Source organism: Panthera uncia, chromosome D2 (genome assembly GCF_023721935.1).
Source record: "Panthera uncia isolate 11264 chromosome D2, Puncia_PCG_1.0, whole genome shotgun sequence".
Taxonomy (NCBI): domain Eukaryota; kingdom Metazoa; phylum Chordata; class Mammalia; order Carnivora; family Felidae; genus Panthera; species Panthera uncia.
The window spans coordinates 34,253,607-34,324,230 of NC_064818.1; the positions used below are offsets into that span (position 1 = coordinate 34,253,607).

Genomic DNA, 70,624 nt, shown 5'->3' on the forward strand with positions numbered 1-70,624 from the left:
TGTATATTCTAATTGTGTCCCTTCATTGACACATTGTTTCCCATCCATCTTTGCAATTTCCTTCCTTTGGTTTCCTGCCACTTTTTTCTTAGTTGCATTGAGCTTAGGAAATAAGGATTTCACTGGTAAAATCGCCCTTCCAGGTTGTGCTTACAGGGCTTAGAGTACAAACCTCTGCAAAGGGACCAGGGAGCACAACTTTGGTCTCCTGGCCCTCTTCTCAGCAGTTATTTCTGAAACCATGGTTCTTTTATATATTTAAGTATAAATATACATATAACATGTATATATGTATGCACATATATAACATAAATATTTTCTATTTTATACATGTATTATATATTTTGAATATTTATATTTCTTATGTCATTGGCTAACACTCCTGATTGGCTCTTCTGCCCCTCTTCTCTGAGATGCCCCTTTCCTTCTGCATTTTTCCCCCACTTAATTTAACAGCTATTTGTTGACCCACTATGAATAACACCTGTATCTCAGGCCCTTCAGGAGAGTTAGATGAAAATCAAACTATCCACCCTCAAGTCTTTATAATCTGATAGGGGAAAGGAGAAAAAATACAAATGACTATAAATGACCATTATTCTATTTTTTGAGTACCTGCTTTATGTCTGGTGCTTTTTTTTTTTTTTTTTTGAAGAGATAAAGGCTATTTATTTATTTATTTATTTTTGAGAGAGAGAGAGGGAGAGAGAGAGAGAGAGAGAGAGAGAGAGAGAAGGAGCAGGGGAGGGGCAGAGAGAGAGACACACACAGAATCTGAAGCAGGCTCCAGGCTCCGAGCTGTGAGCACAGAGCCTGATGTGGGGTTCAAAATCGTGAACCACAAGATCATAACCTGAGCTGAAGTCAGATGCTTAACGAACTGAGCCACCCAGGTGCCCCTATGTTTGGTGCTTTAAATAGAACATTTCACTTAATCCTTGGAAGCCTTGCAAAATAGTGGTGTCACCCCCACTTACTGCTTGCTGAGGAATTTCCTTAAGGTTTTACTGCTGGTAAGTGCAGAGTTGGGATTCAGACCTGGGTCACTGTCTCCAAGAGTGTCTTCCATGTGCTGCTCTACTGTATCAGGAGGCCTCTCAGTGCAGACCACAAAGGCAAATGCCATAAAAGTGACGTGTAGTTGCAAGGAGGAGCTAAATCTGGAAAGGCTTTAGAAAACATTTGAGATAGGAGTGCTAGTTTACATCTTCTGAGCAGGAGATGCTGAGGTAGAATTAAACATGCAAGAGGGGTGCATGGGTGGCTCATTTGGTTGAGCGTCTGACTCTTGGTTTTGGCTCAGGTCATGATCTCATGGTTGGTGGGATCAACCCCATGTCAGGCTCTGTGTTGGCACAGAGCCTGCTTGGGATTCTCTCTCCCTCTCTCTCTGCCCCTCCCCTGCTTGCTCTTGCTCTCAAAATAAATAAATAAACTTTTAAAAAATGTGCAAGAGATTTGCTGAGGGATATACCTGTGACAAAGGAGAAAATGCAGGAGAAGCTTCAGATTTCAGCACAGGAAGGAAGATTGAGTAGGAAGAGTTTCAGATGGCAATGCAGTTCTAAGAAAGCTTTGGCCAGGCCAAAGGGACATCCTTAAGCCAAAGCCATTTGTGAGAGGAGTCCCACATTGTGCGGCAATGGACCTGCATGAGGACCCCTGTTCATCATTATTCTTGGTTCCAGGCTAGAAATACCTTGTGTGACTTCACTGGATCTAGAAGGGTAGCAACTGGACCAGTGAGTCGGCTGTGCTCTGCATAGCAGCAGATCTGAACAGTGCATTTTCATGGCTGCCATGATAGGCTTAGAAGAACTGGTTACATTTCAGGGATAGCTATGTTGAGAATGATATTTGAAATAACACATTTTCTTTCTTTTTTTTTTTCAAAGTTTATTTTTGACAGAGAAAGAGAAAGAGAGAGAGAGAGAAAGCATGAATGGGGAGGAGCAGGGAGAGAAGGGGACAGAGAATATGAAGCAGGCCCTGCACTGACAGCAAAGAGCCCCATGCAGGGCTTGAACTCATGAAGCATGAGATCATGACTTGAGCCAAAGTCAGATGCTTAAGCACCTGAGCCACCCAGGCACCCCAGAGATAGCACACTTTCTATGGAACACTAGTCTCTTGAGATCCTTCTTGAAAAAACTGGGAACATATTGCATTCTTCTTGCAGAGACTCATCATGCACATCAATTCAAGGCTCTCAGAAGTTCCACTTAAAGAATGGGTTAACTAATCCAACAGTTCCTGAATCTATTTGATCACAGAGCTCTTTCTATATATATAAATTCTATTAATGCCCTGTGTAAATAGTGGCTAACAAAACTCTATGCTTGCTTAGAAGCTTAGGTTAGACCATATTTCAGAGGGCTGTAGCCTATGTTTAACCTGGTGCATTCATGGCTTTATGGAGGGGTCTGAAGAGGGGAGTCATGCACTCCGTTGTATTACCTGGAGGTGGTGTGTAGTGGGGATTGTAGCAAGAGGGAGGTCTTCAAAGTGAATGCCTGATTACTTACAGCCATAATGAGCTTTGGTATTTCCCCCAATCTCCAGACATAGCCTGTGAATCACTTGAAATATAATTGCTTTACTTCCAACCAAAGGTCTAAGGGAACTCAAACTGGTAGGAGGGATGTTGGGTCACCCAGTAGCAAACCGACCAAACTCCTGCAGCCAGAAATAATGGCCTATTGTGCCTCTGGCTTCCTCATCAGCTTCCCTCTGTACTGAGTGTCCAGGCGGCTGCCAGCCAAGCTGTCCTTGTGACTCTCCCAGGCCTCAGAACTCTCCTTCACCCTCCTTCCATTGCCTCCCACACTAGGCCCAGAAATACAGGGCAGCCATACAGTGGATGCAGGCAGCCGTGGGATGTGAGTCATGAGACTCACAGCAATGACCCAGTGACAAGTCTGTGGAGAAGCCAGCTTTCCTCTCCCTTAGATTATGGATTCATGCCCCTACTACAAATTTAACAGGGGGAAATTTTGAAGCCAACTATCTCTGTTAATGTGTCATGACAAGGATGGTCCAGAGCAGTGGACTCTTTGAATGTTCCATAAATAAAATTACTCTCCGTCAATGGGTAAGGCTTTGACAATGGGGAAGCAATGTGAATGGTGGTTAAGAACCTATGCCCTGGACTCAGAGCTGGGTTTAAATTTTGTCTCCACCCACTGGAAGAACTATGCAACCTGGGCCAGTTACCTAACCTCTCTTTATCTACAACAGATATCTTTATACTACCTGTTTCATGGGGTTGTTATAAGAATTTTAAAAAAACATATGAAGTGTTTAGAACAGCGCCTGGCACAAAGTGCTCAGTATGTGTTAGCCATGATTATTTTGATTATGTTTATCATTACTAGTGTCATCATTATTAGATATTGGGTGTGTGGGGATAGAATTGAGTAATAAATGATTTTCACCATTAAAAAGTTTCATAAGGAAGGTAGGGGTGCCTGGGTGGCTCATTAGGTTAAGCTTCTGACTTCGGCTTAGGCCATGATCTCATGGTTCGTGAGTTTGAGCCCCACATCAGGCTCTGTGCTGACAGCTCAGAGTCTGGAGCCTGCTTCAGATTCTGTCTCCCTCTCTCTCTGCCCCTTCCTACTCTCTCTCTCTCTCTCTCTCAAAAATAAATATTGAAAAATTTTAAAAAAAGAGTCATAGGGAAGGCAGAGTATTTTTTTTAATGTTTGTTTATTTTTGAGAGAGAGACAGAGAGACAGAGAGAGAGAGCAGGGGAGGGGCAGAGAGAGAGAGGGAGACACATAATCCAAAGCAAGCTCCAGGCTCTGAGCTGTCAGCACAGAGCCTGACGCAGGGCTTGAACTCACAAACCATGAGATCATGACCTGAGCCGAAGCCAGATGCTTAACTGAGTGAGCCACCCAGATGCCCCAGAGTATTTAAAAACAAACAAACAAAGCAAACAAACAAACAAACAAACAAAAACTCCATGATATATGTGAGTAAATTTCACTTTAAAAAGCACAAATAAATATTGAACTCTAGTTAATGGTATGCATGCTGAAGTATTTACAGGTGAAGTGTACTGATGTCTGCAACTAACCCTGAAATGCATCAAAAAGGTAAGATGGATTGATGAATGGATAGATGGAGAGATATGGGATAAAAATAAATGTAACAAAATGGCAATTGTAGAATCTAGATAGTAGCATATGGCATCCATTATCCAATTCTTTCAACTTTTCTGTATGTTTGGAAATTTTCATAATAAAATACTAGAAACTATGTAATAAATGCCATAAGGTCATAAATGCCCTAGAAATTCAGAGAAAGTAAATGAATGCATAGTTGGTAAGTCAGCAAACACTGTGGTGGGAGTACATTGGAGTCGGGCTGTAAAAGGATTCAGAGGAGGCAACTGGGTGGCTCAGTCGGTTAAGTGTCTGATATTGATTTCGGCTCAGGTCATGATCTCATGGTTTGTGAGATCCGGCCCTGCATCCAGCTCCATGCTGATGGTGTGAAGTCTCTCTCTTTTTCTCTCTCTCTCTCTCTTTCCCTCTCTCTCTCTCTCTGCCCCTCCCCTGCTTGTGACTCTCTCTCTCTCTCTCTCAAGATAGATAAATAAACTTAAAAGAAAATAGAAGGATTCTTAATTCAAAACAGTGGGGATGGGGAAGCCTTCCAGGTGGGATAACCAGCATACAGCAAAGGCAGTGAGACTGAATGAAAACACCGTGATCTGGGAATAGTCCATGACCTGAATTAGCACAGGTGGTAGGTAGGAAACATGTCTGTGAAGGAAGGCAGAGTGCAATCATGATCCATCTTCCTTATACCAGGGACCTTATGCTCTGGGCAAACGGGAGCCACTGAAGTTTCTTGGTCAGGAGCCTCTCTTCATTTTCCCTGTTGCTTTGGGCTAAGCTTTCCCATAAGGAAGGTGTGAGTTTTTCAAGGAAAAAAACAATGTTTCACCAGTGTTCTAATTGGAACTCTGAGCAAGACCCCAGGTTGCTGACTGCATGATAAGTAGCAAAGTCCTTTTATATCAGTCTCTGCATCAACCCAGAATCATTCCACCAGAATATCAACGGGGAGGAACTGCATGAAACTTACACTTATTTTGTGTTCTACCTATTAAGCTGTAACTCCACTATCTTCTTTAATCATCACATCTTATATTAAATAGTAAATTGAAATACAGTCCCCCCTGCCTGTGATCTGGAGAGCTGCAGAATGCTTCTCCTTTCCCCTGGTCACTGCTGGGCTTTGACAGGCAATCTAGATCAGTGATGAAAATGATATCTGAGTATCTGAGAATGATAGCCCAAAGTTATGTGCACAAAACCAGGCATACTGTTCTTTATGCACAATTTCAGGGATTTTTCATAGGTACTGGCTTGGCTTTTGAGCCCTGTTAATCCTAGGAATGACATCACCTCAAGCCATGGGTCCTAATTTCCCCAAATATTTTAAGTCCCCCTATTTCCTTGCACTCTCCTTAGTTTGCACCACAGTTCTGTCTGTGCTTCCTTCTTTCTGGTTTGTCCTCTTACTGCTGCCCCCTCCCTTGATCCCCTCCAGAGCCTTGTTCTATTATAAATAAACTACCCTAAGTCTTCAGTTGCACCAGTGAATGCTCTTTCACTCTCCTCACCTTGGCAAAAAAAGGACCTTTTCCCACAGATGTTCCTTCTTCCCAGAAAGAAGCCTGATCATTCCCCCACACCCTTCCACACTCAAGGGCTGGACCTGGGGATGGGAAGGGTGGCCATTTTTTTTTTTTTCTCCTCCACCCTCCTATAAAATCACCTCTACCATCAGTTCTATCATCCTCTACTCGTTATCCTTTATGACTAACTTCCTGGCTACTCCCCTGTGTTCCCTGAGGACTTTGGCACTTGATTCCCTAGTTTTCCTCTCTACCTTTTATCCTAGCAACATCCTGGTGGCTTCAGTATCCCTGCCACAACCTGTGCCTATCTCACCATTGCATGTTGAGTGTATGTGGGGTGGTTAGTTTCAACAACCTAGCCTCACCTGTCATCTTTGACCTCAACTCCAGTGAACTTCACTTCCACTCCACCTTCTTCCCTGGTTCCTCACCACCCAGAATGCTCCACTGCTAAACCTTACATCTCAACGTCCCACATTCTAACCATAACCACAGCTTACCATCCTGGCTTTCCTTCTCTCTCATCACAATAAATGTCTGTTTCAGTCATATGAAGATTCCCAGTCCTTAGCCCCAGTGCTGTCCTTAGACCTGGGCAAAAGGGCCCTCCCACCCTGGGCCTCATACTTTAGAAAGCCCCCCTCAAACCCTCCTCAGATTGTACCTATTTCTATGGGGTGAGGAGTCTGCAGGGCCAAGGAAACATGCCTTCTCCATAGCTGGACCAAACTCTGGATACAGAAGATCTGTCTTCCCCATTGAAACAGTTCTCAGCCTGCTTCTGGGGACTGTAAGGATTTCTTCCCCAGAGTCCTTTCTCTTGAGCATGGATTGAACTGCCAGTGACATACCCCTGAGCCCACAGAAGTGGTCAAGGAGTGTGTGTATGTGAGGGGGGATGGAGTAGAAGTGTGAGCTGGGGTGTACCCTTCACATAATGGGACAGAGCTTGGGACAGGAAAAGAAGACATGTGAATCTAGGGCTGTCTCTCCCTATGTGACCTCATCTGGCACAGGCAACAATAGGACTGAGTCCTAATAGAGAAACAGTCAAAATTGGCCTGGCTGGATTTCAGAACTGCTATGGACTCCTGTATATGTCCTATTTCTCCCTTTTTGACCAGGGGTGTCTTTAGCAGTTAGATTTCCTGTGCCTATCCTACCCCATGTGTACTGAAAGTGTGTATGTGTTGGGGGGTAGACAGCTTGTCTCTTTGGTTCATAAGTCTTCAGATCAAGAGGAGCTGTACTGGAGTTGCTGTACTTAAGGAAATATACTTCGGAAGATTTCTGCTAATGCTATAAAGGCTGGAGGTTTGGGGGAGATCTTCAGAGGGAGTTAATATATTTTCCATGTAGGAGAAATGTAAATAATGTGACAAGAGCATTGATTGTAGTAATTTAAAATATATCCACAAATTCTTTGACACTCATTTCAAAACATGGAATCTAATTTCTTTCCCCTTGAGCATGGACTGGTCTTAATAACTCACTTGTAATAAACAGAATAAGGCAGAAATGACAGCGTGATTTCGGAATCCATTTTTTTTTTTTTAAGTAGGCTCTGTGCCCAATGTGGGGCTTGAACTTACAACCCTGAGATCAAGAGTCACATGCTGTATCTACTGAGCCCGCCAGGTGCCCCAACAGTGTGATTTTTGAGGCTGGATCATCTAAGACATTGTGGCTTTGGCCTCTCTCTCTTAGATCACCTGCTCTGGGAGAAGCCAGCTGCCATGTCATGAGGACACTCAAGCAACCCTATGGAGAGATGCACATAGTGAAGAACTGAGGCCTCTTGCCAAGAGCCATATGAGGCAGCCATCTTGGAAGCAGATCCTATAGCAGTCAACCCTACAGATGACTGTAGCCCTAGCAAGTATCTTGACTGCAGCCTCAGTGGGAGGCCTTGGGCCAGAACTACCCGGCTAAGCCAATTTTTGACCCACAGAAACTTTCAGGTAATAAAATGTTTGTTGTTTTAAAATATTAAGTTTTGAGGTAATTTGTAGCTAAGAGAAGCTAATACTCTTTGCCTCACTTGACCACTCCTCAGGATGTAACACTGTCTAGCACTCTCCCCGTCAGTCACTGCTCTTGCAGAGCACCGTCCAGTCACTGCTCTTGCCCTTTGGCTTCCAGGAAGTATTCCCTCCTAGGTTTTCTTTTAGCCTCCTGGCCAGTCTGTTCACCCCTGGAATACCAATACTGCTAAGGCTTCTACTATCTTTATTGCTATCCCATCACTTACTGACTTTAATCACACCCAAGGATAGTCCTAATTAAAACCAAAATTTTCATTCCAGTATCTCCTACCTATACCTTTCTCCTAGGCTTCCTAATTGCCTATTGGATAACTCTATTCAGATGTGGCCCCTGGTTCCTCATACTTATCTGAAACAGAATCATCTTTCCTCTCTCTTCCTCATCCTCCATCCTCACACCTGACCCTCCTCCTGTAGCCCTCACAACACTGAGTGGAACCTTTGTTCTCCCAGTTGCTCAGGTCAGAAATGTTGCTCCCAGCCATCCTAGATTCCTCCTCACTTGCTGCTTTCAGGACCTTCAGCATTTGACTCCACCCAACATCTTCAACTTTTCCTGTAGGTTTTTCCAGGTTTACTTAATTACTTGTGGTTTCCAAGTGATTCTTGCCACTTGAAGTACCCGTATGGCTTTGCACATGTCTCTTTCTAGAATTTAGCTTTCCACCCTTGACCTATTGGCTTTTTAATTTTGATAAGTTCTCCTTTCAGACTTTAGGGCAAGTGTCTTTTCAGTGTGACTATGCCCACAAATCTCTGTACTTGCATTTAGCACTGTACTTGCAATTCCTGAATTCCCTATCCTTTTTGTGGGACAGTTCTCCATGGAGTTTCTCCGGGTCTTATGACTTCTTTTATCCCAAACTATCTTTTCAAGGATGTCTGCATAGCGAACAGCCTTGGAAGATAGAGATAGTGTCTCCTTCTGGGGCAGAGTGAAGAGGTTGGGCAGGTTTACAGCAGCGGCTTGTGAAACAGGAGGTTTTTTCTCTCTTTCTTTCTTTTTCTTTTTTTGTAAAATAGGTTTCTTAAATTCAGGTCCTCAGCTGTGACACAAACACTTACTGTGCACAGCTTCCACATGGGCTGTTCTGCATCACCCCTGGGGACAGAGAGGGCAAGGGGAACTAATTCAAACATGAACCTATGTTGCTTGCCATGCCACAAGTAATAAAGTCTTTTGTCTCTGAGTCTCATGTCTTCTGCCAGCATTTATGAACCTATAAAACTATGGTAGACTAACTTGCTAGCTTGCAAGTGGAGTAAAATCTTGGACTTTTCACGGTTCTGGATACCTCTACACACACTTGACCATAAGTGCCCTGAGAGCAGGAAGTGCAGCTGAGTGTGCTTTGCTTCCCCTGTGGCGACACAAGGTAGTTGCTTATAGTGGTGGCTGCTACTATTGCTGCTTCTAAAGGGCTTTGAATGAAAGCACTGGAATATATTTACTGACTACAACTTTGAAATAAATTGCCATGACTCTTCTCCTGGTCATTAGGTATTCTGTACATTCCTTGGGTTCCTGGAGGTTAAACTAAAGCCTAAGGTCTGGGTTCTGTGGCACAGTGAAATTCTCTGGGGGTTAAAAATACTACAGATAGTTCACATTGTGAATAAGCCCTACTGCAGGTAATGGAGGTGGCTGGGCACAGACTAGGTTTTTCAGGGAAGGCGGTGTGTCAGGCTGCATTTGGGATGAGGTATCAGTCTTTGCTGTTAGTTTCACCAAAGCATCAAGCACAGCCAAAGCAAACAAGTTCCCAGTAGAACCAGGCTGATTTCAGCGCAACCTGTCTGAGCTTGAATGAAGGCATTAATTAGTGTTTCTGGTGCCTGAGCAAAGACTCTTCCTTTCTTCTAACCTGTTACAGGAGTAGTTCCAACCATAACCAGGCAAGTTTTATGGCTGAGCTTACACATGGGAGGGAGTCCATCAGGATGCACCTCCAATCTGGGTTTGCCTTGTGGAAATCTCTCTGGTTACCGTCTGGTTTAGGAGGAGGGTGGAACTTCCAGCAGCATTTGAGTTAAGCAGAGGTGGCTTTCAGAGCCAGAGGGGATGGGGGTTGGGAGGCTTTCCTCATTGTGTGCGGCTGAATGGCTACTAAAGACCACTTCGTCTCCTTTAAACTTGCCATTTTAGTGATGAGGAAACTCAGATACAGTAAGGATAAAATGCTGAGATTGCTGATGGATTCCGGGGCTTCAATTGACCCTATTTCTATCTCATTAGACGGCTCATTTTTTCTTGTTCTTTTAGCTCCCTCACTCTTCCAGCACACTCAAGGAACTTGAGCGCAACATTCTACTGCCTCGTCAGCAAGATTCCTAAATTTTCTAGCAGGCTTGACTCATCAAGACAGCTCCGGTTCGGTGCGTGTGCAAAGCAGCCCTATCCCTAAGCCAGGAGGCGGCGACAAAAGAGGAACCCTAAGGGCTAGAAGCGAGGAAAAGGGGCGGGGCACCCTGAGGCCGGCTCCACTTAGTTCTGGGCTGGTCCTCCCACCGCGGCCTCTGCGATGGGAGACGGTCTCTGCAGGGTATGGGAAACACACCCCTGGAAGGAAGTTGGAGAATCGTACGTGACCCCCGTGCTGCGCAGCCGCGCCCAGTGGCGCCGGGTCCCGCGCGGGCGCGCGCCTGACGCCCCACCCCATCCATGAGGAGCGCGCGCGGGGCCTCGGCCCCATTCCCCGCACGCGCAGTCCCTACAGCGCTGCCTCCGCCGTTCCCCGCCCCCTCTCCTCTAGGGTTGCCCTCGTCGCTGCCTGACCCGAGGTCCAGCAGCCTCTGCCTTTCCGGCCCCCGCCGACGGATAGAAGCAGCCCACCCCGGGGCCGGGTGTGTCTTCCGCCCTCGTGGCTGTTCTGAAGCAGGTTGGAGTGGACAGCGGGCGGCGTTGCGGGGGCCGGCGCGGCGGACAGCCTCGGGGGCATCGGCGGGGTCCTGGCGGGGGGAGGACAGGGTTGCGGCGGGCGGAACGGTGTCTCCTTCACTTCGCCCTCCAGCCGCGGTAGCTGCAGCCCAAGCCTGAGCGAGCCGAGCGGCCTCAGCTGCGAGCAGAGCGGCGGCAGCAGCCCCTCCCAGGAGACCACCAGGTACGCCGCTGTCGCGTCACTTGGCCGCCTAGGCCCCGACGACCAAGCAGGACGCCTTAGCCACACTCGGGGTCGGCCCTGGCTCCCTAAGATGGCCGCGCAGCCCCGCGGCTCTTCGCCTCCCTGTCTGAGACCCCCTTCTGGCCTCTTGTCCCTAACCCCCGCTGACCGCACCTCTTGTCCCTCCAGCAGATCACCTCTTTCTGTGGCTTCGCCATGGCGACCTATGGACAGAGCTGCGCGCGGCGTAAGTAGAGCAGAGATGTCTGCGGGATGGGGCGGGGTTGGCTGGGAGTCGAAGCCTGTCCACCGGAAAACCGCATCTTCTTTCCCCTAATCTTTCCAGGGGCTTGGAAACTCGCCCCTTTCGGTAGCCGTTCCACCGTCTGACTGCCTCAGCTCTGCGGAGGAGGGGCTGGGCTGTGGGATTTCAGATAGAGGGACTAGGTCAGGGGAGTTGGTCTGTGGACGCATCACCTCCACCCCTTGAACGTGCCTTTGACGAACTCGAAAGCAAAAAGTTACTAACTGTTGGATTCAGCCTTTGGAAGATTGGGTCAGTCACTTTTTTAGAGGAAGTAGTAACCCCCTTGGTGAGAGCACAAGGTCATTACACGTGCTCCTAAGGGCGTGGACGTGCTCTGTAGAATGAATGAGCTGGTATAACCATCACAGATTGCTTGTCCTTAAGCCGCATAGCATTGGCCAAGGACTTGAGTGCCATATTAATATGCCTAAAGTGCTTTTTGATAGTTAGTTGATGTAGATGCTTGAGTGAATCCTAGATTATTGTGTTTTTGTCTAAATTCTAGTATTTAAATTAACGTGTTAATTACCTATCTCTTCCCACTCCAGAATATTGGTTTCGAACTCAGGGAGGATACTAAGAGGTCTATTATGGGACAGGGCCTTGTTTCAGGTTTTGGTTTTAGATCACTTGGTTAAATCAGCCTATCCCAGTGAATTTTGGCAGAGATTTCTGTGTGTATAGATATGTTTATGTGTATGTGTTTGGCTCTTTGTACTAGTTGGGTCCTAAGAGGTGAGGCTGTAGATACTGTGTAAATTTAGGAATAGAAAGTCTGTTTTTTCTGTTTTGGAAGGAATTGCCCAAGTTTATATAGCCACTTACTGTGGTTATTCATTTTAGAAATAAAGCTTTATTGGTGATATCTCTTTCACGGATCATTAGAATACATATAGTTAGTGTAGCTCCTGGTGGTATCAAAAGAAAACATCTTCAACAAGTTGGACTGCTTCAATTTAAAGATAGCAGTGGGTGATAATCTAGTTCCTGGACAGAAAGTGGGAGAACAGGAACCTTAACCCTGGAATGTTTCTTCCCACCAGCAATGTGTATTCCTCCATCATATGCTGACCTTGGCAAAGCTGCCAGAGATATTTTCAACAAGGGATTTGGTAAGATTCTTTTTTTCTTTCCTTTTTTTTTTTTTTTCCCTTACCCGTCCCCGATCAGAAGTGAAAATGTGTTTGGATTGCTTGAGGAAGTTAATAATTTTTTCAAATTGTAAATATCTTGCTGTGTTGGTTTGTTTACTAGATACATTTTAGATAAAATTTCTGTTAAAATAGTAACAATCCACATCTTTCTCCACCCCAGTTTCCTCTATTTTTTTTTTTTCAAACTGTAGTTCATGGATTTTATCTATAAGAAAAAAACAGCTGTGCTTTCTTCATTTCCTTCAGATACAGCTTAGGTCTTGAGTGACTAGAATTATGATGTTTAAAGTGTTTTTGCTTTGGCAGTGGTTATTCCTAGTGGTTTATGGATTTTTTCAAATGAATTTGGGTTTTCTTCTTGAAGATTTTGTTCCACATACACCCCCTCTACTTTGGATTATTCTTCCAGTTACTTAGTTGATTAATCCTAAAGGAAGATCTCTTTGGGATAATTGTTCTAAATGTCTGTATTAAATAAACTATTGGTTATTCCAAGACTTAAAGTTAATTTTCTGATCTGATATTTAGGTTTTAAAATGGTTTGAAAACCATTTTTTGTGCCATATATACACCAGAACACTAGGCAAAGCTGCATGAGATGTTCTATGCTGTACATGTTAGTTTACATAGAGTAATTAAAAATCTTTTCATTTAAATGTTGTATCAACCCACATTTTTATGCTCCTTTGAATATATGAAGTTTTTCTGTTTTTTATGTGATTTCAGCTATTGGTATGCATTTTTTATACAGAATAATCATTTCGTTATCTTTTACTCTCTACTTGAAGGTTTTGGGTTGGTGAAACTGGATGTGAAAACAAAGTCATGCAGTGGTGTGGTGAGTGTTAGATATCTAATAAATCCTGATGAACTGTTAAATAATTTTCCTTTTTCTTTTTAAAAAACATTTTTAATGTTAATCCATTTGAGAGCAAGAGCGTGCGTATGAGTGGGGGAGGGTCAGAGAGAGAGGGAGACACAGAATCTGAAGCAGGCTCCAGGCTCTGAGCTGTCAGCACAGCCCTACGCCGGGCTCCAACACACAAACTGCGAGATCATGACTTTGGGATCATGACCTGAGCCAAAGTCGGCCACCCAACCCACTGAGCCACCCAGGTGCCCCCTGCCTTTTTTGTTTTTCAGTGTTCATTCATTTGTTTGTTAGAAGAGAGAGCGGGAGCATGCGCACGCCGTTGCATGAGCAACGGAGGGGTACAGAGAGAGAATCCCAAGCAAGTTCCACACTGCTCTGATGCAGGGCTTGAGCTCTGTGAGACCCTAACCTGAACTGAAACCGAGAGTCAGATGCTTAATTGACTAAACCACCCAGGCGCTGCCCTGTTTTGAGATTGCTTTGGGGATGGTTATGTGTGTGAATACTGACTATTAACTGGTTATTTTGATAAATCCTTGCTGTAATTGTTAGCTCCCTTAGTGCATATAACTGATATTTATTAAAATTTATCATATTGTAGTTTCTTAATGCACGGACTTGGATTTCAGGGGTATTATATTGGTCACATCTGTCATTTGGCTTCTTTGGTCTGTAAGGAAGCCCAAGTGTTCACTGGTTGTGCAGCTTACCTGCTCAGAGTAATAGTACAGAGCAGTGACTTAGTGTTTGTTTTTGTGTTCCCACTCTTTAACCTCTTGAAGTCCTATATAAGCACTTGCTGTGCACTTGTGGCGTCACAAAAGCCTTCTGAGAAAAATGAAGACTCAATCCTTGTTTAAAGAGCTTGTTTATTGCTGGTTGGAGAGACAAAATAAACTTTAATCTGGAGAACAATCAGAGAAGTGTATCTAGTACTAGATTGATTAATCAAAATCTTTGTTGGAGAGAAAAGGCTTTTTGTGGACAGCGGTTAAGGAACGCTTTACAGAATTAGGTTTAAGATCAAGAAGGATGTATATGGGTTGGACTCCATACAGTATGTTTTGTTTCCATTTAATGTGTAACTCAGTGTGGTACTGCTCTTGTAGTATGTACCTGGCCCCAGATAAGTCCCTTTAACAGCTCGTTCTGTTTTCTCACCTAAACTTGCAGAGGTGTCCAGTTTGCTCCAGAATGTAGAAGCCTTAAGTGTTTGGTGATGGAGTGAAAGGTGTAAGCTGTTCCAGTGATGTCATCTGGTCCAATTCTGGTCCCACATGATGATCTTGATTTTGTGTCTTGAGGATTCCTTGGAGATATAGATATATACACACACACACACACACACACACACACACACACACATATATATATAGGCTGGCTCATAACCTATAGGCTGATGGATGGCAGTGGGTGGAGCCTCAAGAGTCATTGGTCTTTGTCACTCAGGATTAAAAATAGCTACTTCCACATATTCAGCATTCCAAGTATTTGCTAGAAGAACATGCTCCATATGTATTGTTTTAGTAATGCTTTCCTTTTGTGTAGAGCACAGGAAGATGTGCAGAGCTTTCACAGTGCCAGTCCAATTTAATCCTCCAAAGGTAGATCTTGTTAATACAATTCAGGAAATTGAGACCCAGAAAAGTGTCTTCTTCAGTGTTACTCATTTACTAAATGACAGCCAGAACTGGATGCCAGGGCTCTTAAATTTTACATCCAGTGTTTTTTCCTAACAATCCAGTGCTTTTTAGTATGGGCACTGAGTGCCAAGCCTTGACTTGAAATTCCTGTTAAAGCATTTTACATCAGGAGATTGAGTCCATCTCACTGCAGAGCAATAGTTATACAAATGTTCTGTTTTCTAAGTGAGGGATGATTGGCCTTTTCTTCCACTGATATATTTTTGATATTTCCTCACTCTTGCAGGCATCACAATTTCAGGTTGAGTTCTATGAGTTAGATTAGCTGTCTTCTTTAGACTTGGCTTTCCATTGGCCAAAGTGTGTAGCCATCATTAGCAGACAAATTGTGAATCAGAACACTCAGTAGGTATTTTAATATTTTAACTTGGAAGTTTGCCTGTCTGTATAATAAACTTTGAAAGATTATTAGGTTTTTGGATTTTCTATAGCAGATTGTAAATTTCAGTAAGGCCTCCATATTATGCCTTCCTTTCCAGTTGGTGTGCAATTAGGGATTGGCAAGTTACTTATATTTGCTGCAAACATAAGATTATGTGGTGTACTTCAAATTAATACCTGTATTAGATTGTTTTCTCTACTGATATTATCTATCATACATAATATAGTTTACATCATGCATGATAAAACCAGTTGTAGAGCAAATCTTTTCCTACTTTGTTTCGTTTTTAATGAGAATGTGAAAGATGTTTGGGAAGGTATGAAATCTTAGGAAAACTTCATCTCAGAAAAATAGAATATTGGGGTTACCAAAGATTTTAAATTTTTTCTTATGGCATGAATTCTTCCTACACTGGAGTGCTTTCTGTTGTAGGAATTTTCAGGAAACATTTCCTAATAGTGTGTCAGTTATTATAAATGCTCATTTTAGTGATGGGAGGGCATCTATGATTAACCATACTAACCTTCGTGTTTTATTTAATATCAGGCAGAAAGGAAACAGTGCCAAAACATTCATTCCTCCCCGCCACCTTCCCTGATTTTTAAATTCCAAATAAAATTACCTTAGTGGAAGTTTCCTTAAAAGGTCTACAGTTTGTTGTTCATTTGAGAATTAGATACAGGTTAACTTGTGATTGACTGGTTGGAAATGTCCAGTGTATGTAAGGTGGCAGTTAGTAACTGACAGGCTAATTTGTTCTTGTGTGTACTCACAGTAGCAGAGGATAGGAATATTTGGAAAACTAGAAAAAAGGATTAGTGAAATTACTGTATTTTAGTGGGGTTTTATGTAAGTTAGGCAGTGATTCTTCTAGGCTTACAAGAAAGTTCATGAAGTCATTTATTGTCTTACTAGGAATTCTCAACATCTGGTTCATCTAACACAGACACTGGTAAAGTTACTGGAACCTTGGAGACCAAATATAAATGGTGTGAGTATGGTCTGACTTTCACAGAAAAATGGAACACTGATAACACTCTGGGAACAGAAATAGCAATTGAAGACCAGGTAACATTTTGAACATGTGTTTTAGTATTAATTTATTTTTGTAATTCAAAAAGGAAATAATGATGAAAACAAATTCTTTTTCTCTCAAAATAGATTTGTCAAGGTTTGAAACTGACATTTGATACTACCTTTTCACCAAACACGGGGTAAGCATGTACAGACATTTTTATCTGCTTTAAATTTCGTTTTTATTTTTAAGTAATCTCTATATCCAGTGTGGAGCTTTAGCTCAACCCTGAGATCAAGAGTCGTATGCTCTAGCAACTGAGCCAGCCAGGCACCCCTTTATCTGCTTTAAATTTAAAAGCATTTCTGTATATTTAGGAAAGGTGCACGTTTACTGTTTGATAGCTTCCTTAACTTCCTTGTGGTGGTGAATTTCTGTTTTTGCCTTTGGAAGATGATGAGTACTACAGTCGCTATTGTTGGCTTCCCTTCAAATATATGCCTCTTCCCATTGTGGCACTAACTTGGGTAATTAACATGTTTCTAATAGGCTTTTGTGACTGATTGCCAGTCGTGCAAAAAGCAATCTTCTGATGGTGGTAGAAGTCCAGTAACTCCATGTTCCCTTGTTTTTTAGCTCACTGAGCTGTATCTCCTTTACCTCTTAGGGTTATCCTGCTACTGCTTTTACTCCCCATTTATGCTGCAGTTCATAAATCCCTCTTGTGCTCTCTGTGCAGAGGTTGAGTGTGTAAGGCTTTCCCACTGGCACCAGTTTTAAGTCAGTTTGTTCTTTTTCCAGAAAGAAAAGTGGTAAAATCAAGTCTTCTTACAAGAGGGAGTGTATAAACCTCGGTTGTGATGTTGACTTTGATTTTGCTGGACCTGCAATCCATGGTTCAGCTGTCTTTGGTTATGAGGGCTGGCTTGCTGGGTACCAGATGACCTTTGACAGTGCCAAATCAAAGCTGACAAGAAACAACTTTGCAGTGGGCTACAGGACTGGGGACTTCCAGCTACACACTAATGTGTGAGTATTTCCTTTGTGGGTTATGGGGACATAGGACCTGGGAGTGGTATTGATGTCACCTGTCATTTCTTATGAACCCAGGTACAATCTAAAGGATTTCTCTTAAAAAAAAGAAAAGAATTTCTGCCTTTTTAAAAGAAAGTTTCTTTATTTATTTTGAGAGTGTGTGTGCACACATGTGTGGGAGGGGCAGAGAGAGAGAGAGAGACAGAGAGACAGAGAGACAGAGAGACACAGAGAGAGAGAGAATTCCAGGCAGGCTCCACGCTGTCAGTGCAGAGCTCGACTAGGGGCTCAAACTCACAAACTGTCAGATCATGACCTGAGCTAAAATCAAGAGTCGGATGCTTAACCACCTTAGCCACCCAGTACCCCTAAAGGATCTCTCTTAACACAAAAAGATCATCATCCTTAGGCATTTCTGGGTGCCCTTAGAAGTGTATAGTAAAAAATGTTAGTCTGACTTTTGGTGCTGAGAGAGTAAATGTTTAATTTATATGAGGCTTGATGTGCTCTGGAGTTTTAGAAAAGGCTAAGATGTTGCCAAATTACCAGTATGTTTGACTTGTCTGTGATATCTGAGGTGCTGAGTTGGTAGGATTGCCTAAAATGAATGGTGTTTTTACCTAACCCAAATTAGGTATGTATGTTGAAAGGATTTAAGAATTTTTCTCCCTTATAAAAACAACGGATTATTAAATAGCAGAAGTACAAAGAAGAAGACCAAAATTTCTCATAATCCTAATCCTACCATCTAGATGTATAATCTTTGTTACCTGATAATGTTTGGGAGTTTTCTTATATGTAAATATAGAAAATATGTATTACAAAGCCTGGTTTATAATCCCTCCCGTACTACCTCAATACATTTTGATAATTTTATTGTAGCATTCTACAGCATGATTATTAGTGGCTGGGTGGTAATTAATTCTACTGAATGATTTATCATGATTTGTATGACCTTACTTTGGGGCATACATTGGAATAAAGACCTTTTAAAACACGTTTTCAGTGGAATACTAAAGACCCATGTGAGCAATATAACTATAGCATTGTTTAACTATAATTCTACAATAACAGCTTAGTGCTGTAGACATTACAGTGTCTGTTTTAGATTTACTAATTTAAAGTATCTTACAGCAATGATGGGACAGAATTTGGAGGATCAATTTATCAGAAAGTATGTGAAGATCTTGACACTTCAGTAAACCTTGCTTGGACATCAGGTACCAACTGCACTCGCTTTGGCATTGCAGCCAAATATCAGTTGGACCCCACTGCTTCCATTTCTGTGAGTACTGCTGTGGGCTTAGAGTGGGCTCTTTGCTTGTGGGAATTCATCTTTGGGTAGATTGAATTGTATTGAAAGTTTGAACCATGGTTCACACGATCCCTAGTTTACTCCTAGATTGGAATTAGAATTTGTAATGCTGCATTTTCTGTGGAGACAGTGTTAGAAGTTTGTTACCAGGTCATAGTTTGTTTAACCTCAAAAGCTGCTCAGTTAGTGTGGATAATAACCCTGAGCTCCAAGCCTGTCTAAGCTCAGGGAAGCCAGTGTTTTGGCCCCAGGCCAGGAGTAATAGCATTTTAATTGTTACTTTGTCTTTCTATAGGAAATAGTAGTACTATGTTAGTTGGACTCTGTCTTTATGGTTAACAAAATATCTTTAGATTTGATCTTCAGGGTCTGTGGTACAAATGCTGTTTTGCAGGTGGAGATCCCAAAGCTTAGAGAGAGAAAGGACTTTCCTTACTGCTAGGCCCAGAGCAGAAGGGGTAGAACCAGGATTGGACTTGTACATCTTTTGATTTCCCTCCTGGCCAGGGTGACCACTAGCTCATCCTGCTTTGCCTGGGACTATTCCAGCTTTTAGCATTAAGAGTCCTGCATCCCAGGGGCACATGGGTGGCTCAGTCGGCAAAGTGTTCCACTTTGGCTCAGGTAATAATTTCACGGTTTGTGAGTTTGAGCCAAGTGTCAGGCTCTGTGCTGACAACTCAGAACCTAGAGCCTGCTTCGGATTCTGTGTCTCCCTCTCTCTCTGCCTCTCCCCGCCAGCGCTCTATCTTTCTCTCAAAATAATAAACATTAAAAAAAAAAAAGTCTTGCATCCCAAGGACTCCCTTCCACCTGTTCTTGGTTAGTTGGGGTGGATAGCCATCCTAGTCCTTTTCTTAGGCTTTTTTTTTTTTTTTTTAATGTTTGTTTTTGAGAGAGAGAGACAGACAGCTTGAGCAGGAGGAGGGGCAGAGAGAGAGAGGGAGACACAGAATCGAAAGCGGACTCTAGGCTCTGCACTGTCCGCACGGAGCCCGACTGGGGGCTCGAACCCATGAACCATGAGATCATGACCTGAGCCAAAGTTGCACACTCAACTGACTGAGCTACCCAGTCGCTTTGCTTCTTTGCTATTTCATCTTTCAGTCATAGTGGGTTTAGGGTAGAAGGGCGTGTGGTGTCTGAGAGTGTAGAGGCAAGGCACTGGCTCTAGTTTGAGGCACATTAGCAGCTGTTCCTGTGTGTCAGTTGCTTACAGGTCAGGCATTGCCTATACTGTATGTACTGGGAATGAAAGGAAGTTAAACCTTCCTCGAGAGTTATTTCTGTTACGTAAAGTGATCTTCATTCCTGAGAACAATGTTTTGATAATTTAGGCAGTTAAGCTTTAGTCTCACTCTTAATTTATGATAGCAGTTGTAAGCAGAAAGAATGAGAAGCACCCAGAATGCTTTTCCCATTGGCAAGGCGCTGATTCATTTATTTTTCCCTTCTGTTTCCATTTACACTGTAGCAGTAAAAACCTTAGGATTCACACAACACTATCCTCTGGTAGCTACATTGCTGTTCTTTTCAAATGTATGTCCATGGCACCATCACAGATTTAATGCCAGCTGATGTAGCTCTCTCATAGTCTAAAATGGGAAGGCAGTTTTGGCCTGTGTGCCATTGAGTGACTCCTGGGGATTAGTTTGGAAATACATCTAACATTTCTAGTGCCCCTGTGCCCCCAATCAAGCATCACCCTGAAGAAGTATTGCCCATCACAGTTTGATGGTTTACTTCTATTCTGAAATAGTAGAAACTTGTATCCAGTTTTGTCTGAGGCTCTTAGCTTGTTGGGCACAAGATGGTCACTAGTGGGGCATTTCTTTCTTAAGACCAATAGCTCACTTGGCCATTGGTGGCTAGTGAAGACTTGGCTGTGTGCCGAGTGAATGTAAGTGCCTTTTATGTGACTTCTGCTTGTAGGTACCTCGTTTCTGTCTCTGGACTGGACTGTTTTGATGTTACACATTACAAGAGTGTAGACATGAAATAATTTCCAAATCTGTTTCGATCCTAGAGGTTGTTTGTCACCTTTTTACAACGAAGAAAATTGGGTCCTACTGATAATCTGACTTTGAGTTTAATGGATAAGAATTAAGTGGCACCAGGCTGTTGTTTGGCTTAATAACAATATTGAATTTTATTTCACATGTGAATAAAAAAGCAGAAAACTTCATAATTGCATGATAGGGAAACCTGGAGGCCCTTTGTCTCTCCGGAGATTCAAAAACTTTACAGCTGTTTTTGTATTTTATTTTAGGCAAAAGTCAACAACTCTAGTTTAATTGGAGTGGGCTATACTCAGACTCTGAGGCCTGGTAAGTGTTCTTGATACGTAGGATTTTTTTGATGGTGTTTCAAAAATTATTTTTTATTTCTCAGCTTCTTTGTAAACCTTTCAAAAAAAGTACAATGAACATGTTTATCTTTTGCCACAATTTTTTTTATTCCTTTTTTTTTCTTTTTCTTTTGCTGGACTGTTTGGAAGTTGGAGCTGTCTTGACACTTCCGTAAATGCTTCAGCATGCATCTACTCAGAACAGGAATGTTCTGCTCTCCTACATAACTCATTGCTTTCATTGTTTGGTCTCTGTAGTCTCGTTTACTTTATGTACTATTTTGAGCCTTGCTATGTTTTCTAGAGCAGTACTTACCAAATTTTAGTGTGCGTGAATCACCCGGGGACTCATCAAAATGCAGATTCTGAGCCCATAGATCTGGATGAAGGGTTCTGTCTTTCTAACAAGCTCTTGTGTGATGCCAGTGTTACTGGTTCTTGGACCACATTTGAATAGCAGGTTCTAAAGCACTTGGAACTCTGCTCCCCCCCCCCCCCCCCCTTTCAGATAGGGATTTTCCCCCAGACTTTATTTTGGCCTTTTGGAAACCTAAAGGAAAGAATGGTATGAAGAACACCCATATGCCCTTAGCTGCATTCACCAGTTAACATTTACCACATGTGTTTTCTCTGTCCATGTCTGCATACATAATCCTTTTTTTCTCTATATGCCTTTAAGAATTATTTGTTTTGTAGACATGTGAATACACCAGCCCTAACATGCATATCCTGAGATTAAGACATTTTTCTTCCTAACTACAATACCACTGTCACAGCTAAGGAAATTAACATTAATTTAGCAATACATAATAGTCTATACATGTAGTCTATATTCTGTTTCCCCCACTTGTCTATTGTAGTTTTCCTTTCCTGAGTCCAATTATGATTTTCCTTTGTAGCATATTGAATATTATTATATTTCCTAGAGCACTTTGAACTTTATTAACATTTTTACGCTCTGTGACTTTATCTCTTAAGTTTCTGAATTCTCTTGTATCTCTGATACTCCTAAGTGCCCCTCTGGTGGCTGGCACTAGTAGGTCATCTGACAGGCTGAGGAGGGACAGGCAGGCTATTAAAGATTGCAGACTTTCGAGGTGTTCAGACAAATCATAGTTGCCTGCTTTTGTTTACAGGTGTCAAGCTTACACTGTCTGCTCTGGTAGATGGGAAGAGCATTAATGCTGGAGGCCACAAACTTGGGCTTGCCCTGGAGTTGGAGGCTTAATCTAGCTGAAAGAAACCTCTGGGAATGGATTATCAGAAGATTTGGCCTTAATATATTTCCAGTGTGACCGACCAGCAGGCTTTTTCCCCCCAAGAAGGTGATCAAAACAAAGGATGATCTAAACAAGAGCTGTATTTTAAATATTTAGACAGTTACTTGTTAGCTGGTTTCTAGTTGAATTGGTTATCTATCTAGTTACCAATGCTGCAGTCGTGCAGTCACCTATACATTATTTAAATGTATTTAACTGTTAAATGCGCTACCCACCAATAATGAAATAGACCTTTATGAAAACTGTGCAATTGTGTGCATGTTTGTTTTTATGTTCTTATTAACATTGAAAATTGCCATTGAATGAGATGGATCAGTGGAAGTTTTAAGATGAGGTTAAAAAATTTTGTTAAATTCAACTATTAGAGTTACTTTTGGTATCCCAAAACATTACAGATTATGAATAAAACAAGTATACATAACTAATGACTCCAAGTATTTGCAGAGTTAAACATTTGCCAGCTAGGGTCAAATCTCCCTTGTATCTAGTTAGTACTTTATTTTTCTGGTGAGCATTTTGCTTTTTACCTAAATCTGTGCCATTAAGTCCTCTGTCCCTAAAGTAACTCCATGAGCTTTTTGGACACAATAAAATAAGAGGATATATGCCTTTATATCTTCAGTTTGTAAGTTTGTCCAAAATTCCATTGGATCACTGTTGACCCCAGAAGGGAGTGGAGAGTAAGTGATGAAGAAAGGAAGAAGGGATGGTGCTGAAGGTTAGCCACATACACCACACCCCTGCAAGCTATCGCTGTGGAAAATGAGCTAGGCCATAGGTGGGATGGGACAAGGTATAGGCAAGTGGAGTGGGGTGTCTGTAACCAGAGGAACTGAGAAGAGAATATGTGGGCCTCGGTCAGATGTCAGTCATTTCATTCTAGGCAGACACTGACTGAAAGGGTCGGGCTTAAGTGTGTGAGACCAGAAGCCGTGCCATCAGGTTTTGTGGCCACTGGCCCTTAATCTGCACTTGGACTGAATGATAGAAATTAATAGGTGATTCTGGTTGGAATAGTAGGAAAGAGCAAGTGTTTTGATGGGAGGAGACAGTTTGAAGAATGTGATCAGAGTTTAAGAGAAGGGAGAGATTTGTTCACATTGAAACTACTAGACCCAGTGTACCATTTGAAGTCTGAGAGAGAACAGATAAGGAAATGTAAGTACTTTCAGACTCACTACCCAAAAAATGATACATGCTGAATATTTCTAGGTCAGAAAGAATCTGATGAGAGATTAGAAACCCAAGCAAACTTTCCACACTGGGGTGATAAAAAGGCTCCTTCTGGGGCGCCTGGGTAGCTCAGTCAGGCATCTGACTCGATTTCAGCTCAGATCATGATCTCATGGTTATAGATTGAGCCCTGCCTTGGGCTCTGTGCTCAGTGTGGAGCCTGGTTAGGATTCTCAATCTCTGCCCCTTCCCCCCATTTGTGCTCTCCTCTAAAAACAAGGGGTCTTTCTGATCTTACTGTGTTTGTCTTGAGGGACTGGCAGAAATGGCCTGTATGAATAAGACAGGACTTAATGGCAGAAAGTTGGAATTTGAGCCATTTGAGAGACACTGTTGCTAGGTTAAAAAAAAACAGAAAAGATGTCTGTAAGTTAGGTGTGAAAACACCTCATGCTTTTGGGATACACAGGAGAGGTGTGAAGTAGCTCAGCAGACCGCTGAGAAACTGCTGGCAGTGCTTGGTGGGAAGGAACTGGTCACAGGCCTGGCGACCCCTGAAGCCTCCTGCTGCCCCTTAGTTAACCAGTGGCCTTCCCTCATGTTGTGTTTACCTGGTCCAGTGCTCAGGACTGGGTGTGGCACAAGTGAGCTACCAGTTTGTCAAAGATCTATTTAAGAGTAAATTGGGCCTGTTTACCCATGTGCATCTTTTTTTTTAAACATTTATTTTTGAGACAAAGCATGAACGGGGGAGGGGCAGAGAGGGAGACACAGAATCTGAAACAGGCTCCAGACTCTGAGCTGTCAGCACAGAGCCCGACGCGGGGCTCGAACCCACGGACCGTGAGATCATGACCTGGGCCGAAGTCAGACGCTTAACCGACTGAGCCACCCAGGCGCCCCTTCCCCATGTGCAACCTTAATAGGCTTTAATGTGTGGAGAGACAAGGGTTGGTTCACACCCAGAGCCCTGTGGGTTAAAATGTAAGGTACGTACCAAGTTTAGGATTATGAAAGTTGCCTGTTACGGTCTCCTGTGGCCTTGTTTCTAGTAGCCTCCAGCCTCATAGCACCCAGGCCTAACCAAGTGGTGGCAAAACCTGATTGTCTTCTAGGCTGATGCCATTTCTGCCTGAGGCAGTGTTAGTGGGAAGAATACTTCATCTGTGGCCTGGAGATATCTTCCTAGGGGATTAGGATTAGGGAGGTTTAGATGAGAGAAGTGAAGCACCTGGCTTCCCTCCACCTCAGCTCGTAGATGTTGGTGCCTGTTGGTGCCGGACAGCCTAACCATATCTTCATCTTCCTCTGGGGAACTTACTTAAAACCGCAGTACTGATGGTCTCCTACCTGTTGGCCTGTCTGCTTCACACCTTTCTGGTCAGTGATCCCACTCAGTCCCTCACCTTTCTCCAGCACTTCAGGGGGAGGACAGGATATATACTCCAACCTTGTGGTCCTCAGGTCTAAGTCAAGTGGCCTGGTTTTCAGAAGTGATGTCCACTGACCAGAGCCTCCACTGTAGAGGTGAGATCGAGCTGACAGTGCTGTGAAAACATGGGCAGATAGCAGAACCAGCATAACCTGTGAAAGTACCCAGCCACAAACCTGGTCAGCTGTAGGGTCTGTTTCCTGTTGTCAGACTCCAGATATGGTCTCCCAACCAGTCCTAGCTGTGCCAAACAAGAGCGTCATTCACTTGACCCTCCTAGGAAGCTAAGTAGGAGGGAGACCAAGGCGGGGCTCTAGCCAGCATCCTGTGGAATGGAGGCAAATCCGAAGAGCTGGGATCTCTGAGCCACTGTATGTGGCCAGGTCAATCAAAACTTTATATCTTGCCTCCTGTCAGCTGGAGGCTCCTACTCAGGCTTTAGCCCTGGTCCCACGTGGTCCTCAGGACAATGCCACGGAGGGGATGACGCCTATGACCTCAAGGCTCCCTTTTGCTGAAGAACCTGCCAGTGCTGGGCCCTCCCTCCCTACCCCACTTTAGAGCCACGTACGGAGGCTGAGAAGATCTTGTCCCAGGCCCCACTTTATTGTCGAATTTAGAACTCAGGGTTGATGTCTGGGGTTCCCAGGTCCCCTCACTTGAGGCCACTCTCGGGGGGCCAGCCCTAGATCTTGAAGGCTAAGGTGAGGCCGTCGCCCAGAGGCAGAAGGCTGATGTGGACCCTGGCGTCCCGCAGGATGCGCTCGTTCAGGTTCCGCACGCACTGGGCCTCGGTGTCCCGCGGTTGAGGCTGTAACACCTCTCCGCGCCACAGGACCTGCGGAGGGGCGGGGCATCATGGAGGAACAGGGCCGAGGAGGAGGTGTCTAAGCAGGAGGCGGGGTGAGAGCTGGAGACAGGACCCCAGGGGGAGAAAGCACTGGGCGGGGCTTTGTGGCATGGGGGCGGGGCACAGGGAGGAGCCAAGGGAAAAGATGGAGACCCAGCCCAGGAGGGCTCTCCCCCTAGTCTATCCCTTACACTGAGGACGGCGAGGACTCCTCCAGGGCGCAGCAGCTGCAGGCACCGCTCATAGTAGGCGGCACAGTTCTCCTTGTCCGCGTCCACCACGGCCACGTCGAAGGTGCCAGCTTCGCCCGCGGCCAGGAGCTCGTCTTGAGGGGGGAGCGGGGGCGGGGGCGGGGGGTAAAATAGGTCTTGAGTCCGCAGCCCAGGTGGTCAGAAGCCCCTGCCCAGGCCTGCCCAGGTGCTGTGACCATTCAGGGACTCTGGTCTGGAGGGGCGCCCTGCCACCCAGCATGTGGCCGCATAGGTGAGGCCAGGAAGCAGAGGACTGTCACTGCCTCAAGCCCGCCCAGCAGACCTGGTCACTAGCTCACGCCCAGTCGTCTCACTTAGAAAATGGTGCCAAGGCCCCTTCTACTCCGTTGCTCACCCAGGGTCTCCAGGGCGGGCTTCAACCGAAGGTCGATCTTGTGTTCCTCCTCAGCCTGCGGAAGGAGTGGGGTCACAGCCAGCAGGTCCCTTCTCCTAGGGCTGGGAGTGGTCAGGCTCCAAGGGCCTGATGAGGGCCTCAAATGTGCAGGACACTCACCTGCCTCCACAGGGGCCGCCCCAGCTCCGGAGGCTCTGGGTTCACCTCGCAGGTTATTACGCGCCCGGCCGGGGGCAGCGCCAAGGCCAACGCTAGGGCTGAGTAGCCTGTGAAAGTGCCTGTGGGCAGGGACATGGACAGGCTCAGGCCAGAATGGGGGACATCCTGGTGACTTAGGCTCCCAGTGGTCCCAGCCGTGCGCCCTACCCAGGTCCAGCGCCTTCTTCGCCTTGATGAGTCGTGCCAGGTTGGCCAGAAGCTGGGCCTGCTCACAGGTCATCATGGAATCTCCCTGCGGCTGCTCCAGGGTCAGCTGTGCCGCGGTGGTGGAGGGGAGAGGGTCGCACCACCACTGCCAGTCACCCAGCTCCGCCCCGTGTTCACACCCCCTCCAGGTGCGCGGCTGTGGGCGTGGCCTAGGGGGACTGGCCCTCAGGGAACGCCCACCGCGCCCCGCCTGTGGTGTCCCGGAAGCCCGGGGAGCTCCAAGGCCCAGCCCAAGGTCACACAAGCACGTGGGGCCCGCTGGGTCCGAAGTGGGCGCCTGTTCCCGCCCCTGGCCCTGCTGACCAGCCGTAGGCTCCGCAGCACCGGATGCTCCCGCATGGAGCGGCTCAGCAGATACTGCCAGAGGGGGCTGTCTTCAGGGGGCAGCAGGCGCTTCTCTCGCCGGGATCGCTCCGGATGGCACCGTCTCCCTGCCAGGGAGGGGTCCTGGGTCAGGGTCTGGGACTCCGGGGCGCCAGGGCTGAGCTTCAGCCTCAGCCAGCCTCGCGGAGTCACGGGCTCTGCTCCCGCACCTGCCCCGCCTGCGGGGGCTCTGCGGGAGGTGCCGCAGGCCCCGCCTTACTCACCCAGGAAGAGGCCGGTGGCGAAGGCGGCGCCCAGCGCGGCCGAGCCCAGGGCCAACGCGGCGGGCACAGAGAGCCGGGGTGCGGGCTGGATCATGGTGCGGCCAGGAGGGAGCGACGTCCAGGTCACTTGGCTTGGGCTTCTGCGCCCGCACTGGGACCCGCCTGCCTTCTAGTCTCCGCCTTGTCCCGGTACTGCCCGCAGAACTGCGGTCTCGAACGCCATCTGGCGGCCGCACAGCTTTACTGCAAGCCCCGCTAGCGCGAGCCGGGCGCCACCTGGTGGCTGCGCTTGGAACTGCGCCCGGGAAGGGGAGCAAGCCTGCATCTGGGGTCTGGGCTTTCGGTGCGGGTCCTCGAGGTCTACGGTCCTGGGTCAGGGAGGTAGAAATTTGATGCCCCTCCTGGGTGCTTCTTATTATCGCTGCTGCTTCTGCTGGGACCCTGGGGCATATGTGGGTGGGTGGCTGGGCCGCTGGCGTAACAGGATAGTAATTTGCACGAAGTGATAGAAATTACAGGAGTTCCGAGAGGGACTGAGAGAATTAGGGGAGGCTTCCTGTGGGAGGTGAGTGAGGGTATCCGGTTGAAGGACCCGGTGTGGGGACAAAAACCACAGGAGGGGAGGCTTGAGAGTCCAGAGGCAGGTCTTGTTGATGGGGCTCTGAGAGACGGTTCTTAGAAAGCCGCCGTTGGGTGCCAGACAGACGTATGAGCTCTTGGGTCCCTCTTTCTCAGCCTGTTTATTTTGTGTGAAGTAGGAACCACGGTCTTACCGTAAATAGCACCAGATCCCACAACCTGGCACACAGTAGGTGTCCAGTAAATGGCAGCTGTTGGGAGTGGAGACATTTGGGGGAGGGGGAGTGATTGGAGGGCAGGTGAGGTCCCCTTGCAGGGCTGTTCTGCAGGGTCACTCTCCAGTGAGCATTGATGGAACACTTACTGTAACACAAAGTGGGGAAGGCGAAAGAAGCCAGTGGCTTGTATTCCTAGTGACGCTGCATTCAGAGACCACAGCACAAACTAGAATGGGGAGCAGCTCTGCTTTCACAATTTCCTCTTCTGCAAAATGGGGTTATTCACAGTCGCCACCTCCCAGGGGATGAAACGAGAAAATCCACGTGAAGGATTTACACAGGGCCGGCACTTGGTGGGCTGTAACTTATATTTAAAAGGAGTCCAGGGCCAAAGGGCAGCGGGTCATCCGGCCGCTCAAGGTCACCTCCCCCCGGGCTGGGTGCTCCAACAGCCCATTTAGTACCCACTCTGGCCAGTCAGGAACTCCACCGGGGGGCTTCCCAGAGGAGGCTTAGCGGGTGCGAGGCCCCCGGACCCCGAGGCCCGGAGGCAGGTTTGTTGAGGTTTAGGGGGTGGTCCGTGAGATCGGCTAAGCCGAGGAAGATCGGAGCGAGCTGGAGAGACTTAGAGCACAGCCCTGACCCCAGCTGGGAGGCGGTGCAGGAGGAGGGCTCAGTTCCGGGTAAAGTCTCCAGGAGCCGCTGACGTGACCTCCAGTCAGACGCAGAGGGCGGGACTGACCCCGGGCGCGGGGTGGAGCCTGCTGTCTGTGCCTGGGCTGGGCGGGGGGTGCGGCTGGCTGGGAAGCACCTGCCCCCTTACCTTCGAATCCTCTGCATCCTGGTTGGCCCCCAGTAAATGTTTCTCTGACCAGACTCTGAGCCTCATCCCCAGGGTAAGGGCTTCTGGTCTCTCCTCCCCCAGGGCTGAGCACACAGCAAATGATACATAAGTGCGGCCTGAGCAGTGTGCTGTAGCGGCACCCCGCTCCTTGCTGCTGCAGCTGCGGGTCTAGACAGTCAACACAGTAACCGTAGGGGCCTTCCACTGAGTACCAGGCCTTCTAAATGCAGGCTACCTATGAGGCTGGCATACTATTTCCATTTTCCCGAGGAGGAAACCAAAGCTCAGAGAGGTGCCCTCCTCACTGACTCCATGCGCTGAGACCCAGCAAGATCCAGACACCCAAGACGTGCTTTCCTGTCAGCCGTGCTGGGCTCTCTCCACCAGGCCACCGGCCTGGGGGCCCTGGGCTCAGCTCTACCTTGTCTGGCAGTCTGGATTTGGGCAGGCCCCCAGCTCACACCCGAGCCTCCCTCCCCAAGCCTGGCTTCCGGCGGGAGCCCCGGAGGGGGTGGGGGGGGGCGGGGAGCCGGCAGGGAGGGGAGGCATGTCACCATATATCCCCGTCAGATTAAAAAACTAATTTGAAAAGATTAATGTATTCCATTCTTGTTACGCTGGCTCTGATACCTCTGGGCCCGCGGCCGCTCTGCCTCCTGATTATTGAATTTTTATGGCCTGGTAATTAATTGCAGATTCCCTGTTTTGTTCTATTTCTTTTTCTCTGACATTTTAATTTCAACAAAAAGCAGTGGTCTCCATGCAGGCTCTCTCTGGAGATCCTAATGGTCTATAAAACAGAATGACTTATAGACGTGGCACCCACTTCAGTTGGCGAGCGATTGTTTGAAACCTTGCTGATCACGCAAAATTTAATTTTTCCATCTCCCTCCCCCGTTTGCTACTCATTTCTTGTCTCTTGCATTGCAGCACCGGGGCATCTCAGCTCACAATGAAGGGAGCAAAGTGTCGCCTTGGAATCCTACAGAGCCTTTTCCAGGAGGCTGAAAACAAAGTCAGTGTTGCTTCTTTTCCTCAGAGGTGCCCCTGCGGTGGGGAGGAGGGAGCTGGGCCTCCCCAAAGGGCCATCTGGATGTGGGCAGCTGCTCCCAGGGCCATGAGGGGCTGGGCAGGGGGAACACCATTTCTACCTCTCTGGGTTGCCCTTTTGGTCCCATGCAGGTCAAATGCCCCACTAGGCACCCAGGAACTCTCAGGCTGGTAAGGGCAGAGAAAGTGGGTGCCTCTTCATGCCTTTAGGTCCATACCAGGAAGTGAGAATTGGCCCCTGACAAATTCTTAGCCAAATCAGGGCCCTGGAAACAGCTTTCCACAACAATGGGTCTGGAAGAGGCCCCTGAATTTCTATCATGACACCCCCAGCTTCTACTTCTGAACTGCTGACATCACATGGGTTGGATCCTCTCTCCCAGGGGCTCCCCAGGACTGTGCGGGGCAGGGTAGGGGCAGAAAAGTAGGGTTGTGGAGTCAGGTCAGGCCTAAGCAATTGGAAGATGGAAGTGTTCAGGGGCTGCACAGGTAGGTGAGGGAAAGCAGTAGGGGGCAGTGCGGACTGGGGCACTGCAGAGCTCATGTCCCGTCCAAAGGCCTGGCAGCCACTTGGCCGCCTATGCCGCCATGTGGGAAGATGGATGCAGTGTGGCCAGAGCTTGTGAGTTCTCAGGAAGGGTTGAAATCTGGCTTGTAATGTGAAACCTCACCATTTTAAGCATTTGGATTAGACTTTTGTTTTTTTTTAAGCATTGCTTCAGCCGAACTGAATACATCTTTGATGTCTGGGTTTGATCTGGCCCCTGGGACCACCGTTTCCTCTGATTGGGAGCATGTATCAGAGGAGCTGAGACGTGGAGGTGGAGTCTGGTGGGGCCAGCTGACGCCTCTGCCCTGCCCCCACCTCAGGAATCCTTTTCCTACCTTCGGGCTCTCCATCCCCTTCCCACGCTCAGTGGGCTCTTCCCCAGCAGCTGTGGGCTGCCAGGGGCACCTTGGAGCCTCTGTCCAGGTCTTGCCTTCTGTAGGCCTCTCCATATAGAAATTTGCAGCCTGAAGTCTGACCGCATCTGGGTGAGGTTTGCCAAGCTCCCCAGGGAGGATGGCACCTGTTCACCTAAGACTTTGGGGGTGTGGGCGGGGGCAATGCCTTAACTCCAAGGCTCTGGGGGTGTTTCAGGCCAAGCAGATGGAATCAGAGAGACCATGAATTAGGGGCTTCTGGGGCTTCTCAGATGAGGTGGGGACGATGGAGCCCCACTGCCTGCTCCTGCCTTCTCTGTGCTGAGATGCTACAGACCTGGCAATGCCCCGGCCTCCCGTGCCCTGGCTTCCTTATCTGGACAGGCCCAGTGGGAAAGCAACAGCACGGGCTCTAGAATCAGATGGACTTGGGGTCTGTCATTGGTCCCATAGCTCCGTGGCTGTGAGTTCAGAGTTTCTCAGCTAGAAAATGAGGGTGATACTTCTCTACCTCTCTTGCTGTGTACTGACCACCCACAAACGTGCGGGCTTTAAACAGCCCCCATTTATCATTTCACAGCCCTGTAGGGCAGAAGCTGTCAAGGTATGGCTGCATTCTCTGCTTGGGGTCTCGCCAGGCTGACGTCACAGTGTTGCTGGGGCTGGGGTTCTGCCGGGCCCCCCGGCTCTTTTCTCAGCCCACTGGTTGTTGGTGGACTTCAGTTCCTTCTCATAAAGCTCCTATGTCAAGGCCAGCAAAGACATCTTGGATCTTTTTGGTGCTTCAAATCACTTTGCCTTTCTCTTCTGCCTTTAAGTGCTCCTGTGCTTACGTTGGGCCCACCCAGATAATCTCAGGTAATGTCCTTATTTTAACGTGACCTGGTTAGTAACCTTAGTTACATCTGCAAAGTCCCCTTGCCATTTAAGATAAGAACCACAGGATTCGCACTGATGGTGGAGGTCACAGAGATCATGGGGGCAAAATTCTGTCTGCCACAATCCCCGATGACCTTGGTGTGTGTCTCATGATGTCATCTGTTTCTTTCCTCCTGTTTTTTTAAATGTTAAAAAAAAATTTTTTTTTAATGTTTGTTTTTGAGAGAGAGAGACAGACACGAATGGGGGAGGGGCAGAGAGAATCTGAAACAGGCTCCGGGCTCCAAGCTGTCAGCACAGAGGCTGATGTGGGACCCGAACTCGGGAACGGGGAGATCATGACCTGAGCCACACTCAGACGCTTAACTGACTGAGCCACCCAGGTGCCCCACTTTCCTCCTTTTTTGACGGGATGGCCAGGGCTGCCATGGTGACTCCTGGGCGTCACTGCTTCTGTGGGGCATCTTGGCTGATCCTCAGGAGGCTTCAAATGGCCAAGACTTCATGGGGCCCTTCCGAGAACGGGTGGAGAGCGTCTCCTTGCAGCTGTTACCTCTCCACGTTGAGACACTGGCCTATGTTGTGGGTCCTTCCTTCCCAAAAAGAAGACAAGCATACAGACTTCTCAGATGCCGTTGCAAGCATGTGACCTTGCTTCCACCTATCAGAGGTGCTGCACGGGTCCCGAATGCCAGTGTGGGCGCCGTGCGTTGGCTGTGTGGAGATTGATGCCCTGGCAAGCAAGTGTGGCAGACGTGGATGTTCCCGCTCTGCTGGGTGGTTTGGCGGAGCCCCTTCCCACAGGTGGGCTGTGGCGGGAGCTGTGTTCTAACTAGAAGAGTCCCAGGAAGTGAGTGGGTGGAGCTTCCGGAGGTGGAGTTCCTGGCTGTGTAGCACCCAAGCCCGGTTCTCTGGTCCCGCCAGTTTGCTGTTTGCAACGCAATGGGGTTTATCTGCAGCCAAGTGGATTCTGTTGTTTGCAACAAAGTGAAATCTGCTGTTTGTCACAGAGCAGCTTGTGAGATTTGCAGTTAAGAGTCCTGCCTGGTACACTCTCTTCTGTGGGGAAGATTCTTCCACCTCCAACAGACACTGTTAATGTCAACCTAGTCTACTGTCTGCTTCTTTCTTTGTTGCTTGCAGGAGCTCATGTTGTTCAGGCAACATGCCCAACTCTGGGGGATGAACCGTGATGGGTCTCAGACTGGCATGACCATCCCAGTCCTTTTTTGAAGATACCTGCTGTCTCATCCTCACCTGTAGCTCTTTTCCAGCCAGAGATAAAAGGGTGCTTCTCAGGACTTTTTCCTCCTTTTTTTTTTTTTTTTTTGTTTAGCTTCTTCCTACCTTGAATGGGGTTGTGTAAAAATGAAATGCTTGGAAACATAGCAGACCTCTTGTGGTTGTGAGGCAATAATGTTCGGGATTAAAAAACCCAAACAAACAGTAAAGATGGCAAGAGGAATGATGGTTGGTCCTTGAAGACCTTATCTAGCCATTGAACCAACACCAGCAACTGTTTGCCTTTAGACTCCTTGTTACATAAGAAAGTGGAACCCTTTGTATTTAAGCAATGATTAGGGGGCGCCTGGGTGGCTCAGTCGGTTGAGAGTCCGACTTCGGCTCAGGTCATGATCTCGCAGTTCGTGAGTTCGAGCCCCACATCGGGCTCTGTGCTGACAGCTCAGAGCCTGGAGCCTGCTTCAGATTCTGTGTCTCCTTCTCTCTCTGCCCCTTCCCCACTCATGCTCTGTTTCTGTCTCTCAAAAATAAATAAATGTTAAAAAAAAATTTTAAAAAAAGCAACGATTAGTTGCATTTTCTTTTACTGGAAGCTCGAAAGCATTCCTGATACAAACAATGTGGCCTGTTCCCACAGGAGTGGTTTGGAGTGGATCCTGAGATAACCCTGTTTGCTTTTTCTTCAGGCTAGAGTGTCAGATTCCCCACTGTACTCAAAATCACACCCTGCAAAAGTGAGGCCCCATTTACCTCAGGGGTGAGCTTTCTCACAGCAGACGCCCCATCACTTGAGGCAGGCCAAGTTCCCCCCCCCTTCCTGACAAGTCCAAATAGCAGCCCTGGGTACTTCCTCCCACCCCTGTGCCCCTCAGACCTGACGCATCCCATGGACACCTCCCAATCCCTGGTGAGGTAGGCATGTCACCCACACCCTACAGGTGACTCTTAGGGGAAGTATCTCATCCAAGGTCTCACAGCCCACAGCTTGGGGGACTCCCCCCTCCAGAGGGATTCTCTGTATTTGCCTTGGAGGCAGGGGCACAGGGACTTCTGTGATGATGACCAGACAGGCGAGAGATTTTGTACAGTGAGCTGGGTATGGGTGGGGGAATCCCCTGTCTTCCCAACATAATAGTCAGGCTTCTGCTGCAAAAGTGCTGTGTAACAGTCCCAAGTGTCATTGGCTTCCAAAATAACCATGCACTTTTCTCTCCTGGGTCGGCAGGTCAGCTGGGGTGCTTCATTCAGGTGGTGGGTTCAGATCATTCTCAGACCAGCGCACAGGAGCAAGAGGCCAAGCACACAAGTGGTTCTAAAGCCTCTGCCTCAGTCAGGGCTGCTGATGTTGCAGTGTCCACAGCAAGTCACTTGGCCAGGCTGAGTACAGGCGCATGCGTAGTCTACCCCCTCAGTGGAGAAGTCACGTGGAGAAGGGTGTGGGCGTGCAACCCCATTACGGATGGCAGACTGAAGAGGCAGGATCAGCAGTCCAATCTAACACAGGCCCCGAGGGGGTCCCCAAAGTTGTGGGTGCAGAGGCTGTGGATTGGGCAGGGCCTCAGCAGGGCGGGTGGGCCAGGGTTGTGCCAGGGGCCGAAACTGGACTCCCTAATCTGTTTCTTAGAGGAAGGACGTGAAGCTCTGGGGGCCAGAGTGTTACCTGAGGTATAGGCGTGAGCCTCTGCCCGCGCTCCCTGCCATCCTGAACCCCGGTCCAGCCCATGGCACCTGCTTCCCTGGGAGGGAAAACTCCCAGCATCTGTCTTTCCTCCATGCTGCCCACCCGGGCTCAGCACAAGCTGATCCCTCACATACGCCGTGAAATATATCCTGGGACTCCAGAATTCAGACTGTGTCACATAGCACACCTCTCAGCATTTGTTTTACATCTGGTGGCCTGAAGCTGGCCCGGGGACATATTTTGTTTGCCTTTATCAGTGTTTTGTTTGTTTGAATGGAGGATCAGAAAATTTCACAAAGAATTCAGATTTGATTTCCATTCCTTTTGAAAAGGAAGATTTTGGTGTCTGGGTGGCACAATCAGTTAAGTGTCCATCTCTTGCTTTCAGCTCAGGTCATGATCTCAGAGTTCACGGGTTCGAGTGAGCCTTGCATTGGGCTCCGTGCTGATGGTGCAGAGCCTGCTTGGGATTCTCTCTCTCCCTCTCTCTCTGCCCCTCCCCTGCTTGCTCTCTTTCTCTCTCTCTCTCTCAAAATAAACTTAAAAAAAAAAAAAAAGAAAGGAAGATTTGACAGCAGCAGGCCCATTGTGCAGCCTGGCAGGTTAGCTGGCTCTGTGTGATGCCTGCCCCCCCTGGGTCATGTGCTCTTGTCCTGGTCTCCACTGCTCCCTGCTGCCTCAGACCTGACACATTTCACTCATATTTCATATTGGTCTTCTGTCCTGCTGGCACATGAGCTGTGACCTCTGATTTAATACACTCCCCGGAGGCCCAGAAGGAAGGGATATCTGTGCAGGATACATAGCCAGTAAGGGGTCTTTATTTCTCTTTCTCTCTTCCTAAGTACTTCATAGGCATCCTGGAGAGAAAACCCTCTTTTGGGGTCCACACCAGGAGCCCAGTCTCTGCCACCCACTTCTACTGGCTCAGACCGGGGTCCTCTCCCTCGAGGCAAAGCTATTCGTGTCATGGCTGAAACTCAGAATGCCATTGGCATCGTTGCCCTGAGAGCACAATCACCTTCAGGGGAAAAACCAAACTGAAATGAAGCTTTGGGAGATGTTATGGGAACGTAGGTCCCTGAGCTGTGTATGGAATCCCCCTATATAGGTAAAAATGGGATACTAACTGCCGATTCTTATATAGCACTTGCTGTGTGTCAGCTACTTTTTGTAACTTCATATTAACTCACTTAGTCCACATTAACCCTGTGAGGGGGAAGGTGTAATTTTTATCTCTGTCTTACAGATGAGAAAACTGAAGCACAGAGAGGTTAAGCAACTTGCCCAAAGTTGCACAGCTTATAAGCGATAGAGTTGGGATTTGATCCTAAGGTTTCAGGGCTTACAGTTCTTAATCACTGAAGTGTCCTAGAGGAAATGCCTACTGAGGTGGCTGCTTTTCCTGTAACGTCTCATTTCACCCTCAGACTTGCCCAACAAGGTAGGGTTGGGTTTGGCTGGGAGTGTCAGAAAAATCCAAAAGAATAGCAACTTAAGCAAGAGAGAGTTTGATCTCTATTTTATAGAGATTGAGGTGATAAGGAGGCTCCAGGGCCAACATGGACTCAGGCTTGTACTATGCTGTGCTGCCATCCTCATCATGTGGCTTCTCCTCCCTGAGCAATATGGCTGCGTGAGCTCCAGCCATCACACCTTCATCCTAGTTTTCAGCAAAATGAAAGAGACAAAACAGGACTCTCCCCTTTCCTTTGAGGACACCTCCTGAAAGTTTCACTGGATCCTTCTACTTGCATTCCTTTGATCAGCACTTAGTCATATGGCCACACTTCAGTCTAGAAATAGCCTTTATTCTAGAGCATTATATGCTCAGAGAAAAATCAGTTCTATAGTTAAACTTAAGTGGGAGAATGGATACTGGGAACATTTAGCTGCATTTTACAGATAAAGAAACTGAGACTCAGAGAGGCAAACAGCCTCCTGGAGGTCACACAGCCAGGAAAAGGTGAAGTCTGGATCTTCTGTCCCTGGGCCCTGTGGAGCAGATGGGGCTCCAAAAACACACTCTGCCAATTTCCTGGGGGATGAGGGGAGTGGTGGATGTGTGCATTATCCACTTCCTAGGCCCCAGAAACACCCAGGGCCCAGGGCCTGCTAGTCAGACACTCCCTTGTGCCGGCAGCTTCTCTGGGCCCAGATCCGTCATCCTGGCACCAACCATGCCCCGGGCCTGACTCCATCCATCCCACTAATGCCGGCATCGACTGCGCTCGGGCACGTTCCTGAGGCGGCCTCAAGAGCGCTGAATAATTCAGGTCTGCGTAATGGGATAATGAATTTACTGACAACCCAGTGTGGTCTCGGTACTTACATTTCAAGAAATACTGACTCCCCAGGCCTGCTCAGCAGGCTGGAGACGTACACATGCCAAGAAACTGTTGCCTCTGCCAGCCTCGTGGGGTTCAAGACTGATTGAGTGGAGACCCTGCTTTGCTCTCACTGATCCTTCCACTGCCCGGGCAAGTGGCCAGTCTGGGAGCTGAGGTTGCCCGGTTGGAACTTTGGGGTGAGGAGGAAGTAGAATCAAAGAAGCTGGGAAGGAAGAGCTGGAAAGGAGTCTGGCAGCCCCTTGGTCCTGCATGCCCATTTTATGAACAGGGAAACTGACGTTGCAGAGGGGACAGGCCTGTTCTCTGGTACACCGTGCTCTGTGGCTGGGATTGCCAGGAATGGCTTAGGGCTCTGGGAGGACACTTGCTTGTTTAGCTTCTAACCTGCTGGTGTGTGCATTCCCCCAGCTGCCGGAGAGTTGCTGCTAGTGGCTCACAGCTGCCCCTTCACCGGAGGGAGGAGAGCTGCCCCACCCCGAAGGCCGCACCAGCTGGGCGGGCTGCGGCCAGTGGCTGGCAGATGTGGTGGTACAACAGGCGCCCCCAGACCTCAAGGTAGGACTAACTCTGTGATGCTGATCATGCTCCAGGACCCTCAGTGGGAACAGGCTGCGGCTAGACTTAGCTTTTACCTTCCCCTGTTATGCGCGCCCTCACTCCCTTTCTCAGAGCCTCTCCCAGTGAACCATCTGAATAGGCATCCCCGATTCAGGCTCTGCTTCTGGGGAGCCCACCTAAGACACCTGCGTTTCCTGGTCTAAGCCCTCCTTTCTGAGGACTTGCCCCAGAATGCTAAGAGGGGATCAGAGCCAGGAATCCTTATTCCTGATCCTGGCTCTGCTGTGTGACCATAAGGAAATCACTTCTCTGCCCTGGGCCTCAGTTTCCCCATTTGTATGGTTGGGGTTGGGGGAGACTATCTCTGGTCCCTTCCAGCTCTGAAGGTCTATGATATGACCTGAGACGCCAAGAAGCCTTCTCCTGCCCTACCTAGCCTCACATGTGCGTGGAGCCCTACCATTGGGGTGTTACCATTTTTCTCTGAACCTTTAAGATGCAAAAGTATCTTGAGAATGAGTTTCTCATTGGGAGATCATGCTGTAGGGCAGAATCTTTTAAGGTGGGATCCTTGATCATCTGCACTAGGATCCATTGTCTGAAGGGGTGTTGTATTATTAATATCCTCCCTCCCGCCCCACTTTTTAAATGTGGTGCATGATGTCTGGAGTGGCAGCAGCTAACTTTCAACCATGAGGAGCAGTATGAAATGCCAACAACAAGGTAAGGACAGTGAACAGAAATGTAGAAAGAAACTTGTTTTTGATGGAATTTCTGAATCATTGCACAAAACCTGAAAACACCTACCTCTCAGATCTCAGTGTTTGAGAGAATTAACTATCTTTATTGCTCAAGGAAGTCTTTTTTTTTTAGAAAAATGTTTAATGTTTATTTATTTTTGAGAGGGGGTTGAGGAGGGGCAGAGAGAGAGGGAGACACAGAATCTGAAGCAGGCTCCAGGCTCTGAGCTGTCAGCACAGAGCCCAACGAGGGGCTCGAACTTATGAGCCATGAGATCAGGACCTGAGTCGAAGTCAGACGCTCAACTGACTGAGCCACCCAGGCGCCCCACTCAAGGAAGTCTTGGTTGACTTTTCTGTTATTTGTAGCCCAAAGCATTCTAAAGAAATCAACACTAAATCGTTATAACAGTCCTTTAAATTAGGGATTACTATTAGCTCAGAGAGGTTAAGTGACATAACAGAGGTCACATAGGTTTCAAGTGGTAGCACTCTTTTGGGCTGGAGCTTTCAGGTTGGGAGGGACTTTGATTATTGATAAACACTTAATTCCTGTCTCCTCGGCTGTATGTGTCCTACTGTAGCCTGACCACTGGGAATGATCTATCTCCCTTACCATTCTGGTCTTTAGTCGTTCCTTCCCCCACCCAACCCACCTTGGGTCTCAGCTTAAAGACCTGAGAAAGGTCCCTTGGCGGGTGGGGAGAAGGAGGCAGCAGATAACCCACTGTTCATTCCTCCCTGCAGTTTTCCTAACAAGTGTGGCCAGATTCTGATACAAAAGACTGAATAGAAGGTCAAATCCATCTTGGAGATAATTCTAGCTTCTAAACAGCCCTAGACCCTTGTGGGGGATTACAGCAAAGGAGAGAGAGAAGGAGCCTAGAGACAGATAGACAGATGGACAGAGGTAGGGAAGAAGAGGAAGAGAGAGGGAGAGGTAAAGAGGAGGAGGGTGGGAGGAAGCAAGAAGTGAAGGAGCTAGTTTTAGAGAACAATATTCAGACAAACATGACAATGAATCTCAGCTCAGGCACAGACCCAGCTTCGGCTTCTTCATCCTGTGATTGAGTAGACTAGTAAGGGGGTTGGCAGGGACAGAGGGTGCAGGGCTGAACTGTAGCAGATACTCAACAAATGGGCACTCCTGCCCTGCACACACTGGTCTGATGGTCTTGGTTGCTGCTCTGAGGGTGGAGGCAGGATCGGAGAGGCGGAGGATGTGACCTTGGACAAACCTTTGTTCAGCCTCCTCCGGAGATCTGACGCCTGGTGGGGAAAAGGGAGTGCGCGCACGTGTGTGTGTGTGTGTGTGTGTGTGTGTGTGTGTGTTTGTCTGTGTGCGTGTGTACACCCCCCGCCCCCTCACTGTCCCAGATTAGGCGCTTCCAGGTGATGAGACACCTGGATGTTGCCCTTCACAGAAAAGTGGCCTTGGCAGACTAACAACATAGCCAGAGATGCTTTCATCTCCTTATCAGCGGAATGGGCTGGGGGAGGGGTAGGGAGCAGATTTGTAAAGACTCAGTACAAAGGAGAGAATTGGGGAGCCACAGGAGGGGTTACATGGGGGGAGTAGCTGCACCAGACCCTAAGGCTGAGATGCCAAACCTTGGGGCTTATAGTGTGTGTGGGAGTCTCTCTGAGGGGCCTGCTGTCTGCCCCAGAGCAGTGGGGAAGGAGGGACAGAAATGAACAGAAGAGGAAGGGTCTCTGTCAGGCATGTAAGGACGTAAGTTTGCCCTCCACCTCTTTGGTTGGTGGAAGAGAGGAGCCCGGACTGACCTTTGGCTTGGGTGGTTATCTGGGCAGAGTCTGGATATGCGGGGCCTGGCTCAATTGAGTGAGTGAGTTGAGTGAATGAGCCTAGGGTTTCATTGGGCTTGGGGGCTGTAGTGAGAATGGAAGGGGGACAGGATTCCCGCATCAGCTGGGAGGCTCAGGGCAGGGGGAGGAGGGGAATGGCTCCTCTCCTTCCTCCCTGGCTAACTCCTCATGCCTTGGAATTCAGGCAGGTAGACGTTACTGTCTCTAGGGAGCCTTCCCCCATCCCTCAGGTCAGATGTCCCCTGACCGAGCTGGTGTGCAGATTTGAAAACGTGTCCATGAATACTTACACGCTCCTCTCATCAGGATGTAGAGTTCATGCCCCTTGCTTGGACATAGGGGGCCTCTATGAATAGAACATAGCAGAAGTGATGCTCTATGACTTCCAAGGCTGGTTAGAAAAGGCCTGCTAGCTTCTCCCAGATTCTCTCTTGGAAACTTGCTCTGGGAACTGTCAGCTGCCCTGTAAGAAGTCCATCTCCCCGAGGCTGCCAGGTGAGAGAAATGGAGAGAGAGAAATACCCGGGGGCCCCAATGCATCCAGCCCCAGCTGTTCAAGTCTTCCCAGCCCAGGTGTCAGACATGTGCCTGAGGAGCCTTTGAGATGAGCGAGCACAGCCCCAGCCACCAATGCAGGACAGACCCAGAGTGGGAGCGGCCTGGGGTCCAGGCAGCCTTTAGATTCATGCTCAGAATAGAGGATCATGTATGAATTTCCTAGGGCTGCCTAGGTTACAAATGACCACAAACTAGGTACAAAGCCAGAAATTTACTCTCTCACAGTTTTGGAGGCTGGAGTCCCAAATCAAGGTGTTGGCAGCATTGGTTCCCAGTGCTCTGAGGGAGAATCTGTTCCATGCCTCTCTCCTAGCTCTGGTGATTGTAAGCAAAGCTTGGCATTCCTTGGCTTATAGATACATCACTCCAATCTCTGCCTCCATCTTTGTGTTGGGTACTCCCTGTGTCTCTGTGTCCAGATTTCCCACTTTCTATAAGGACACCAGTTATATTGGATTAGCGACCCACCTTATCTCAGTACGATGTCATCTTAACTAGTTACATGTGCAGTGATGCTATTTCTCAAAGAAGATCACATGCTGAAATATTGAGGGTTAGGACTTCAACATATCTTTGTTGGGGACATAATTCAACCCATAGCATGTAGTTGTTTTAAGCGACTGTGTTGGAGTGATATGTTATACAGCAGTAGTTACTCAGAACACCAGAATTAAGGGATGACTAGGGAAGCAATTGAAACATCAGTAGAAATGCAAGGAGATGGAAAAATTTACCAGACCATCCCTCCAAGAGGTATATGGTTAGAGTAATTGATTTTCTAGGTAGATTGGGGTTGGGGTGGGGCTAGATCCTGTCCCCAAAAGATGCATGTCCCAGTAACAATATGGGCTTGAATAATAATAGCTTCCTTCATGCCTCCTAATGCAGGAAAAGAGCTTTTTTTTTTTAAAAAAAAATGTTTATTTATTTTTGACAGAAAGAGAGAGAGAGACAGAGAGACAGAGAGACAGAGAGAGAGGGAGAGAGAGAGAGCACCCAAGTGGGGGAGGGACAGAGAGAGAGGGAGACAGAGGATCTGGAAGAGGGCTTTGTGCTGACAGTAGAGAGCCCATTGTGGGCGTCAAACTCATGAACCATGAGATCATGACCTGAGCCAAAGTAGAACACTTAACCAACTTAGCCATCCAGGAGCCCCAAAGAGCTTGAGTTTTTATTTAAGCTAGCCCGTTAAATAAGTATTGAATATTTACATAAAGAGATCAACTTGATTATTAGAGTATTTCTGCACTTTATGTATCTCATCATGGTCTTGTTTACGAATGCCTCCCTCTTCAGAGCACACTGATTAATGGGGGGTGGGGTGGGTGCAGATGTCTGGTTAAGTGTTTGGCTTCTCAACAGACCATAAGAAACTCTGAGGGCAGGGACAATCTCTGTCTCATTCTCCCAGTCCCCAGCACAGTTCTAGGCACATAATAGGTGCTTAATAGCTATGTTCTGAAAACATGGGTGTTGGAAAAGGAACAAAGGTATTTAAAAATCTTTAAGATGATGATGATTAAAGGCATACAAATATGTCAGCTACAAAATATCTAATGATGGGGCTCCTGGGTGGCCCAGTCGGTTAGGTGTCTGACTCCTGATTTTGGCTCAGGTCATGATCTCACGGTTCATGAGATTGAGCCCCAAGTTGGGCTCTGTGTGGATGGGGCAGAGCCTGCTTGATTCTCCCTCTTTCTCTGCCCCTCCCCCACTCACACTCCCTCTGTCTCTCTCAGAAATAAATAAATAAGCTTAAAAAATTTTTAATGATGCTAGAAATATGTTTTTGAAATTTTCTTCAGTTAACAAAAGAGCCTCTAAGAAAATAATGGAATTTTGGGGCTGCTGGGTGGCTCAGTTGGGTAAGTGTCAGACTTCAGCTCAGGTCATTTTCTCATGGCTGATGGGTTCAAACCCTACATCAGGCTCTGTGCTGACAGCTCAGATCCTGGAGCCTCCTTTGGATTCTGTATCTCCCTCTCTCTCTCTGCCCCTTCCCCACTCACACTCTGTCTCTCCATCTCTTAAAAAATAAATAAACATTAAAAAAATTTAAAAAAAATAAAATAAGGGAATTTTGAGAGGCTAGGAACAAATTGGGAACATGAACCCAGGGAAGAGAGTGAGTGCTGAAATTTCTATGTCCCCAGGGATACCTACCTTGCTGGGCAGCTGACAACTCCACACCCTGAGTTTCTGTGGCACAAAAAAGAAGCAAGGGATTATGAAAATGACCAGAAATGTTTGCAAAACAGAGGTTCTAGAAATGTAAGTGTATCACATTTGAAATGAGAAACTCAGTGGATCAGATAAATGGAATAGACACAGCTGGAGAGAGGATTAGTACACTGGAAGACAGGTCTGAAAGCACTACACATAATTCAGCACAGAAAGAAAAATGAAAAATTTGGAGAAGAGACATGGAAGACAAAATAAGAAGCTCTAATATATGTGTAGTCAGACTTTTGGAAAGCAATTATAGGAATAATGGGAGAGAGGCACTGTTCAAAGAGATAGTAGCTGAGAATTTTCCATGATGTTAAAAAAACAGGAACTTTCAAATTCAAGAATTCCAGTGAATCCAAAGCATGATAAATAAAAATAAGTCCATACATAGATACATGATAGTCAAACTGAGGAATGCCAAGGAGAAGATCTTTAAAATAACAGAAAAGTTTTTATTGTTCACAACTTCTATAATTAGAAGAAATTAGACTGTAATGGCTGATCAGTTTACAATAGTATCAATAGTAACAGTGAAAGAAGACTAGTAGCTTTAAAGAGGTTTAAAGAAGTCATACTGGGGCACCTGGGTGGCTCAGTTAATCATCCAACTTCAGCTCAGGTCATGATCTCATGGTTCGTGAGTTTGAGCCCCACATGGGTGAGTTTGAGCCGTGCCTTGGGTGAGCACAAGCCCCGCTTTGGGTGAGCTGGAGCCACACTTGGGGTGAGCCCCACTTCTCTCTCTCACCCTCTCTCTCTGCCCCTCATGGGATTCTCCCTCTCTTCTTTTCTTTGCCCTTCACTCACTTGCACCCTCTTTCTCTCACAAATAAAAAATATATATATAAAAAATAAAAAAGTCATACCATCCCAAGACTCATCCTCAATAAGACTGAAATAATTTTTTTTATTTTTAATTTTATTTGAGAGAGAGAGAGAGAGAGAGAGAGAGAGAGAGAGAGAACGAGAACATGAGTGGGGGAGTGGGAGAGGGAGAGAGAATCCTAAGCAGGCTCCATGCACAGCATGAGCCCAACACAGGTCTTGATCCCATGACCCTGGGATCATGACCTGAGCTGAAATCACGAGTCAGATGCTCAACTGACTGAGCCACCCAGGCATCTCCTGAAATAATTTTTTGAGAGATAACTTATCTTGAATGCCTGAGTGGCTCAGTTGCTCCAACTCTTGATTTCAGCTCAGGTCATGATCTCAAGTTTCATCAGCCCAGTATTGGGCTCTGCACTGACAGCATGGAGACTGCTTGGCATTCTCTCTCTCTGCCCCTTCCCCCGCTTGCATTTTCTTTCTCTCTCTCAAAAATAAATTAACATTTGTATTTATTAAACATTTAAAAATGTTTATTTATTTATTTTGAGAGAGAGAGAGAGACAGAGAGACAGAGTGTGAGCGAGAGAGGGGCAGAGAGAGAGAGGGAGACACAGAATCTGAAGCAGGCTCCAGGCTCTGAGCTGTCAGCACAGAGCCTGATGCAGGGCTCAAACTCACAAACTGTGAGATCATGACCTGAGCCGAAGTCTGACACTTACCCAGCTGAGCCACCCAGGCACCCCATATAAATAAATAAACATTTTTTTTAAAAAGGTATCATATCTTTTAAGAATAAGTGTATATCCTAAGTATATACTCATACACTAAAGAGAATTGAAAAAATACTGTTTTGGGTGATGAAATGTTCAGGAATTAGATTGTATGATGTTTGTAAGACTGTATAAGTATAGTAAAACTGTTGAATTGTATACTTTCAAAGGGCCAATTTTATAGTATGTGAATCATCTCAATAAGAATACAAAAAATAGGAATAAGGGTGGAAATAAAGACATTTTCATTTATACTAAAACTGAGAGAATTTGTAAATAACAGATCCCTCCCCTCCATTAGAGGGATTTCTGAAGGAGGAACTTGAGAAGAAAAATGATCTCAGGAAGAAGGTCTGAGATACAAGAAGAAACAATGAATTAAGAAAATAATAAAAATATGGGTAAATTTAAACAAACACACCGATTGTCCAAAACAATGTCTATTCTATGGGGTTAAACAAGAGAAGGAGTTAAAGCCCAGGACTCAATAAATGGAATTAAAACTTTTAAAGTATTTTTTGTTGTTTGGGAGAAGGGTAAATATTGATTCATTTTAGACTATGTTAAGTTAGGTAATCATTTCAAAATGCCAAATCACCAGTAAAGAAATAAGCCAGAAGCTGGCTGGCTCAGTCAGTGGAGAATGTGACTCTTGATTTGGGGGTTGTAAGTTCAAGTCCCACATTGGGTGGAGAGATTACTTAAAACTAAAATCTTGAAAAAAAAAAGAAAGAAGAAGTAGAATGCCTATCTTCCACACTACTAGGTGGAGAAAAACTGGGATGAGTAAAAAAAACCTCAGTCAATTCAAAGCATTGCAACAAAGAAGAAAAGAAATCCTTAGGAAGCAGGACAAATTAAAACACACACACACACACACACACGCACACACACAAAAAGATCATAGAAATAAAGCCAAATATATTTGTAATCTTTATAAATATATATAAATCTTTATAAATAAATATAATTGTAATAGTACATAAATCTTTATATATATAAATAGACTGAACTCTTCAGTTAATATGCATGGACTATCAGATTGGATTTTATTTTTATTTTTCTTATTTTTATTTTTCTTATTTTTTATTTTTAAAGATAATTTTATTTTCTTAAAAAATTTTTAATGTTTATTTATTTTTGAGAGAGAGACAGAGTGTGAGCAGAGGAGGGGCAGAGAGAGAGAGGGAGACACAGAATCCTAAGCAGGCTCCAGGCTCTGAACTGTCAGCACAGCACCCGATGTGGGGCTTGAACTCATGAACTGCGAGATCATGACCTGAGCTAAAGTCAGATGCTCAACTGACTGAGCCACCCAGGTGCCCCCTGTTATTTTATTTATTTATTTTTTTGAGAGAGAGACAGAGTGTGTGCACAAGTGGCAGAAGGAGGGGGAGAGAGAGAATCTTAAGCAAGTTCCATGTTCAGCATGGAGCCTGATGCAGGACTTGGTCTCACGACTGTGAGATCATGACCTGAGCCAAAATCAAGAGTCAGATGCTTGCCCAACTGAGCCACCCAGGTGTCCCTCAGACTGAATTTTAAAAAGAATAGCCAAGGGACGCCTGGGTGGCTCAGTCGGTTAAGCATCTGACTTCAGCTCAGGTCATGATCTCGTGGTTTGTGAGTTCGGCCCTGCGTTGGGCTCTGTGCTGACAGCTCGGAGCCTGTAGCCTGCTCCGAATTCTGTGTCTCCCTCTCTCTCTGCCCCTCCCCTGCTCATACTCTGTCTCTATCTTTAAAAAATAAATAAATGTTAAAAAAAATTTAAAAAGAAAAGAATAGCCAAATTCTGCTTCTATGAGACACAGCTAAAACGTGAGGACAGATTTTTTAAAAAATTGTAAGTAAAACAGTGAAAGAAAACCAGAAAAATACTAACCAAAAGAAAATTAGCATAATTGTATTATTATCAGACAAAGTAGATTTAAGGAAAAAAGGCTATGGAAGATATAGTGGTATTAAAGGTCAATATGTAAGGTTTAAATTCATCAGGAGAAAATAGTAGTTCCAAATTCATAGATACCTAATAATATAAGTCCCTTTTCAGATACATAATTTGCAAACATTTTCTCCCATTCTGTGTTGTCTTTTCACTTTATTGGTGGTGTTCTTAGAAGCACAAATATTGCAGTTTTGATGAAGTCCAGTTTAACTACTTTTTCTTTTACTATCCATGCTTTTGGGGTAATATCTAAAAATACTTTCCCAAATGCAAGATAATGAAGATTTACCCCTATATTTTCTTCTAGGGGTTTTATAGTTTTAGCTCTTAAATTTAAATCTTTGATCCATCTTGAGTTAATATTTGTATATCGTGTGAGGTAAGGATTCAATTTAATTCTTTTTTTAAAGTGATTTATTTGTTTATTTATTTATTTATTTTGAGAGAGAGAGACAGAGAGTGAGAATGCGAGCAGGGAAGGGGCAGAGAAAGAGAGGGAAAGAGAGGGAGAGAGAGGGAGAGAGGGAGAGAGGGAGAGAAAGAGAGAAAGAGAGAGAGAGAATACCAAGCAGGCTCTATACTGCCAGCATGGAGCCCGATATAGGGCTTGAACTCATGAACTGTTGAGATCATGACCTGAGCCAAAATCAAGAGTTGGATGCTTAACTGACTGAGCCACCAAGACGCCCCTCAGTTTCACTCTTTTGCATGCGGATATCCAGTTGTCCTGGTATCACTTGTTGAAAAGACTATCCATTGAATGATCTTGACACTCTTATTGAAAGTCAGTTGGCCACAGATATATGGGTATTTATGTACTCTCAATTCTAGTTTATTGATCTATATATCTATCTTTGTCTCAGTACTGTACTATCTTGATTACTGTTGCTTTGTGGCAAGTTTTGAAATCAGGAAGTATGAGTCCTCCTACTCTGTTCTTTTTTTTCAATATTGTTTTGGCTATTCCTGGTCACTTGTAATTCCATATGAATTTTAGAATTGGCTCATCCATTTCTATAAAGAAATCAGCTGAGATTCTGGTAGGGATTGCATTGAATCAGCACTCAAGTCTTCTGTCACTTTTCAGGGTGAGCACAGTTCCAATCAGCTGGTCCACCAGAGTAGGACCAAAGAACCTCCTAGCCAGGCTGACCGGTGTGCCCTCACATATGTGTGTCCTTAATCACCCACATCAGTTTGGGTGTCACTGGACTTCATGTGTATGGTAAGAGTGTAGATGACTGAAACAGGAACCCAAACCTTTGAGAATCTTCCAAGGTTGTTGTTATGACTGTAGTAATGGATAATCTTAGGTTGGGTCCCCTAAGAAGCAGACCTTGACATGAAGATTTCAGTAAAAGTAGTTATGTGAGAGGTGGTCCTAGGAGGTGCTGAAAGGAGAGTGGGGAAGTGAGCCAGGGAGGGGAAAGAAGTCAGGAGAATGTGCCTAAATGAGCAGTTTATTGATTTGGGCATCTGAGGCTCAATCTCTTTGGGAACCTCTGGGAGAGGATATAGAATAGGGTTTCCCAGCCTCCACACTAATGACATTTTAGACTGGATTACTATTGGTTGGGGAGTGGGGGAGGGGGGTGTTGTCCTGTGCATTGTAGGATGTTTGGTGGCCTCCTGGCCTCTACCAACTAGATGCAGATAGCAACCATTCAACCAAGATATCTGCAGACATTGCCAAATGTCTCCTGGGGCAAGATCATGTCTGGTTGAGAACCATGGGTTTAGAACATGTCTCAGAATTGTTTTCCTCCCATCCAAGAGGGGAGGGAGCTGGGATATTTGCACACCAAGTCCCATTCATCATTGTTTTAGGCTTGCTCTTGGGGGCATCAAGTCCCTGGCACCTCTGGCCTGTCCTGAGGTTCTACTGAACATAATCCCAGGCCAGAGAAAGCTCTTGGGCAGTATTTCAGGTGCCCATAGTAAGAAGCCACTAGCATGCATGGATTTAATGAGAGTTGAGGGGATGTGGGCACCCAGAGAGCAACAACATAGTTCCTACAATGTGTGTCTTTGGAGACCCTGATTCCTCCCCAGATCTGCTGCTTGGCCTGGAAGTCCATGTTCCAGGGCTTTGCAGTTCCCAGTGGTATGTACACAGTGTTGAAACTAACCCACCATGGAGCAAAGGCTTTAGCCCCTCACCCCACTTCCTGCAGGCCTGGCCCAACTCCTCCAGGATGAGGAAAGATATAGAAGAGTTTTAGATTGAAAAGCCCCTCATTGATCTTGTTTTCCCAGGTAGAAGGCACTTGGTGTGTGTGTGTGGGGGGGGGGGTGTAGAGGAAGGTGTGCTCACAGAATGCTCTCCCCTCTGTTCAGCTCCACAAAAGGAGTCTCACCTCACTTGTAAGGTCTTCCGAACATTGGGGTCTGCAGCCTAAAAGGATGTTGTCCTTTTTTAGGATGCTGTGTGGCTTTGGGCAAGGCTTATTTCTTCTCTGGGCCGCAGTGTCCCTTATGTAAAAAACAGGGGTGTGGAGGGGTAGACCAGGTGACCTTGAGATGTCCTTCTATCTTGAGTGGCTGCTAAGAGTCCAGGGAGGCAGTGAGGAGTCTCCCGACAGCCAGAGCCTGGGGGCAGCCAGAAAATGTGACTTCATGACAGCTCTGGCCCCCAGTGATATTTCTGGCCTCTGATCTCTGAGCATTTCCACTGTGTGCCCGACACTCTGGGCCTGGTCACAGCCCAGTGCGGCCCCTTGCTCACTCAGGAACATCTGCTACAGCATTTACCACGTTAATAGATTAGCTTTGAGAATCGGGCAGGTGTTTTCCACCCAAGCCAAAAAACATCAAAATCAGATTGCTCTCCAAACCTTTCCACACAGGCAATGGAGTTAGAATGACTCATACAGTCTAACAGATAATAAAACACACATAACATTTGCTTTAAGGTACAGGCGGGGGTATTTTGTCCCGCGCTTAGGAGAAACAAAAACTCACTCTATTTGGGAATAGGGTAATTGAATACAGATGGGAGGAGGTAAATGAAAGAATTTAGCAAATATCTCAGTGGAATAGCTAATGGGAATGAGACAGAATAGGAAATTAAAAATTATTCGAAGCAGATGGACCATTCTTTGAGTTTTTAAAAATTTATTAGGGCCGCGAAAAAATGTGTCTGTTTATTTTCTACGGCCATGAAATTAATGACTTGGTGAGTTTTGCTTGTGCAATTTTATGACTGCCATGTCATCTGTCATAATTTGGGGACTGTTTGATATGGATTTATGAATGTCCCCACCCCCCCTACCCCTCCCTGATTTATTGGTGTGGGTCATGCGTGAATTAGGCTGTCCCCTAATAGAAGGCGCAACACCAACGGCAGCATAACCCTGCAGGCCCTGGGCGGGGGACCTTGGGAGATTCTCAGCCCAGAGGTGAGTGGAAAAGCTGTGGAGGGTCACTCTGGGGCTGTGGGAAAGGGGCAGATCTGACCTAGCTGAACTTCCTCTGCGGGGGTGAGCCCAGCCTGATCCCAGCTGGGGAGGTGTTGGGGAAGGAGCTTCCTGCAACCCTCTGGAAGCTTGAAGCCAGCCCAGGCTGCTAGTGCGTGGCCGGGGGTGGGGTGGGGGCTGTTGCTGCAGCCTCAACTCAGTGGATAAGGGCCACCTGGCTCCCTGTACCTTCAGCCCCTGTAGTGGGGCTCACCTGCCCCCCAGACCTGAAGCTCAGGAAAGAAAATTCACCTTGACTGGGAATCTATTAGTGCCTGGCCAGGTACTGGGGGCTTAAGTGCATCCTGTAGATGGTAGTTAATACAGGGCTTTACTATCAGCAGACTTGTGTCCAGTTTTGCTCTGATTCTTCCTAGCCGTGTGGTTTTGGGCTGGTCACTAAGCTCTCTGAACCTCAGTTTCTTCCTCTGTAAAGTAGGGATAGAAATTTCTAACATTAGGGATGTTTTAAGGATCAAAGGAGATAACGTAACACCCCCAGCATATAGCAAAGTGCTAGTAATTACTATGCTGACTATTATTATTCTTAATAATCATCCTGTCAACATCTTGAAGTGGATATTATTATTTCCACCTGACATATGGGGAAACTGAGGCTCAGAGAGATTAAGTGATTTGCCTGAGATCACACAAAGTGATGGAGCTGGGCTTTCTGTGCAGATTTGCTCTTTCCTCTGTAACTCTGGGGTCCAGCTTCTTCTGAATTGGGAAGCCCCAGATTTCTGGAGGTACATCTCAGGGTGATAGACTCATGATCCTGTTCTCTGGTTCCTCTGGCTGGGCCTGGCCTAATGCCCTACCTGGCCTGAGGGGAGTCAATCACAAATTTGGTCCTAGTGACCAGTCCCTTCTGATGCTTGGCTTCCCTGTGGGGACAAAGAGCCTCTTATTAACCTTATTGCTGGGGCTAGCTGAGCACCCATCCAGGTGTGGGTGGGAGGTGTCCAGCCTCAGGTCATTGCAGTCCCCTACCTACCCAGGACCAAGCTCCCAGAGCACAGGGGGAAGGGCTTGCTGTGGGTGGAGCTTGAGGTCCCTCTCAGGCCAGGGAATTTTCTGAGTTCTTCTCTTTAGTCCCTACCCATTTTGAGAAATCCATCCCCTGCCTGGGACATTCTTAGCACCTCCAAATTAGTAGCAATAATAATTCTTATTTACTGAGCACCTGTGATGGTCACCGTACTGTGTAATATGTTCATGCAATCCACCATTTATTCTTCCATTGGTTAAGTATTTGTTGAGTGCTTTCTGTGTGCCTGGCATTGTCCCAGCACTGGGGATAAAACAGAGAACAAAATATGCATGGTTTCTGTCTTCACTGAACTTCCATTCCAGTGAGGAAGACAGGCAGTCAATAAACACCTTATTCTCTAATGACTTAGGTAGTATTAAGGGCTTTGAAGAAAATTAAAGTGGGGTAAAGGACAGAGAGGGGTGGAGGTGGTGGGGTGGGAGCAGTGTCTATTTTAGATAGTCCAGTCAAGGAAGGCCTCCCTGGCAAGATAACATTTTGAGCAAAGACCTACAGGCAGTGGGCCATGCGTATGGCTATCCAGAGAAAGAGCTTTCAAGTATAGGGAACAAATGCAAAGGCCCTGAGTTGGGAAGATGGTTGGCACAATTCAAGGGATGGCAAGCAGGCTCGAGCAGAATAAATGAAGAGAAGAGTAATTCTCAAGTACATTATCTATTTGATCTTTACCATAATTTTACTGATGAGGAGGACACTGAGGCTCAGAGGTCACACAGCAGAGATAAGTTCCAGTCCTGGGTCTATGTGAATTCTTTTCACTCTATCACACTATTTCTCTGAATATTATAATTGGGTGACACAGCAGAGCAGGACCAAGGGTCTAGCAGGGCAAGGGCTGGAGAAGACTGCAAGCCAGTTTGCAGACCTGAGATGTCTGGAAGGTGAGGCTCCCTGAGTGCAGGAGGCCCATGGTGGCCCCAGCTGTAAGGATTCTTTAAGGCCAAAATACTGGGCTCTGACAGGGCAAGATGGATGAGAGCTCTAAGCTTAGTACCCAGCCGAGTTTCCCGAATGGTTTTCATCCAGATGGTCTCTGGGAGGATAAAATTTAAGAAGATTGATTCCTTGGGAAGGAAGGACGGGGAGTAGAAGGGGCTCTTGCCCACATTGGAAATGTCTCTTATCCTCTCATAAAGGTAACCCCTGCTTTGAAAGGTGTGGCTGCGCAGGCTTAGTGGCCTGCGTGATTTGTGGGCCTCAGGAGTGGGGTAGGAGGGCAGGAAAGGGGCAGTGAGGACACAGAGCTTTCCTATCTTGGAGGAGGGCAGAGGAGAGCAGCTCCCACCCTTCTGGGAAGGGGCACCTGCAGCCCCTAATGGCTAGGGCCCCACCAGAGTCTCCTCCACCCAGCCAGGATTTCTCCATCTGCTTCTTTCACCTCTGAATGACCTAAGGGTTCCTGTCAACCCCTGTGCTCACAGCTTCATGCCTCCTGGCCTCTGTTGGAGCTGAGCCTGGCCTTGGAAAACCATCATTCTGTGGTGTGGTGGCCAGGCAGGTGACACTGTGTGTGTGTGCATGTGTGTGTATGTAACATAAATGATACGTGGGACTTGTATCAGTGCAGGAAGACTGGCATAAATGCAGCAGACTTCTGGGAGAGAAAGGACCAAGACTCCAACTCTTTTTGTGTAATATGTGCAGGTATTAAGAACTTTTGGAATGTATATATGATAAAGACTCAGTGGCAATGTTGTGAAATTGACTGTGGTGATGGTTGCACATTTCTGTGGCTATAGCAAAAACCACTGAATTGTACATTTTAAGTGGGTGAATTGTGCAATATGTGAACTATATTTCAGTAAAGCAGTTACTAGAACCATAATAAAAGAGACCTGGTAGGAGGGAAGGTTATTGAGGTCCCTGAGATAAAATCACCATGAGACAGTCTTGGGACCAGTAGGTTGGCTGATAGAGAGGGAGGTGGCTGTGGGTGGAGTGGGGAAGGCAGCAGAAACCAAATTCTACCTTGGTCCAGTCATCTTAATTTATGCCTTGAGATTTAGTGTGTGGAGAATTATTTAAGAATATATATATATATATTTAGAAAATTTCAAACAGATAAAGATACCAAAGGGTTCTTTAAGAAAATGTCAAACAGAAAATTTCATATCCAAGTAGAAAGAGAAGAATATAATGAACCCCTTGTACCCATCACCCAACTTCCACAATTATCAACTCATGGCCATTTTTCCCCCATCCACATCCCCATTTACTTCTGTTCTTTTCAGATTATATCGAAGGAAATCCTTCATATCACATCACTTCAACTGATAACACGATTATTACACCTAGAAGAATTAATAGTAATTCCTTAAGATCATCGAATATCTCTTCATATTCAATTTCCAAGTGTCTCACTAATGCCACATTTTAAAAAAAATTTTAGTTTGTCAGAGTCAGGACCTAAATGAGGTCTGTGCATTGTGATTAGTTGATGTATCTCAAAAGTCTTTTTCAATCCATAAGTGCCTCCTCTATTTTTTTCCCCCTAAAGTTGATTTGTTGAAGAAACTAGAATGTTGTTCAGGGGAGTTTCCCATAGCCTGAATTTTCTTTTTTTAAGAAATTTTCTTTCTTTTTTTAAGAAATGTTTTTTAAAATTAATTTATTTTGAGAGAGAGGGAGGGAGGGAGGGGAAGAGAGAGAGGGAGAGAGAGAATTCCAAGCAAGCTCCACATTGTCAGTGCAGAGCCCAACACAGGGCTCGAACTCATGAACAATGAGATCATAACCTGAGCTGAAATCAAGAGTTGGATGCTTAACTGACTGAGCCACCCAGATGCCCCATAACCTGAATTTTCTAATTGTATGTTTAGTAAGCCTCCTCTGGACTCTGAATTTCCCAAAATTGGAAGTTGGATCTAAAGGTTTGATTAGATTTAGATTTTTTGTTGTTTTGTGGGTGTTTTTTCTGTTTTCGGTAAGGCTACTCTGTGGTAGTGTATTATTCCATCAGGAGACACATAATGTCTGGTTGTCTCTCTTTTTGTGATATTAGGGACCACTGATACTCAATACCTAGATCCATAAATTCATAAGAGACTGCAAAAACTATCATTCCTTCTTCATTTGCTAGCAGAGAGAAATTTCTCTTCCATCTACTACTTGGTTACCGAGTACAATTGATATAGGAAAGGCAGGCTAAGGCTGGATTTGTTCTATTATTTACTAGTCTTCAAAAGAACAAGTTAATTCCCTATCATCTTCTTGGGTTTGTTTGCTTTTAGTATCATTATGAATGTATAGATTTAAACATATTGATGCGTTTCAATCCACTGCAGTTAGTTTTATTATCAATGCCCAACTTGTCCCATCTTTGTCCAATGGAAGGACTTCAGTTGTCTCCTGAGTCATTTTGACAGTACCCTAGAGGTCTTTGGAGAGTCCTTGTTAACTGACTGGTATAGCATGGCTCATCTTGTACATTTTCTGCCTCAGAACTGGGAACTTCTGTTTAAATCTAGGTCCCTCTGCGGGGAGGGACATCCTCTCTCACATTGTGTGTCTCACTTTGGCCTGGGCACTATAGGACCCAAAGAGCTAAGCCCAGTTTCATTGCTGTGGACAGGGAATATGGCAAAGGTCTTGGCATAAACAGCATTTCCCCGAGAAAGTCCTCACTGCTCCCTCAGGCCACATCAGCAACCCCCCTTTTTCCTTTTTTGTTTTACATGTAGTAGTTGCAGGCAACAGAAATTGCCTCTGGTAACTTAAATGATTTTTTAAAGTATTTATTAGGATATAAATCTGGCTGAATTGACAGATACATAAAGACAAGTTTTTTTCTCTCTTGTAAAAATATAATGTTATGGGCAGTCAGGGGAGGGGAGGCTGTAGGGTGACTGCTCCTTAAAGTGGTCCAAGGACCCAGGCTCCTTCTGTCTTGTTGCTCCACATCCTCCAGGACAGTGCTGTCCAATAGAGCTTTTGGTGATGATGAAGGTATTCTCAATGTGTGCAAGTAGAGTAGCCACTAACCTCATGTGTCTGCTGAGCACTGGAAAGGTGGCTAGAGTGACTGAGGACCTGGGTTTTAAATTTTATTTAATTTTAATGAATTTAGGTAGGCATATGTGGCTAATGGCTGCAGTGTTGAACAGCATACCTCTAGACTCTTGCCCTTCCTGCCTGGCTGAAGAGGACTCTACCAATCCCACTTGTGGATTTCAGGAAGTGTGGGAGGTGGGGGAGGAATGGGAAGGCAGGCAACTTCCTTCTCAGGACACACGTCACTTCCTCTCACACCCCATTGGTTGGAACTTAGGGCACCATGCTGGCTGCAAGGGAGTCTGGGAAATGAAGTCTGTACCTGGAAAGCACGTGTTCAGCTGACACTCAGCAGGTGCTGCTACTAAAAGGAAGAAAGGGGAGAATAGCTAATGGGAGACAATTAGTGATAAGGAAACTGCAGAGCTCTAGACTGTTTCTGGGAGTCAGGAGGTGAGGAGGGCAGAGAATCAGGCTGTGAGGCCTCCAAAGCAGACATAAAACTCAAAATTCTCATTGCAGTACAGATCCCTTATCTTGTTCACCATGTATCCCCAGCAGTAAGTGCTCTGGGACACACCTGAGGGGTTAATATTGCCAGCCCAAATCTTAAAGCAGGATCCCTGAGTTCTACAACTAATTGTATGTTCATTTCATTTTTTAATCCTCAAAAAAAGTCCACCCATCTTGGTCTCTGTCTTCACATCACTTTCTCCTCTGTGTGTCTGTGTCTTCTCTCTTATCTGTCTCAAATCTCCCTCTGCCTCTCTAGATTTAGGATTTAGGGTCCATCTAGATAATACAGGATAAGCTCCTCCTCCCAAGATCCTTTGCTTATTCACATCTTTTACCATATAAGGTAATACTCACAGGTCCTGGGATAGGACATAGACATATCCTTTTGGGGTCACCCTTCATCTCACTTCAGCCCAATTCATGTACCTGGAAAATGGGCCCCCATGTGGCACAATTCCAGGGATGTGGTGTTTAATATTGCGGTCCTGCTGGTGACAGCAGAGCTGGAACTTGAATCCAGGCCAGCTTGATTCCGAAGCCCCCTATTTGCACCTAGAATTTAACCTCTGAAGGCTTGAGAGTTAGAGCACCTCAAGAACAGAAGCGGTGGTTAACCTGCATGAACACTGAAGGATGGACCCGAGGTTCACACCTGGATGAACCTCTCTGTTCCAAACCACAGATTTCTCCTTGGTCTTCTTTTCCTCTCTTCCTAGGCCCGCCCTAGTGGGCTGCACTGTGCCTCTCAAAGAGAAGACTTCCTCACATCTGTAAAGTGCTTTATCCTTTATAAAGCAATTTCACATAATATGAAATTGAGGACTTTTTTTTAGAATTGGCGCCACTTACTGTTCTTGATTTAAAAAGCAGAGGAGTTGAGTTCCTTTGTTATTTTTCAAGAAAAACAGTTCCCAGATTAAGTTGATTTTTGTACATGACCCTTGCTTGATTTCTTTTTGGGGTCAGTGGCCTTTGGTAGAAAAAAATACCCAGGATCCTCCAGCCTGAGGAAATGGAAAGACAACAAGGGGCATGAATAGCCCAAGGCAGGAAGAAGCCAGCGTTGTGGAAGGCCTGCTCCCCAGGGTTCAGGGCTGTGGAGAAGGAAGCTGCCCAAAGGCCTTACTTGCCTCCACAGGGAGGCTGGGCCTGGGTTGTCAAGGGCTGGATGCCAGGGAAAGCACCGTGGGGGCTGGCACCTGGCTGGTTACGGCTCCCTTCCCCGAATCCCGGCACATGACCCTCCAGAGCATTCATGCTCTTTCACTGCAAAGCTGCTCACATTTCCACCCTCAGGACCCATGCAGACACACACTCGTGTGCACACACATGCACGTGGGCACACTTATGAATAATAACCGCTGGGCACTTACTATGTGCTGGCCCCTTTTCTTCAAGTGCTTTTTATTCATGGATTCATTTCAGTCCTTTCCACAACCCTGTGAATATAGGTACTGTTATTTTTCCCATTTAGCAGGTATAAAAATTGAGGCACAGAGAGGTTAAGTAACTTGCCTGAGTTTGGATTCAAACCCAGTCCATCTGGGGCTAGAGTCTACGTTGCCTCACCCAGGCCTCCACCTACTCCGTCTGGTATGACACACATGCATGCGTGCACACACACACACACACGCACACACTGACATGTATCAGCCTTCACATGTACACACAGACCCACTCATGCACGTGGGCAAACACACTCATACACACATCTTCTGTCACAATGCTGCCAGACCTGCTTGTGTGCAAATGCATTCTGACACAAACACTTACCCACCAACCCCGTGTGCCGCCCCGCCTGCCTGCCTTCTCTTCCCAGGGACCCGTTTTTTTCCCGAAGCCAATGACTGAGGCCAGGCCGGGCCAGGTGTCAGGGTCAGAATAGGGGCAGGGTGGCTGCTGACAGGGTGATGGAAAGCAGGAAAGTCACAAATAAGCAAACAGCCCCGCCTGGACACAGCCTTGCTGAGCGTTTCCTGAATGTCCAGGGACGTGTTTATTTTTCCACAACTGTCCAGAGCTGATCCCAAGTCTTTCCCTTCCCGCATGGCTGTCTTGATGGAGCCATGGTGCTGTGAGTCTGGCTCTCTCAGGGCTGATGTTTACAAACGTCTCTTCTTTAACAGAGGCTGAGAGGCCCTTGTGGGTTTGGGTCCAGTCTACTTCTCAGCCTTGTTCCCCCCAGCCCTAGGTGCCCCGCTGCCAGCTCTCTGACCTCACGCCCTGCAACCCATTCCAGCCTTCCTGCCTTTGCTCAAGCTGTCCCCTGCCTGTGATGCCCAATTCCTGTTCTCTAGGTAAATCCTGCTCTCCTTCTTGGATCTCACTCAGTTGACACCTCCTCCAGGAAGGTGTCTAGGATACTTTCAAGGAATCTCTTTCCCTGGCATTAAAAAGAAAGTTAAAAAATTTTTAATTGTGATAAAATACACATGCCATAAACTCAACCATCTTAACTATTTTTAAGTGCACACGGTTCAGTCGCGTTAAGTACATTCACAATAATGTGTGCTGTCAGCACCATCCATCCACAGAACTCTTTGCATCTTGCAAACCTAAAATTTTGTACCTGCTAAACAATAAGTCCTTATCCCCCACTCCCCAACTCCCAGCAGCCACCCTTCTACTATCTGTCTCTATGAATGTGACAACTTTAGATGCGTCATAAGAAGAGGAATTATACTGTATTTGTCTTCTGATGTCTGGCTTATTTCACTGAGCACAATGTCCTCAAGATTCATCCATGTTGTAGCAAGTGTCAGAATTTCCTTCCTTTTAAAGGCTGAATAATATTCCATCACACCTATAGACCACGTAAACATATCCATTCATCCATCAGTGGACACTTGGATTGCTTCCACCTTCTGGCTATTGTGAGAGATACTGCTGTGGAGATGGGTGTACAAGTATCTCCTTAGCACTTTGTCCTTTTCATACAGCACTTGTTTGTCCGTTCCTTTGTGGATGGATATTTGGGTTGTTTCCAGTTTTGGGCTATTACAAATAGAGCTGCTAAAAGATTTGTCTACATGTCTTCATGTGGGTCTATGCTTTCATTTCTTCTGGGCACATATCTGGGAACAGGCTGGCTCATCATATGCTAGGTGTATGTTTAACTTTCTTTTTCTTTTTTTATAATTTAAATTTTAGTTAGTTAACATGTTTAAGTTTCTGAAGAGACTGTCAAACTGTTTTCCAAAGTGATGGAACCATGTTCCGTTCCTAGCAACAGTGTATGCAAGTTCCCATTCTTCTACATCCTTACCAACACGTGGTATGGTCAGTCTTTTAAATTTGAACTATTTATTCTAGTAGGTGTGTAGAGGGATCCTAATGTGGCTTTAATTTGTATTTCCTTATTGACTGTTATTGCCATATGTATATCTTCCTTGGGAAAGTGTTCAAATATTTTGCTGATTATTTTTATATTGAATTCTTTTTTTTTGTTATTGAATTTTGAGAGTTCTTCATGTATTCTAGTCCTCTCTCAGATGTGTGATTTGCACATATTTTCCAAATGTATGACTTGTCTTTTCATTCTCTTAACAGCTTTTTGAAGAGTAGAAAACTTTAATTTTGATCAAGTCCAATTTATCATTTTTCCCTTTATGCATCATGCTTTTGATGTCATATCTAAGAAATTTTTGCTTAACTCAGGTACAAAGATTTCTAGAAATTTTAGAGTTTTAGGTTTTACATGGTAAGTCTATGATCCATTTTGAGCTAATGTTTTGCATATGGTATGAGGTCTAGCTTGAACTACATTTTTTTTTTTTACATATACATGTCCTATTGTTTCAGCGCTCTTTCTTGAAAAGACTAGCCCTTCTTCACTGAATTGACTTTGCATCTCTGTTGAAAATGTATTGTCCACATATGTGTGGGTCTCTTTCTGTTCCCTTGATCTGTCTGTCTCTTTCGATGCCAGGACTAAACCATCTTGCTAGCTGCAGCTTTCTAACAGGTTCTGAAATCAGGTAGTGCTAGACCTCCACCTTTGTTCTTTTTCAAAGTTGTTTTGGTTATTTTTAAGTTTTTTTTTTAAATTTCCATATAATTTTAGAATCAGTTAAGAATTTTTCAGTTTCTGCCAAAAGCCTGCTATGATTCTGATTAGGATTGATTTGATGCTGTACATCAATTTGGGAAGAAGTGACCTCATAACCATCTCCTGACCTGTGAACTGGGTATATGTCTCCATTTATTTAGATCTGCTTAATTTTCTCTCGGGAATGGTTTGTAGCTTTCAGTGTACAAGTCTTACACATCTTTTGTCAGATTTATCCCTAAATAGTTCATATTATGAACTAATTCATGTTATATGAATATTATAGTATATTATATGGTATTATATGATTTTTAAAAAAACATTTTAAAGCTTTATTGAGGTATAATTGACAAATAGAATCGTAAGATATTTAAAGTGGACACCACAGTGATTTGATATATGTATATGCTGTGAAAGGAGTGCCTTCCCATCTAGTTAACTGACATCCATCCCTTCATGCTCCTCCCTTCCTCCCTCCCTCCCTCGCTTCCTCTCTCCCTTCCTCCCTTCCTCCCTCCCTCCTTTCTTTCTTTCTTTCTTTCTTTCTTTCTTTTGAAAATATTTAACCTCTTAGCAAATTTCAATTATGCAATACAGTGTTATCAATCATAGTCTCCATGTTTTATATTAGATCCTCAGACCTTATCATCTTATGGCTGAAAATTTGTACCCTTTTACCAACCTCTCCCTGTTTCCAACCCTTACCCTGACAATCACTTTACTATTTCTATGAGTTTGACTTTTTTAGTTTCCACATGTAAGTGATGCCATGCAGTATTTTTCTTTGTCTGCCTGGCTTATTTCACTTAGCAAAATGCCTTCAATTCCATCCATGTTGTTGCAAATGGCAAGATCTCCTCCTTTCTCGTGGCTGAGTAATATTCCATTATTTATATATATCCCACATCTTTATTCATTCATCCATTGATGGACACTTAAGTTGTTTCCAGATTTTGGCTATTGTGAACAATGCTGCAGTAAACATGGGAATACAGATATCTCCTGTTTTCATTTACTTTGGTGATATACCCAGAAGCTGGGTTCTATTTTTAATGGTTTGAGGGCCCTCCATACTGTTTTCCATAGTGGCTATACCAAATTACGTTCCTACCAACAGTGCATTTTCTCTACATTTTTGCCAACACTTGTTTTCTCTTATCTTTTTGATATTAGTCATTCTAATTTCTACTATAATGGAATTTGAATTCTTATTTAAATTTCCATTTGTTCAGTGCTAGTTTATAGAAATACATAGATTTTTGGACATTGATCTTGTATTCTGAAATCTTGCTATACTCATTTATTAGTTTTAATAGGTTTTTATAGATACCAATGGATTTTCTACGTAGATGATCATTTCATATGCAAATAAAGACAATTTGTTTCTTCTTTTCCAAACTGGATGCCTTCTTAAAAATCTTTTCTTGGGGTACCTGGGTGGCTCAGTTGGTTAAGTGTCCCACTTCAGCTCAGATCATGATCTCACAGTTCATGAGTTTGAGCCCTGCATCTGGTTCTGTGCTGACAGCTCAGAGCCTGGCGGCTGCTTTGGATTCTGTGTCTCCCTCTCTCTCTGCCCCTCCCTTGAAAATTAAAAAATTAAAAACAAATCTTTTCTTGCCTTATTGGATTGTCTAGAACTTCTACTACAGTGTTGAATGGGAGTGACAAGAGTGATATTATTATCTTGTTCCTGATCTTAAGGAAAATGCATTAGGTCTATCATCATTAAGAATTGTACTAGCTGTGAACTTTCCATGGTGCTTTTTATCAGGTCAAGGATGTTTCCTTCTATTTCTTTCTTTCTTTCTTTCTTTCTTTCTTTCTTTCCTTTTTTTTTTTTTTTTAACATTTATTCATGCTTGAGAGACAGAGAGAGAGAGACAGAACATGAGCAGAGAGGGGGCAGAGAGAGAGACACACACACAGAATCTGAAGCAGGCTCCAGGCTCTGAGCTGTCAGCACAGAGCCCACTGAGGGTCTCAAACCCAAAAACTGTGAGATCATGACCTAAGCTGAAGTCGGCCACTTAACTGACTGAACTTCCCAGGCACCCCCTTCTATTTCTAATTTCTTAGCATTCTCATCATGAATGGGTGTTGGATTTTGTCAAATTCTTTTTTTTTTTTGCATTTATTGAGATAATCAATTGGCTTTTATCCCCTTCACTCTATTAATAAGGTGTATCATATTAATTGATTTTTGGATGTTAAGTCAATCTTACAGTCTTGGGATAAACCATACCTAGTCATAATGTATTACTCTTTTTATATATTGTTGGATTCAGTTTGCTAAAATTTTGTTAAGAATTTTTATATCAAGGGATATTGGTCAGTAGTTTTCTTTTTTAGTAGTATCTTTGTCTAGTTTTGATAAAGTGATATTAGCCTCACAGAATGGTTCAGAACTATTCTGTCCTCTTCAACTTCCTGAAAGAGTGTGTAGAATTGGTGTTATTTCTTACTTAAATATTTGATAGAATTTACCAGTAAAGTCATCTGGGACTGGGAAGGTTTATGACTATAAATTTGATTTCCATAATAGATACAGGGGTATTCAGGATATCCATTTATTCTTTAAAAACTTTTTGTAAACATTTTTATTCATTTTTTGATAGAGAGAGATAGAACGTGAGTGGAGGAGTGGCAGAGAGAGAGGGAGACATAGAATCTGAAGCAAGCTCCAGGCTCTGAGCTGTCAGCACAGAGCCTGATGTGGGGCTTGAACTCACAGACTGTGAGATCATGACCTGAGCTGAAGTCGGGCGCTCGCTCAACCAACCGAGCCACCCAGGCACCCAGGATATCTATTTATTCTTGCGTGAGCTTTAGTAGAATTGGCTGAAAAATTGTGAGGGGTGCTTGGGTGGCTTAGTTGGTTAAGTGTCTGACTTCGGCTTAGATCATGATCTTATGGTTTGTGAGTTCAAGCCCCACATCAGGCTCTCTGCTATCCGTGCAGAGCCTGCTTTGGATCCTCTGTCCCACCCTCCCCCTCTGCCCCTCCCCTGCTTCTTCTCTCTCTCTTTCTCTCAAAATAAATAAATTAACTTAAAAAAATTGTGGCCATTATTTCTTCTTGACCTCCTCTCCTTTCTTTTGGGGATTCACGTTGTATGTGTGTGTGTGTGTGTGTGTGTATTATATAAAATATATATTACATAATATTGTGTAATTATATAATTATATATTAGGCTGCTTGAGTTGTTCTACAGTTTGCTGATGATGTGTTCAATTTTATTTCTCTGGAAGTTGATATGGATCTTTTTTTATGTCTTCCATGTCTCTACTTAACATGTTTGCTTTCTCCTCCAGCTTTTGGAAATAATGGATACAGTTACATTAATGGTTTTACTGTTCTTTGCTAATTCTAATGTCTGTGCCAGTTCTAGGTTTTTATTGATTGATTCTTCTCCTCTTTATGAGTTGCATTTTCTACTTCTTTGAATGGGTGGTAATTTTTGATGAATGCCAGACATTTTGAATTTTACTTTGTTGAGTACTTTGTATTTTTATTTATTTTTAAAAATATTTATTTATTCTTGAGAGAGAGAGACAGAGCATGAGCAGGGGAGGGGCAGAGAGAGAGAGGGAGATACAGAAATGGAAGCAGGCTCCAGGCTCTGAGCTGTTAGCACAGAGCCTGACACGGGCTTGAACCCACAAACTGTGAGGTCATGACCTGAACTGAAGTCTGGCACTTAACCGACTGAGCCACCCAGCTGCTCTAGTACTTTGTATTTTTATAAATCTCTTAAAGCTTTCTTCTGGATGCTATTGGAACAGTTTGATCCTTTTGGGTCTTGCTTTTAAAATTTGCTAGGTGGAAACAGAGTAGTGTTTGTCTAGGGCTAATTTTGCCCCACCACTGATGCAAGACCCTTCCAAGTACTCTACCCAATACCCAGTAAAAAAATGAGCATTTCCAGTCTGACTGGTGGAAACAGCCAAATATTCTTGGCCCTTTAATCTTTTCTGATAGTTCTTTCAGTGGCCTCGGGTAGCATCCTCATACACCATGCACTGGCCAGTACTTGAGTATTTAAGGAAGAACTACACATCTCTGAGGTTGCCTGTCTGTGCAGCTCTCTCCTCTCCAGGAATCTATCCTGCAAATGCCACCAGATAACTTGATTTACTCAGAGATCATCTTAGCTCCATCTCCTTAACTCATCTCCTTAACTAAGCTCTGCCTGGGATTCTTCCTCTCTTTGCTGCATCCTGGAAACTCTCAAAGCAATAAGTTAGGAAAAGTATATGGCTCACCTTGTTGATTTCCTATCAATGTTGCTTCATTTTCAGTGTCTCAAAAATTGTCTCATGTATTTTGTGCTATGTTTTAATTGTTTCAGGTGGGAGAATAAATCCTGTCCCTGTTACTCCATCTTGGCTGGAAGTGGAAAGTGCTCAGTGCTCTTTTGCTTTCAAAACAGTGCCATTAAAGTGGGAGGCCAGCAGTTCTGGAGGAGACTGAGGGGGTTATGGGATTGGCTGGAAGGAGAGGAGTGAGTTTAAATGAGAGGGTGTGCATCTCTGTGCCCATAGCTGTATATCTGTCATCCCTGATTGCACATCTGTCTGAATGTCTGTCTGCATGCCTGAATGCATTCTACCAGAGTTCGGGAAGCTGTCTGTGGCTGCCCCCCAGGACAGGGTTCTTCCTTCTGTCTGCTCAGGTGAAATTCCAGGCTGCTCATACAGTCATCCTGCCAAATTTCTGGATGTCCTATGCCAGAGTTCATCAGGCCTGGGCCGGCCTGTGGACAGGCTGCAGATGAGCCAAGCAGACATTTGCCTTATGTAATTCTGATTGGGAAGACAGGGTGGGAGCAGAATGGCTTTTCTGTTTTGAGTCTGCTGGGGCTAGTCTGAGGGCCCTGCCTCTCCTCTCCCTTCCCACAGGCCCCAGGCTGACCCTTCTGTGGTTTGTAGCTTGCATGCTGGTCTCTCTGGGCATAGGAGGGCTCTGGGTGTTGCCATTAGCCCAGCCCAGGTCTTGGAGGAACACAACCTAGTGTGTGCCAGCCTTTAGCAGAGATTTCTCTTCTTCTCCACTTGCTCCCCTCACCCATGCTAGGGGCTGGGCAAGGGTTCATGTTGCCCAGGCCACCCCCATAGCAACCAGCTCATTCTGATGCCTTTTTTCCTAAGAGTGGGCAATAGGACATAAAGCTGTGTCTATAGCAAGAAGCAAATTTCCCATGATAATTGGAATAGATGAACAGTGTATATTTACTTATCAAATTTGATATTTAATTATCAAATTAAATTTGGTTCAAGGCCCCACTTGTCAAGATGGATAATCGGCCCAAGAATTCTAGAACTTATGCAGACTAAAAAAAAAAAAAAAAAAAAAAGTGAGGATTTAATCCAATTAAGTATTTAAAGTGTGTATATCTCTAGTAGTCTATTGATTTAGCTCCCTGGGAAATCTAGATTTGGGGGAGATGTTCTCACAGGTCCATAAGGGGACATGTATATGTTCACTATGGCATTGTATATGGTGATGTGGATTTGGAGGCAAATTGGCCGATGTCCTGCCTGGAGTAAGATGAGAACCAGGTGCAGGAAAGGCCTGACGGTGCAATGTCTCTCATTCCATAATGCCTTTGTTGAACTCCTGTGATGAGCTGCTCAGAGTGATGTGTTACGTTGCTGGGAAGCTCAGACTGTGCTAGAATCACATCTCCTTGCAGATGATTATAGTGACTTTGCTAATTTGGGAGTGGGTGTATGCATTTGGGAGTAACATCATGTATTCATGTATTCATTCGGTCAGTCATTCATTCATCCTTTCATTCACAAAACAGTTATAGGGCAACAGCCTCTGCTAGGTTTTGGAGATACAGGGGTCTCTGCTGACAAGCCAGTGGGGGAGGCAGATATTAAACAAATAAACATGTCATCATATTGATGATTCTGGCAATAAAGGAAAATAACATCATTTGTATGACAGAACTAAGGTTCATAAGGGATAGATAAAGGAAGACCTCTCTGAAAAGGGAACATTGAAATGAGACCTGAGAGCTGAATAGAGCTAAGTGTATTCTAGGTGGGATAATGCAGACACGAGGGTCCTGAGGCCTTCAAAAATGGCTCTTCCTGGCTCGAGTGAGGCATGTGAGCTGGAGTGAGCAGAGGAGAGGAGCCTGGGGGCAGAGGCAGGGCTAGGAACATGCAGAGCCTACTGCTTGATAAGATGGCCACATAATTTATCATCCAGACTAGGGCACATTTGAGACTGGGAGGCGTGATACTAATAATAATGTCGGGATAACAGGTCACCCTACTTGTAGGTCAAGGTAAAGAGTTTCATTCTCAAGGATGTGAGAAGCCACTGGGGTCTTGAGGAAAGAGAGATGTGACCTGGTTTGCACCTGGAGCCTGAAATGGGGCCGTAGCACTGAGAAACCTTCCATCATGTTTCCTTTATGCATGTAGGAGCCTCTTGAAAAAGGTTTGGGCAATATCAGAAATCTGGGCGTGAGAGAGGCAGACAAGAGCACCTGTTGAGTCTTGCAGGCTGGGCGGAGAGCTGGTGTGTAGCAGCACCTCCCCCCAAGCCCCCCACCCAGTGGCCCTGTTTGAGTGTGCCACCTGTCTCTAGCCTGCTTCTAGGCAGATGTTTCTCCCAGCAGGTGAATCTGTCCCCATTTGGAGACAGTGATGAGAACTTTCCCCATGGGCGCTATAGACTTGGTGGGGAGGGAATGCTCAGTCCTGCCCCAGCAGCAGGTAGAGGTAGGAAGAGAACAACCCTCTTATAACAACCGAATGCAACTTGACTCTCAATGACTTTACAAAGCAAGAGTGTGACATTTATCACTAAACTGACAGGGTCTCTGGCATCCTGATCTTTACCTTCCTGTGGGAATTATCCCCCCCCCCCCCCCCGCCACTTCACTCACTCATTCCATTGTCTGCCCAAGCAGAGTCCACAGCTGGCTCTGGGGCTCACACATGGGAGAGTGATCATGGTGTCACCCCTCCCCATGCACAAACAGATCCACAGACCCAGGTCCAGAGGACAAAACACAAACTCCTACCATCAGGGAGCTTGGGGGTAGACAGAACGCAGAAGAGATGGTAGCTTTGGAGGGAGCCAAATTTCCCAAACTCCCCAAAGTTGTCTGTGCACATAGCCAGCAAATCAGTCTTTCTCCAGCTGGGCCCCAGGTCTCTTCCATGAGAGTAAGAGACAGCCAAGGGTAAGAACTACATGTGGCAGGCACTGTCCATTGCACACCCAGCAGCCATCCTCTCTCCTTCCCTGTTGATAATGTGACTTGTACATCTAGCACCTGGAGGGTCTTGGTCTTTGGGAAGCTGGGACCCTGGGCCCGCTCCCAGCCCCAGGGGATGAGTTGTGATTGGTTTAAATGAACTGCGGCAACTCTTTCTCCTGGCTTCCGATTGGTCTCGATGGGGGAAGGTGGCGGATAGGGATCCAGTTCTGGCAAATGACATACAAGAGGAAGTCTCCTCTTCCCAAATAAAAAGACAAAGGGTTGGCTGGAGAATTCTTTCTCGCCCTTGTCTCTAACCTCTTTTCCCTCTCTGGACTGTGACATAATGCTTGGTGGTACAGCAGCCACTTGGTCACCGGAATGCAAGAAGCTGGAATGTAAGGGGGATAGAGCAGAAAGATAGAGATTGTTTGAAGTCCTCGTTGAGCTGCGCCAGTCCTGGATGACATGTCTCTGGCCTTCTTGTTACGTGAGACAAATAATGTCTACTTGTTTAAGGGGCTGTACCCAGGCGTCTGCAATCCACAGCCTAAGTGTGGCCCTTATTCTCACCCCTGTAAAGCAGCTGGGGCTTCCGGTTTGGGGACCCCTACCCCCATCGTTAAAGGAAGAATTGAATGACACAGAGAAGTAAGAGGCTCCTAAGATCATGAACACCAGCTTGTCTTCTTTCCTAGCAGGATGACCTTGGGTGAATCAACCTCACTGGGTCTTAGTCTCCTCATCTGCACAGTGGAAGCAATAACGAACACTTGCCTCAGGATTGTTGGGAAGGAAGTGAGAAAATAAAAGGGATAATGAGAAAGAAAGCAGGAAATCCCTGGATGTAAAGTAAAGTAGCTGTTCAATAAAAGTCAGCTTGCTTCCCTCTTTGGGAGTTACATGGAGCCACCCCTCCAACTCTGGCTGTCAAGTCACACACACACACACACACACACACACACACACACACACACTGTGCATGTCACCCTTATTACCAGGAGAGGGTTTTGCATTATGGAACCTTGAGTTTTAAATTAAGTGTCAAATATAATTTGGCCACACTAAGAATTAATTATATGACTGCCCTTAGAAAAGCCAGGAAGCTCTGCTCTGAGTGTGAAATTGGTGTCTGCCCACAAGGGAGGGAACCTCCTTCCCAACCAGTAAGAGTGAATGGAAGGGGACAAGGATGGTGTTTGCATGGTCGGGGTGTTTCCCACCTTGGACCCTCTGGAGCAGGGCTCCTTGAGGAGTGGCCAAGGGGTAGGGCTGAGGGGGCAGAGATGAAAACATTGCTGGGAGGTGTCCTCCCTGTCACAGCCACAGCTAGCTCCGCCCCCCACGGCTTGTGCCCATCTGTCAGCTGCAGACACACATGTGGCTGGTGTCAGTCCTTCTCCTTTAAGGGAAGGGAAACATTTCCTGAAGGGGGGTGGGGGAAGAGGGAGACATGTGGCCAGAAGGGAGGCCACATTTGTCTCGATGACAAACCAAGGACAAAAGCTCAGTCTGGAGCATTCCAGGAGGGGCCTGCCTCCTCCTGAGGGTGGAGAGAGCCTTCCTCCCCCGGCCTTAGGGCCCAGGGCATGTTTTGAGTGGGGGAGACATGTGCTGGGCATGAGCAACTGGGCATGGGCATCCAGAACCCAACCCCAGTCGACAGCTGCCACCCCCCAGCCAGCCTCCCTGCTCTGAGGAGTCTGGGTTTAATTTTCTGGTCAGTGCTAAAAGGAGGAGGAAGAGGACGACGAGGAGGAGAAGAAAGGAGCGAGCTGAGGCTCTAATGCAGTCGGCTGGGATCTGTCACTCAGCGCACAGCCCGCTGACGACTCAGGGCAGCCCCAGCTGTAAGCAGCCCATGATTTATGGACACCGAGTGAACTCCTGCGGCAGAAACCAGCCTTGAGATCAGAGCGGCAATAGGGCCCTTTTTTTTGGCAGGAGACAGGGCCTGCATTTTTCTCATTCATGCCAAACTGCTTTGCACGGCAATTAGCTCTGTCCTCATTTAGTCTCTGGTCCCAAAGGGTAATGAAAGTCATATATCATCTTCAAGACTGCTAATTATTGAGCTCGCTTACAGGTAGGCTTTGTAACTGTGAGAAGGGCCTGTCGGCCCAATATTTATTACTCTTCCAATAAGTAAGCAAAGTGGGGTGGGGGCACTGGAGGGAGAGGGAAAAGGAGGAGGGGGGAAAATAGGGGGGACAAACAACTTTCTTGAGAGACCGCCCAACCCCAGCCCTGGGATCTCTGACATACCTTCTGCAAATGTGCTCATCAGAGGGGAAACATCTTTATTCCGCGGAGCCATTTTTCATGCCCTAACAGACCAGTCTAGGAGAGCAGAGTGGTGAGGAGAAGCCAGTGGAGGGATGGACTGAGGTCTGCAGGGAAGGGGATGGAGGGGCAATGGGGAGGAGAGCACAGAAAGAGAGCAGGGGGGAAACAGAAGACAGAATCCCCCCAGCCCCAGGTTCAGAACATTCCCCTGTTGTTCTTGGGGCTGCTGCGTGGATGGTGGGGTAAGCGTCAGGATTAACTCTGTCATATCAGGGCATGGAGTATGTAAGGCTAATGCTGGAAAGGTTTTTTGTCTGAGCCCTTTGCCTTTATTTGGTTGTCTTGCCACCACACAGATGTACTATCTGGATTATAATTTACAGATTTCCATGGGTGTGGTTAACTCAGGGGAAGGTAGACTCTTATTTCCATGCAAACGGACTTTAAAAATATAATGAATTTGGGGCGCCTGGGTGGCTCAGTCAATTGGGCCTCCGACTTCGGCTCAGGTCATGATCTCGTGGTTTATGGGTTTGAGCCCCGCGTCAGGCTCTGTGCTGACAGCTCAGAGCCTGGAGCCTGCTTCGGATTCTGTGTCTCCCTCTCTCTCTGCCCCTCCCCGCTCCCTCTCTGTCTCTCTCTCTCCTTCAAAAATAAATAAACATTAAAAAAATACATAATGACTTTTTAGAAAAACTACGTGTAAATATTAGCCAGGTTACTGATTTTTAAACAGAGGATGCAATTAAAGCCAGAGCTAAAGAAAGGTGTCACTTGGTTTCCTGAAGAGCTGGCTATTAAATATTCACCAGCACACAGCTGGGAAGGACCCATGCTGTAGCTCATGGTAATTTCTCTCCATCAGAGGGAAGTGCAGAGAGCACTGGTGAGTGAGTCTAGAGACCTGAGTTCTAGACCTGGCTTTGCCAGTAAGGGATCCTGACCTGAGCTCTTTGTCCTCATTTGTATCAGGTGGTCTCTTAGGTGCCACCATAGCCACAGGATTATGTATAAAAGTATTTTCATAAAGAGCTTGAAGCCACAAAATGAAGCTTAATTGAATTTACATTTTTGCTCACAAATATAAAATGTCTCCCCCATACCCATGTAGAATAGGGCTAAGGCTGTGGGTATTTGTGCAAAGCACATGTTGCTGTATGAACTGTATAGGTGTAGAAGACATTCTGCTTGCTCATTCTTCACCATTTTTGGAGCAAGACAGACTAGGGTAGAAAACCATCACTTCCTTCCTCTGTGACCTTAGATTGGTTAGCTTCTCTGTGTTTCTATTTGCTCCACTGGGAAATGAGCATACTCAATAGTGTCTATTCACAAGGTGCTGTGAAGAGTGAATGAGATCATGCCCATTGAATGTTGGGCGCTGACTTGGTGCATGGCAAGTGCTGAGTACCTCCCTGGTGTTGCTGCATTTCTTCCCTGCAGCGTTTCTTTCCCTGGGTAGGGGGGAAGGTGCCCCACACCCACCTCCCAGCTGCCAGAGCCCCTGTATGGGCAGCCAGGGATGAGAAAGAGGG

At 45.9% G+C, this 70,624-nt stretch overlaps 2 protein-coding genes across 3 annotated transcripts; one reads left to right on the forward strand and one right to left on the reverse strand.

The window, feature by feature from the left end:
* Positions 1-10,681: 10,681 nt before the first annotated feature.
* VDAC2 (voltage dependent anion channel 2) lies at positions 10,682-22,464 on the forward strand. 2 transcript variants are annotated; one of them, XM_049645258.1, is made up of 10 exons: positions 10,682-10,802; positions 10,992-11,049; positions 12,153-12,221; positions 13,052-13,101; positions 16,138-16,290; positions 16,384-16,436; positions 17,039-17,266; positions 18,407-18,557; positions 20,857-20,914; positions 22,071-22,464. In XM_049645258.1, the coding sequence occupies exons 2-10, from the start codon at positions 11,019-11,021 to the stop codon at positions 22,160-22,162; spliced, it is 885 nt and encodes a 294-aa protein (XP_049501215.1). In that variant the 5' UTR covers positions 10,682-10,802; positions 10,992-11,018; the 3' UTR covers positions 22,163-22,464. The 2 variants fall into 2 exon arrangements, with proteins under 2 accessions (XP_049501215.1, XP_049501216.1); XM_049645259.1 differs by having other exon boundaries at positions 10,995-11,049.
* On the reverse strand, positions 22,346-27,397 carry COMTD1 (catechol-O-methyltransferase domain containing 1). Its single transcript, XM_049645260.1, has 7 exons — positions 27,289-27,397; positions 27,005-27,132; positions 26,642-26,747; positions 26,435-26,553; positions 26,276-26,330; positions 25,861-25,994; positions 22,346-25,657 (listed from the first exon to the last, which is right to left on the reverse strand). The coding sequence occupies exons 1-7, from the start codon at positions 27,380-27,382 to the stop codon at positions 25,505-25,507; spliced, it is 789 nt and encodes a 262-aa protein (XP_049501217.1). The 5' UTR covers positions 27,383-27,397; the 3' UTR covers positions 22,346-25,504.
* Between the last annotated feature and the right edge of the window lie 43,227 nt (positions 27,398-70,624).

Bases quoted from the DNA above. Each gene is read 5' to 3' on its own strand.
- COMTD1 (XM_049645260.1), bottom strand. From the start codon at position 27,382: ATGATCCAGCCCGCACCCCGGCTCTCTGTGCCCGCCGCGTTGGCCCTG. The intron at 26,331-26,434 runs GTGAGTGTCCTG...CTCCTTCCGCAG, and splicing joins GGCGGCCCCTGTGGAGGCAG to GCTGAGGAGGAACACAAGAT. The intron at 25,658-25,860 runs GTAAGGGATAGA...GCCCCTCCGCAG, and splicing joins GAGTCCTCGCCGTCCTCAGT to GTCCTGTGGCGCGGAGAGGT.
- VDAC2 (XM_049645258.1), top strand. From the start codon at position 11,019: ATGGCGACCTATGGACAGAGCTGCGCGCGGC. The intron at 13,102-16,137 runs GTGAGTGTTAGA...TTGTCTTACTAG, and splicing joins CAAAGTCATGCAGTGGTGTG to GAATTCTCAACATCTGGTTC. The intron at 18,558-20,856 runs GTGAGTACTGCT...ATTTTATTTTAG, and splicing joins ACCCCACTGCTTCCATTTCT to GCAAAAGTCAACAACTCTAG.